At 43.4% G+C, this 71,619-nt stretch overlaps 2 protein-coding genes and 1 long non-coding RNA gene across 4 annotated transcripts; all 3 read left to right on the forward strand.

Moving 5' to 3' along the window:
* Positions 1-2,280: 2,280 nt before the first annotated feature.
* GPR173 (G protein-coupled receptor 173) lies at positions 2,281-27,021 on the forward strand. 2 transcript variants are annotated; one of them, XM_053202351.1, is made up of 2 exons: positions 2,281-3,117; positions 20,436-27,021. In XM_053202351.1, exon 2 carries the CDS (start codon positions 23,035-23,037, stop codon positions 24,154-24,156), a length of 1,122 nt encoding a protein of 373 aa, XP_053058326.1. In that variant the 5' UTR covers positions 2,281-3,117; positions 20,436-23,034; the 3' UTR covers positions 24,157-27,021. The 2 variants fall into 2 exon arrangements, with proteins under 2 accessions (XP_053058326.1, XP_026909354.1); XM_027053553.2 differs by having other exon boundaries at positions 22,937-27,021.
* Positions 27,022-28,090: 1,069 nt separating this feature from the next.
* On the forward strand, positions 28,091-35,184 carry TSPYL2 (TSPY like 2). The gene is made up of 7 exons (XM_015087584.3): positions 28,091-29,161; positions 30,472-30,549; positions 30,674-30,785; positions 30,873-31,018; positions 31,149-31,246; positions 31,560-32,392; positions 34,455-35,184. Exons 1-7 carry the CDS (start codon positions 28,337-28,339, stop codon positions 34,631-34,633), a joined length of 2,271 nt encoding a protein of 756 aa, XP_014943070.2. The 5' UTR covers positions 28,091-28,336; the 3' UTR covers positions 34,634-35,184.
* A 5,154-nt stretch (positions 35,185-40,338) lies between these two features.
* On the forward strand, positions 40,339-58,623 carry LOC106989125 (uncharacterized). The gene is made up of 3 exons (XR_003418198.2): positions 40,339-40,657; positions 40,769-40,842; positions 54,685-58,623. It is a non-coding gene; the product is annotated as an uncharacterized LOC106989125 (long non-coding RNA).
* The last annotated feature ends 12,996 nt before the right edge of the window (positions 58,624-71,619 follow it).

Consider the following 71,619-nt stretch of genomic DNA (forward strand, 5'->3'; position numbering starts at 1 on the left):
TGTGTGAATATGCCACAATTCATTTCTCATTTTTCTGTTGTTAGCCTTTGGATTGTTTCCAGTTTGGACTATGACAAATAGTGCTTTTAGGGGAACATTATTTTATGTGTCTTTTGGTAAACATATAGAAACATTTCTGTTGGGCATATACCTAGAAGGATTGCTGAGTTATGGGGTGTGGATATGGTCACCTTCAGTGGATATTGCTAAGCAGTTTCCAAAGTGACTATATTAATTTATACTCTCATCAACATTGAATGAGAATTCCAGTCACTCCACATTCTTAGCAACATTCAGTATTGTCTTTTTTAGTCATTTTAGTGAGCTGATTTATTTCATACTTTCTTGACTAATGAAGCTGTATGTTCATATTTTCCTTTCTAACCCTTATGTATTTTTATTTATTTATTTATTTATTTATTTATTTATTTATTTATTTTACTTTAGTGCACTAGCCAGGACTTCAGTACAATTTGAATAAAAGTAGTTATGATGGGCATCCTTATCTCATTCCCAATCTTAGATGGAAAGCATTCAACATCTCCCATTAGGTATGATATTTGCTATAGGTTTTTTGTAGATGACATATATTAAATTAGAGAATTTCCCTTATATTCTTGGTAAACTTTGTCATGATGCTTTTTTTGTATATATTGAAATGATCATACAATTTGTCTCCAATTTCCTGAAGGAATTTGTGTAAAATTAGAAAATTGGTGCATTTTGTCTTTAAATATTTTGTAGAATTCACCATTGACAGTCTCTGGGTCTGGAAGATTGTGAAAAGCTTTTTAATTATAAATTCAATTATTTAATAGTTACAGATATTTTACATTTAAGCTGTTTTCTTGTGTGAGTTTTAGTGAATTGTATTTTTCCAGGAATTTTCCCATTTATCAAAATTTTCAAATTTTTTGGTATAAAGTTCTTCATAATACTATGTTATATTTTAATGTATCTGTGACCCAAATTGTGCTTCCTCCTTTTACTCCTGATACTAGTTATGTGCCTTCTATATATTTTTTCCAAATCAGTGTTAGCGCTTTATCATTTTTTCTAGTTTTTTCAAAGAACCAACTTTGATAAAATACAGATTTTGGAGCCTCATCTCAAACCTCCTGGATTAGTATTTCTGGGAAGTAAATCTGGAGATCCACATTTCACAAGCTCTCCTGGGGATTCAGATGCAAGTGGGTTGCAGGACCACAGTCTGGTAGCACAGCAAGGGTTTCCTAAGGACAGGGTGCAAGTCTGATCCACCTGTATCTCCAGTGCCCACCAGGGGCTTAGCACAAAGCCATGTTTAAGAAATGAGTGAGCCAATGGATGAGAGAAGGAAACAAATAAAAGAAAATTGCTTATATCAAGAGAGTCAGAGTTTTGGAATGCTATGAATTAGCGAACCACTATGGCATCATTTGGCCCCAATTGAATCCATTCAGGACAGAAATATTTTTTCCTTGTCTTAAAATCTCTGCCTACTAGGGTTCCACACCTGTCCCCTTCTGCTGTCCTGGAACACGGCCTTAATTATGAGTGTGTGCCTGTCTACTGGCACAGAGAAAGTAGGAGTGACAAGGGAGGTGTCCTGAGAGGGGCTGTTCAGAGCTGAGCAGGGCTCCCTGCCCCTCTCCCACCACCAGCCCACAGGCCTTGCTGAGAAAATCCTCACACAACCCATTCCGAATGAGGTTATGAGCTCTACCTCGCAGAGCTCTAAGCATTCCCCGCCCCCTCCCCTCCATCCGAAAGCTTTTGAGAAACTTCCATATGACCTCTGAGCCCAGATCCGACCCCGGACCCCTACCCTTGCCTCCTCTGCACTTGTAGCCCAGGTGAGTTGCTCTCTCAGCAGCCCTTTGGCCGCCTCTCCCCACGTCCACGCCTGCCTCCCTCAAGCATCTCAGAAAAGCCGGCTATTGTCCGGGCAGCACAGTTGCCATGCCAGCGTCCCCACCTAGTCCGCCAGCCAGCAGCCTGCAGCTCCCCAGCCTCTCCAGCCCCCACCACGCCCCGCCCCGCCCCAGGGAGGACCAGGCTGGCTGCTGGGAGTCTCCCTGCCTGCTCAGCCTCCCTCCTTCCCTCCCGGTCCCTCCCTGCCTGCCTTCCTCCCCCGCCCGCCCCTGAGGCAGGGACCGTGCAAATCGAGGAGAGGGGGGACAGACAGGCCGGATGGGGTCCGGCTTAAAGCCCTGGGCTCCCCACTGATGTCCCATCCAGGCCGGGTGTCCCCAACATCTTGGGACCCGGATCTGTGTGAGCTGGGGTGGTTGCCAAGTCAGGAGCATCCCTCCGGCAGGCCCGTGGTGCCCCCGTTTTGCATCAGGACCCCCCCCCCCCCTTGGATGCTCTGAGCCACTCTCCTCAACCCGGATCTAAAACCCGGGACACAGCTATCTGGCCAGCCTCTCTCTCCACCCCACCCCCTCTTTCTGGCGTCCATCCCCTCCCCAACACCACCTCTGCTGCTGCTTCTGGCTGTGGACCTGCACCTCTTCCCCATCCCCGCCAGGCCTGTGGAGCGGGGTGAGCCTGGACGAGAGCCCCCCAACCTGGGGCTCTCCCAGGCCATGGCCAGAGTACTCCCAGAGAGGAGCCCCGGCCCCTGAGCATCTGCTAGAAGCTTGGCAGAGGCCCCGCGGGGACCGTGTCTTCTGAGGACAAAAGGCGGCGGCCAGCAGGCAGACGAGGTGGGGGGAGGGGGGAACCGGCAGCCAGGCGGGCAGACGGGTAGCAGGGGCCAGCACTGGTCCCCCTCCCAGCTTGGAGGTGGCATGAAGATGGGGGTGGGAACGTGTAGTGGGGGAAGCACCTGCCTGGACCTTCACCTGCCAGCTGGCTGGGCACCCCAAGGCTGTGTGCTGCCCACTTGGTGTTCCCTAATGCCCCCAGCCCTGCCCAGTGCACTCCTTCGGTGCCTGCTTCCCCTGATGTCTGCGTTTTAGACCAGCCCGGCCGCTGTATCCACGGCAACAGAAGCAGGAGTGTCACTGGCCGCCACATCACTGAGGACACATCTGAGGGTCCCACAATGTGGCCTGGGCTGTGATTTATCCTGGGTGAGACAGCTTGAGCCCCCTCCCTGGATTCCAAGACAGCCCTGCTGAGAGAGCCCAGGTAAGTAGTCAGCATCCCTCCAGCAAGGATGAGGGGCTGAGACTTCTCTTCTGTCTCCCCACACATATTTCAGAGTCTCCATCACTGCCATGCTCTCTGTCTCTCTCTCTGACTCTGTTAGTGTGTCTCCCCCGCCCCCATCCCCGTTCCATCACAAGGACTACTTGGACACCCAAGCCTGGAGAGTCCTCTAGCCATCTCCATCTTCCCCAATCCCAAATGTCCCATGAGAAAGGGAACTACCACCTGTTTCCCCACTCCCCACATGGGGTCTGTTTTTATCATGATGGTCGCTTTGGGGCATGAGGCTGTGTTAATGTCCCCTTGTGTGCTAGCTGTGGAAGGCATGCCTGGGAGCCTGGCAGTGCTCTCCTCAATGCCTGCACCCTGGGCAGGCTCAGCCTCCTGCGGCTGCCTCCTCTCCCTCTCCATCTCCCTCTCCCTCCTCCTCCACTCTCCTCCAGGTTCCTTAGCCTGCATGCAGGGTGTGTGCATTTCTGTCTGTGTGTGTGAACAGGCAGGTGGGTAGACATGACAGAGAAGCTGATCCCAGCCCAGACCACCGCCCCCCCTCCTTTCCTTCTTTCCTCTCTCCCGGCTTTCCTTCCTTTCTACTTTCCCCAGTCTCTCCCCACAGGTAGCACAGACTTTTGCTCACTCACCACTGAAGATATTGCTGTGATTCCTAGCTGGTAGGGAAAGTGAGGTGGGGGTGGGAAGCACGTCCAGGCCCTAGGCTGCCTGGTGGCTCTGTGGGGGCAAGGACCATGCCACACAACCTGCAGGGGCCACAGTGTGAGCCCCAGCCTTCACCCAAGGCTATCTCTGCTTCAGATGCCCATGTTGTATCTGGGACCCCCAGATCTTATGGTCTTGTGCACAGTGTGGCCGGTGGTCCCTACGTCTCAAGGGGCAGGGAAGCCTAGTGCATGAAGAACATGGATTCTCCAGGGACACTTCCCCCAACTACTAGCTCTGCAACTGTAGTGAAAGTGTGCCACTTATTGAACCTCAGTTTTCTCATCCGCCAAAGAGACTGGTGACCCTCCCATCATGGGTGTGTGTAGTGACTAGATGAGTTGGTGCATGCAAATAAAGGATGTGCATAGAAGTGGCCCTGAAGCAGTATCAGCAAAGCTCATGGTCAATATCGCTGATTATTCATGATTAATATTGTTAATGATTATTTGGAGGAGGGACTGGCCCCTCTTCTCCAGGGTCTTGGCAGAGATCTAGGGAGGACAGCAGGTAGGCAAATGGGGGTTGGGAAGTGGAGGGGAGGCAGGAGCAGCTCAGTGTTGTCACTCTTTCTTTGTAGGGAGTGATGAGTGGTGGCTATGGGCAGAGCCTTCCACCCCTACTCCACTCCAGTCTCCTTTCCCTGCACTTGCCCCCTTGCATGCGCGTGCGTGTGTGTGCACACACAGACACACACACACACACACACACACACACAGGCTTGAGCCCCCATGAGCTAGCAGAGGCCTGGCTTGCAGCCTGCAGCATTCCTGGCCCTGGTGATGTAGGCATCTCCCTGTTGAAGGGAGACTTGGCAAGAGTTTGGCCTGTGGTCAGTGGTTGGCAGGGCCTGGAGACAAGGCTGAAGCTTCTGAGATGACAGGGCTTCAGGTAGAACTGGGGTGTGGCCCATGCAGCAGCTAGACCTGTGGGGGACGGGTCCCAGGGACCCTAGTCTAGAGCCTAGACTGGGTTGGAGGGGGACAGTGGGGTCTCCTGGCTGGTTTCTGGGCATAGAGATGTGGTGGGACATTGCGTGAGGGGTGGGTGGCTGGAGGAAAGTCTTTAAGGCCAGGGGAGGAGTAGGAGGGGGGGAAAGTCTGAGACCCAGAAGACCCCATGGTGAGGGTAGGGAGGGGTGGGGCTTTGGGGTATGGAGTAGACTTTTCTGAAGAAGAATTTGGAAGAGAGAGTACCCAGACTGTGGTTTAGAGGCATCTGGATCTGAGAGTGGGTATATATGTGTAACTCTGTGCAGTCTGTGTGTCTGTGTATCTGTTCATGGGCATTGTGGATATATGTGAGCCTGTATGCGAGCAGGCCACATGATGGTATGTGCAAGTGTGTGAATGTCTGGGTAGGCTTGTGTGTGTACAGGGGAGTGGGTATGACTTTGCAGGTCTGGGTGAGCAAATGGGCATGTTTGATTATGAGGCTAAGTGAGAATGTTTCTGTGAGCCAACAGGCCTGTTGAATGTCTAGTTGTGTTTGTTTGTGGTATCAATTTGTCTTTGAATGTACATGTCTAATTATATGCATATGAGTATGAGGGTTTCAGAATGCCTGGGTATGCATGCCGAATTAGGTGAATGCCTAGCTGTATCTGTGTATATTGGTGTGTGTGCCTATGTGTGCATATGAGTGTAGGTGTATCTAAACGGTGTGTTTATGAGTATACGGGCATGTGTGTGTGTGTCCATGCATGTATGGGAGAGTATTTATGTGTGAACATGCCTCTGTGTGGGTGTATCTGTCATGTATATATATGAGTTGGTCTGTGTGTTAATGCCCATGTGGATTCTCCAGCATTTTGGATTATGTGTATGTCTGTGTGTGTGTTTTGAGTACATATCGTCTGTAGACAGGCCTGTGGGTCCACATCTGATTAGGGGAATGTTAGTGTAGATGATCACATGAGTAAAAGAACTAATTGTGTGGGTAGAGGGGAGTGTGTGAATACATGTTTTGTGCATGAAAATATATTGTGGGTATCCCCATGTGTACACATTTGATCATGTATATGGGTATGGCTGTGGTGGGGGGAGGTCTGTGCCTGTGTGTATATGCACAAAAGGCTATGTGCATAAGTGAATGAATGTATTTGTGTACATGTCTATGTGTGTTTGTGGGTACACTGTTATGTGTGAATGCGAGTCTGATTGTGGTATGCATGAGTAACTACATTTCATAATACTTGGTGCACATATCTCAATATGTGTTTTGTTTGAATTCCTGAGTGCAAGTGTGACTGCGTGAGTATGGATGTGCCTGTGAGTGACTGGGAGTGTATATGTGTGAGTATATGCTACTACCTGTGAACATATGGCTGTGTGTGCATTTGAGTGAACATGTCTGTATATTTGCCACCTCTAAGTGTGTTTGTGTGAATATGCCTGTGTGTGCCAGTCTGTACAGGTATATGGATGTACGACTTTGTGTAGTTCTAATTATTTGTGTATGTGTATTTGTGTTTATTCCGGAACATATGTTCTAGAACAGTGTAAGTGAATGTATGTGCACGCCCTCTTGGTCTATAAATATGTTTGAGCTTGTGTGTGAAAAGTGTTATCAGTTCTTCTTGTGCAGATATACAAGCATGTAAGAATATCTGACTGTTCTTCCATGTGCACATGTGTGTGAACAGACCTTTGTGTCCAAGTCTGTCTAAGAATATAAGTATAAATGGATCTTCTTTTGTTTGCATAGCTTCTCATATGGGTGTATAGACATGTGGGAATGTACATGGTGTACATATCTTATTGTGATTGTGTGAGTGTATTTTGTAAGTACATTTGTGTCTCTGTGTCTGGTTGTGTGCATATAGGAATGAATGATGTACATGTCTATGTATATGTGAAATATGCTCACAGGCATACATGCCCAGTTGTGTGTATATGTCTATGTGTGTTAGAATGTCTGTATGTGAATACATCATCTCACTGACAAGCATGTGCACATCTGGGTGTTTATGTGTGAGTACACCCTCATGTGAATGCTTGAGTGAACCCTCATGTGTGAAAATGCTTATGTGGTCATGTCTGGGTGTGTGTGTGTATATATATTTGGGAGCTCACTTCTGTGTGTCCTGTTTCTTCATTGTCTCGCTGGGTATGATGTAGAGTGTGTCCATCTGTGGACATGTGAAAGTATGCCTGTGTGTACACCTGTGTTTGTGAGTGAATGTATGTCCTTTATGGGTGTTATGTCATGGAAATATATGCCATGCATGTATGCCTGTGTTTGAGAGTAAATGGAAATGCACATGTGGGACCAAGAGCAATGCGAGTGTGCCTATGTGTAGGGATAAGTGTAGGTATTTGTGCATGTGCCTGTCTGATGGTATGTGTGTGTGAGAGAGATTTGGCCTTGGGCTTACCCAGATAGGCCTAATCACTGAAAGAGTGATAAAGGAGGGTACTTAAGAGTCTGTGTGATGCTGTGTGTACACCCCAGCATGTGTTTATGTGCATGTCTAAGAGTCAGTGGCACCCTGCTAGACCATAGCTGGCTCTGTGTAGACATCCTACAGGATGGCAAGCTATAACACCTAAGCAATCCATGACCCTCTTCTGGGGCTTCTTTGGCCTTGACCATATGCTGGGTTTTTGTGGGGGGGGAGGTGTCTCAGGATAATTCCTGTCATCATTCACACTCAAGATGTGGGAACCAATCATGGCTGATGTCCTCCTAAGGACTGAAGTCCTCTTAGGAAAGGGGACCTTGTGACCTTTTAGAAAAGGATTTCTTGAAACACAAAGACCTCCCTTCCCATCCCCCCACCATTGAAGGCCCAGAATAAAATGGCATTGTGTAGTGTCTAAGGTTGGTAAATGGTTTTCACAGAGAGCACCCAAATTATGCCATCAAGGCAGAAATCTAGATGTCAATGTGTATGTATAAGTAAAGGTATATCTAGGTAGAGTGGTGTGTGTGTGTGTGTGTGTGTGTGTGTGTGTGTGTGTGTGTAGAAGGTAGTATATTTGGTAAGAGAATGAAAAAGAAAGAGAGAGAGAGAAGGGATCTGGGTTCTGTGTATGTAAGAGACTCTGGGTTTTTCTGGGAAAAATACGTATGTGAGAAATTTGGCTGTATTTGGGAGGGGTGAGTGTGAGTGTGGGTTTATGTAGATGGTGTGTTTGTGAGGTGTTATGAGAACATCAGCCTGTTTGGGTGGAGGATGGTATGGGTGAGAGTTTGGGTATGGGGGTGGTATGATATGTATTGGGTATGGTATGAGTGGGAGTGGGAATATGTGTGAGGATGTGTGTTTTTGAGGAGTATGTGTGTACGGGTGTATCTGGCTGGCGCAAGAGAGTGAGGGGGTGTTTGGATGATGTATGTGTTTTATAGTGTAGATGTATCTGTGAAAGTGTGGGTGTTTCTGGGTAGACTGTGCATGAAGGAGTATGGGTGTATTGGAGTAGGAGCATTTAAATATGGGTATATCTGGATAGTGTGTAGGTGGGTGAGCATACAAGTCTATTAGGCAATGGAAGTGTGCGATGGAATATATCTAGATGGTGTGTATGTGTGTGGGGGGAGAATTTGGGCACATCTGGGTGATGATGGGGGTGTATGTGAGTATACATATAATTGGGAAGTATCTATGGTTGGTGTGTGGGAGTGTATGTGGATGAGATGTGTGTATAGTGTGTGAGAGAGAGTATGGGTATATCTGCATTGTATGTGTGGAGTGTGGGTATTCTGGATGATGGTGATGAATAGAGGGGAATCTGGATTGTGTGTATGTGTAAAAGAGTATGCAGGTGTTTCTGAGTATGGTAGGGATATGACAGTATGGAAGTATCTGGTGGGAGAAATGTGTAGGTGTATCTGGATAGGTTGTAAGTGTTTGGGTTTACCTGGGTTGGGGAGTGTGAGTGGGTGTGTCTGGATGTTGTGTGTGTGAGATGTGGGTATATCTGGATGGTGTGTGAGAGAGAGCATAGTGGTACATTTGGGCTCTGTGTTAGATAGTGTGTGAGTATAGTTTGGGTGGAGTGTGTTTGAATATGAGTGTACCTAAATGGTGGGTGGGTGAAAGCACAGGTGTGTTTGGGTGGTGGAGTGCGTAGTATCTCTAGGTGGTGTGTTGTAAGAGCTTTGGTTGTGTATCTGGGTATGGATGTACTTGGACGTGTGTGAGTGTGGGTATAACTGGATGGGGTGTGTAAGAGAGTTTGGGGGGGCATATCTGGGTGGAAAGTGCGTTTGGAGTGTTAGTGCATCTGACTGGTGTGGAGGGGATGAAAGTATGGATGTATCTGGGTAGTGGAGTGTCTGAGATGGTATACCTGGATGGCATGTGTAAGAGTTGAATATATCTGGGTGGGATGTGTGTGTGTGTGTGTGTGTGTGTGTGTGTGCGTGTGTAAATGCAGACGTGTCTAAATTGTAGTGGAATGTATCTAGTTGTGTGTGTGTTTGTGTGACAGAGAGAGAGAGAGAGACAATCTCGATGGTCCACTTGTGATGAATCTGGATGGTGTATACATATGTATCAGGGGGTGGATGTATCTGGGTGGGGCTTTGTGAGTGGATCTATTTGCTGTGTGTGAGAGAGAGAGAAAGAGGGAGAGAACATGAGAAAATAATGGGTATATACGTATAAGATTTGTGTGTGAGCAGGTGTCTCTGGATAATGTGTAGGTGCTGTGTGTGTGAATGTACTTAGGCTGGGAATTTGTGAGTGTGAGTATCTGGGTTGGCTGTGTGTAAGTGTAGTGTCTGTGAATGGTGTGTGTGTCATTGTGGGTGTGTGCCTTGATACCATGTGTGAAGAAGATAGTAGGTGTGCCTGGGTCAAATATGAGGGCTCTAGGTTGGGAGTGTCTATGGATTTGAATATATTTGAATGTTGCACATGAGAGTGTGGGTGTACTGAGTTGGGAGTTTGCAGAAGTGTGGCTGTTGTTGGGTGGAGTGCCTGTGGAATGTAGGTGTGTTTGAGGTGGGTGTGTATGAGGATGGGTGTGTTTAGATGGGATGTGTGTGAGAGAATGTGGCTGTATCAGTATTGGGTATGTGTGTGAAAGTGGGTGTGTCTGAATGGTGTGTATAAGAAAGAGAGTGTGCACGTATCTGTGTTGGGGTGTGGTTGTGTGTGTATCTAAGTAAAGGAGTGTGGGCTTCTCTCTGGCTGGTATATGAGAGATGGATAGGGTATATCTGGGTGGTATGTGAACGAGAGGATATAGGTGAATCTGGGTGGGGTGTGTGAGTGTATCTGGGTGGGGGTGTGGGCATGTGGGTATATCTGGATAGTGTGTGTGAGAGTGTTTGTGCGTATTTGGGCGGGGAACATATCTGAGAATGTTGGTGTATCTGTATGTGAGTGTGGATTTGTCCAGATGGTGTGTAGGTGGTATAACAGGGTGTTTTGTGTGTTTGATAGTGTGGGTGTGTCTGGGTGGGGTGTGTGATTGTGGGTATGTGTGGGAATGTGTATATATTTCCTAGGGCATATATGTCTCTGGTAGAGTGTAAATGTGAGTGAGTATGTATGTGCTTACATGTGTGTGGCTATTGGTACCCACATATGTTGGTACGTGGCTTGTGTGTGCATGTGTTTGTGCTAGAGTGGTGTGTATCTGTATGTGTGTGTGAGGTGAGTGTGTTTCTCCCTGTGAGTAAGTTAGATCCGCAAGGTCTCTGGAGGTAGGCTCTAGATTTGCATCTTGGTTCTGTCATTTATTAGCTGTGGGGCTTTGGGCAAGTCACCTAATCTCAACTAAGCCCCAGTTTCGTATTTGTAAAGTAGGGGTAATAATAGTATCTATCTCATAGGGTGAGGATCAGATGAGTTAATATTTGAAAAGTGCTTAGGACAGTGCCTGGCACATAATGAGGCCTCTGTGCTGTATCAGGTGTTACATAGTACTATAATTATTGTATGTGCCTGGTGTGTAAGTAACAGTATGTGCCCATCAGTAAGTGCAATGGAGTAGTTTCTATGTGCATATTTCCTACATTATTTGTGTTCATGTGTATGTGTAAGAGAGTGAGTGGATCCTGTGTATGTGAGAATGTGTTTGTACATAAAACTGGCTTTATATTTATATGTGTCCCATTGTGTATATAAAACCATAAGCATATGAGAAAGGAAGTGTGTGTCTAGGAGGTCAATGGAAGGGGTTTGGCCATGCATGTGTATTTCCCAGTGTACATCTGGGTGAATGAATGCATATATCTGTATCTGTGATGATGTGTGTCCATGTGAGTTCAGGTGTTACCTGCATTGCTGGTATGCTGCATATATGAGCATGTGTATATGTATTTTAAAGTTTATTTATTTTAAGAGAGAGAGAGAGAGAGAGCACAAGTGGAGGAGGGGCAGAGAGAGAGAGGGAGGGAGAGAGAATCCCAAGTAGTCTCCACACTGTCAGCGCAGAGCCTGATGTGGGGCTTGAACTCACAAACTGTGAGATCATGAGCTGAGCTGAAGTGGGATGCTTAACTGACTGAACCACCCAGGTGCCCTGTGTGTGTTTGTATCTGAATATGTAAACAGGTTTGTACTAGTCAGGATGTAAATGTGTACATGTGAATCTCTGTTGTGCCTATACATGTAGGAATGTTAGTATCCAGGTTTATATATGATGATATGTGTGTATAAAGGATTTGTGCCCATATGGCCATGTAATAGGATGTATGTATTTGTGTTGTATAAGTGAATGCATAGGTGTGAATGGGTGTGTGCATCTGAGGGTTTGTGTCTGACTGTGTTTATAAGCATCGGTGGCTACATGGCTGTGTGTGTGTGAGTCTGCATTGCTCTGTATATGCCTGCCTCTGTGTGTGTAGCAGTGAATCTGAGCAATGTGCCTGTATGTGTGAGAGTGTCGGTACTGTGTGTATAATGTATGTGTACCAGGGCAAGGTTTGTATAAAACAGTGGATTTTAATCTCTTAATGTAAGATCCTGGGGGTAGGGGAGGGCCTGGATCTATAGGATGTGAATAGGACTTAACCTGTGTCAGAATGCCAGTTCTTATGTCTATGCATATGCATGATTGTATCTGAAAGCATGTAGGCCCGTATGATTTGGTTTGTATGTGTATGTGTCTGCATGTGCCCATGTATATGGTGAATTTTTCTCTGCCTAGGCCTCCATTTCTGTTGAAGGGTGGTTATCTGTGTGTATGTGTGTACGTGTATGTTTGTGTGTTTTTTTATATCTTTGCATAATTTGCTGTTAGATGGGTACCTACACACATGCCTAACTTTCTGTGTAGAAGAGGAGGTGTGTGTGTGTGTGTGTGTGTGTGTACATATACAAATGCACCTGATTGTGCTTATCAGCTGATGTAAGTCTGGATGTGAGTGCAAATTTGAATCTCCATGTACACATGTGCCTGTGTGCACATATCTGTCCATGTGTGCTAGTGGGTCTATGCATTGTGACTAGATGTGAATGTCTTAGGGCATGCCCAACCTGGCACATGGAGAAGGGGACTATCCATATGACACATTGGAGTAAACTGAAGAGGATTTAGGGGTACTGGGGTTTGGTGAAAAGAAATTCCATAGATTTTATTTATGTTACACAAATTGTGATAAGGATAACAAAAATGCAAAGTTTTGAGGGAGTTATTAAATATTGAATTCAAATGACATGTTTTCAGGAATTTTTCACAGCACACGAGCTCACTTCTAGAAATATAACTTTTATTCACTCATGCATATTTGCGGTGGTCAACATTCATGCCCACCTCTGAGCCTTTGATCATGGCTGCTTTTATTTATTTTATGGTAATCTGACTCATTTATGGACATTTTCATCATGATTTGGTAAATCAGTTTGTGCTGAGCATAGATCTTCTACATCAAGTAATCATGTTTCTTGATAAAAACGCAAACAAAACAAACGAAACAAGTAACCATTAGTAGTTCTGACATGGATATAAACTTATATCATGACCTGCCACTTCGTGGTCTTGGAAAGCCTATTGTTGAAGGTAAGATCTATTCCATGGAGGTTGTGCAGGCACAGTTTGCCCTGATGACTTCAGTAATTAGCTTGAATGTGTGAAACATAGCTGCATGATTCTGTGGGTCATCAAAGCTCACCTTAAAGGCATCAGCTTTGGGGTCATCAGGTACCATTTTGGTTTCTCTGAAGCTTTCACACCTTACCAACCTTTCTTAAGAAATGCGACAACTGCTTGTTTGTGCCTGTTTCACCTCCCTTTCTAACTCACTTGTTTTTGCCATGGCCAGGCAGAGAGACCCAGGTTACCCAGGTTCTCTGCTGAAATAGCTAATAATCTCTTCTGTCTCTTGGTAGTCACCATCAACAGGAAATTGCTTGCATGTGTAGGTGGCAGCAAATGATCATTGTTTTTTTGTTTTTTACTGGTTAAAGCCTCTTTCTCCTCAATAATCAGAACTTGGATAATTATAGTCTTTGAATTTTGTACTTCAAAGGTAGGAACCTTCTTTAAATCTAACACCTCTTTCTTTTCTTTCAATCAAATGTGATGTTGAAACTCTTGTAATGAATGCACATTAGGGGCGCCTGAGTGGCTCAGTTGGTTGAGCGTCTGACTCTTTTTTTTAAGTTTATTTATTTTGAGAGAGAGCACGCACAAGTGCAAATGTGCATTGTGGGGGAGGGGCAGAGAGAGAGGCAGAGAGAGAATCCCAAGCTGGCTGTGCCCTGATGTGGGGCTCAATCCCAGGAACCGTGAAATCACCACCTGAGCCGAAATCAAGAGTGGGTCGCTCAACCGACTGAGCTACCCAGGGGCCCCTGAGCATCCAATTCTTGATTTCAGCTTAGGTCATGATCCCAGGGTCGTGGGATGCAGCCCTGTATGGGGCTCCATGTTGAGCATGGAGCCTGCTTAAGATTCTATCTCTCTCCCTCTGCCCCTCTCCCCCACTTGCGTGCGCTCTCTCTCTAAAATAAAAAAAATGCACATGGATTTTGAATCCAACAAAAAATTTTCATTTTGAGTATTTCAAAATAATTGAAGAAGCTTTTACCCTAAGGAGACACAGACATTGCTCTACTCATCTTAATAAGTCTTTAATATTCAACTTAATAACACCAACTAAATATCACCCAGGGAACACACATGACCTCACTTCTTCTAAGTTGAAGTTTGGCTTTGAATCCATAAACCTTAACAGTATACTTTCATATATATATATATTTTATATGAAATTTATTTTCAAATTGGTTTCAAATTGGTTTCTCAGTGTTCCTCCCAACAGGTGCCCTCCTCAATGCCCATCACCCACCCTCCCCTTCCTACCACTCCCCATCAACCCTCAGTTTATTCTGTTTTTAAGTCTCTTATGGTTTGGCTCTCTCCCTCTTTTTTCCTTCCCCTCCCCCATGGTCTTCTGTTAACTTTCTCAGGATCCACATAGGAGTGAAAACATATGGTATCTGTCTTTCTCTGTATGACTTATTTCACTTAGCATCACACTCTCCAGTTCCATCCACATTGCTACAAAAGGCCAGATTTCATTCTTTCTCATTGCCACGTAGTATTCCATTGTGTATATAAACCACAATTTCTTTATCCATTTATCAATTGATGGACATTTAGGCTCTTTCCATAATTTGGCTATTGTTGAAAGTGCTGCTATAAACATTGGGGTACAAGTGCCCCTATGCATCAGCACTCCTGTAGCCCTGGGGTAAATTCCTAGCAGTGCTATTGCTGGGTCATAGGGTAGGTCTCTTTTTAATTTTTTTGAGGAAACTCCACACTGTTTTCCAGAGCGGCTGTACCAGTTTGCATTCCCACCAACAGTGCAAGAGAGTTCCCATTTCTCCACATCCTCGCCAGCATCGATAGTCTCCTGATTTGTTCATTTTAGCCACTCTGACGGGCGTGAGGTGATATCTGAGTGTGGTTTTGATTTGTATTTCCGTGATGAGGAGCGACGTTGAGCATCTTTTCATGTGCCTGTTGGCTATCTGGATGTCTCCTTCAGAGAAGTGTCTATTCATGTTTTCTGCCCATTTCTTCACTGGATTATTTGTTTTTTGGGTGTGGAGTTTGGTGAGCTCTTTATAGATTTTGGATACTAGCCCTTTGTCCAATATGTCATTTGCAAATATCTTTTCCCATTCTGTTGGTTGCCTTTTAGTTTTGTTGATTGTTTCCTTTGCAGTGCAGAAGCTTTTTATCTTGATGAGGTCCCAATAGTTCATTTTTGCTTTTAATTCCCTTGCCTTTGGGGATGTGTCAAGTAAGAAATTGCTGCGGCTGAGGTCGGAGGGTTTTTTTTCCTGCTTTCTCCTCTAGGGTTTTGATGGTTTCCTGTCTCACATTCAGGTCCTTTATCCATTTTGAGTTTATTTTTGTGAATGGTGTGAGAAAGTGGTCTAGTTTCAACCTTCTGCATGTTGCTCTCCAGCTCTCCCCGCACCATTTGTTAAAGAGACTGTCTTTTTTCCATTGGATATTCTTTCCTGCTTTGTCAAAGATTAGTTGGCCATACTTTTGTGGGTCCAATTATGGAGTCCCTATTCTATTCCATTGGTCTATGTGTCTGTTTTTGTGCCAATACCATGCTGTCTTGGAACAAGTAAGCATCAAATCGGCAAATGAGAATCATTCACAAAAAAATGCTGAAAATTTTCTTTTAGCTCATAAATCTTTTACAAAATCCTTATACACTTAGGTTTAGAAAAATAGAGATAAATGTACTGATATCAAAACTTCACAGAAACCCAACACACAGGTGGGTAGTGCTTTGGATTTAATCAAACCCACCTACCATCATTTACTGTGGAAATCAGACCTACAGGCAAACTTTGATAGGGGGGTGCTCCTTGGTGCATGAATCTCGGCATTTTCAGAACAAATTGCCAATGCAAATTTCATGCCATCTCAGCAGCATCAGTTTATGGACTAATGTAGAGTTTCCATAGTATTTCAAAATACTTATGTATCACTTTGAATATTTCAACCTTAGTTTATTTTGGTGCTTCTTGCATTTCTCTTCAGGTTTTCTGACTAGTACTATGAACTGAGCACAATTAATCAACATGTAGAGACTCCTCAATGTAAAATGAAAAACACTTTTGATTCAACAATCTTCTGGGTTAGTGTAATTTCAATGTCCTTTGACCCACCATCACTATATCTCCTAATAGCAATAATTGAAAATGACCCCTTTCTTATTCTTTTTACCTCATTGGTCCCAAATGTGGTGTGGACAATTTTCTGGCAGATTGCTAACATGTGAGATTCTACTGAGAGGAGCACCTTAGCTTTACTTGTTAATCCTGCAACCCTGTCACTAGCTGGTTGAGCTCTATCTAAGGATGTTATAACCCATCCCATAAAAGAGCCAGGTTTCTTAATTTGCACTTTGAGATGCTTTAAAAACTCCAAATATTCCTCTGTGTGATAGTGTTTTGTGGCCAGTTGACTGACATACCCTACTGGGAAATGAAGTTTCTTTTGATAACTTTCCCACACAAATCGGACATTTAGGTTGAGGAAGAGAGGGCTTATTTGTTTTGTTTTGTTTTTTAATATGAAATTTATTGTCAAATTGGTTTCCATACAACACCCAGTGCTCATCCCAACAGGTGCCCTTCTCAATGCCCATCACCCACTTTCCCCTCCCTCCCACTCCCCATCAACTCTCAGTTTATTCTCAGTTTTTTAAGAGTCTCTTATGGTTTGCCTCCCTAGAGAGGGCTTATTTGGCAGCTGAATCCAAATTTGAAACAATCCTCGTTAAACTGCTCAAATTAGGGACAGCCTAGATTTTTTTGAGGGAAGACTGTGTTTGTCTTGTGAGTCTCCTGATTTTCCAGCTTTAATCAAAAAGTCCATTTTGATGAGAAAAGAAGTATCTTAAAAATTAAATCTACTTGAATATAAAGTATTGAAGGGGCCATCAGATCTTTGTGACTTCTGAAAACCTATTTTTTAAATCTTTTTTAAAATTTTTAATGTTTATTTATTTTTTGAGAGAGAGAGACACATACGCAGAGTATGAGCGGGGGAAGGGCAGAGAGAGAGAGAGGGAGACACAGAATCTGAAGCAGGTTCTGGGCTCTGTGCAGACAGCTCAGAGCCCAACACGGGGCTCAAACCCACAATCCATGAGATGATGACCTCAGCCGAAGTCAGACGCTCAGCCTGAACCACTCAGGCGCCCCTGAAAACCTATTTTTTTAAAAGAGAAACTTGAGGTCTTTTGCGCTGTTAAAAGAGCAGCACTCTGTAAACAAAGCCTTGAATAAAGGCCTTGCTTTCCCTTTAATGAATCAATTCAACTCAACTACAGTTGGTCTTTATTTATTTATTGACAAATATTTTTACCTAAAAGCAAAAGGTAATAATTAATTATGAAATCCCACCAAGAATCAGATTTGGCTAACTTTTAATATTAAAAACCAGTCACAAGTAAGTCAGTAAATGAACCAAGAGATAATAAAAATTATATTGTTGTAATGTCTTTAAAAGAGTCCTTTTAGAAATACTTATGGATGAATGGTATGATAGATATGCTTCAGAGTACTCTGGAAATGGATGAGTTTATAGGCAAAACAAGACCCTGAGAGTTGATCATTGGTGAATCTGGGTGATGGGTGCACTGAAGTTCATTACAGGATTCTTTCTACGTTTTTATATCTGAAATGTTCTAGAAGGGAAAAAAAGTTTATGAAGAAGCAGCAATCAAGGCAATTAACAAAAACAATTATATTCCCTTAGGAATACCTTATACTATATAATAATAATAACAGCAACAATCATACAACTATTTTTGTAGGAAAAAAGTTGTGGAAAAATAAATGAGGCCAAATTAAAAAGAAAAAAAAACCGCTGTACATGTATAGGCCAAACCAAAAAACCTCACCGATGAACCAGGGTGGCAATCAAAGTAATAATCAGATTATCTGGGATGTTTCAATAGGAAGCGATCCAAACATTTACAATTTCCCTTTGAACCTCTAGAGGGCTTCTTGCTCTGGCTCCCTGCTGTGGCAGGTACCCACCAGCCAAGTAGCTCGGCTAATGTTTCCACCTGTGTCTGAAGGAAACGTGTGGGTTTTCTCTGGGTGTACATCTGTTGCAGGGTATATATATCAAGTAATGTGAGCATGCTTGTGTGTGTACACATCCCTGTGTGTGCAAGAGTGTGTTTGTATACACGGGTGGTTTTTCTCTTTGTGGTTGGTTGTGGTTGCATATTGCAAAGAGGGGTGTGTGTGTGTGTGTGTGTGTGTGTGTGTGTGTGTGTTGGAGCTGGTATACTTCTCTGCATTAGTGAGAGTGTACATGAATGGGTAGCTGTGTGTACATGTGCCAAGATGTACATGTCTGTTTTGGTGAGTATGCCTAATCTGTGTGAAAGGGTTTGGATCAATTGGCCTCTGTGTGTTAGAGTGTGTTAGAGTATGTACATGTGTGTATATATGAGCAGTTTTTTCTTGTCTATTTTTTTCTCTATGCAAATATTTCTGTGGATATTTAAGGGGGATTCTGTCTGTGTGTACATGCCTGTGTGTGTTTATATGTGTGTGTGCATGTGGGAGGGTTCAAGTGCATGTGAGTATGGTGGCATATGTAAATGACTTTGAATGTTAACATGTGTAACAGTGTTTGTATGTGATGATATAGGAATGCCACTGTATACATGCCTGTGTCACAAAAGTTTGAGTGTGTGAGAGGATTTGAACAATGTGTGAATGGGTTTGCATATGTGTATCTATCTGTCAGGATTTGAATGTTCATCTGTGTGTGTGTGTGTGTTAGGGGAGTTATAATTGTGGGTTTATGGGCCATTGCACGTGTGTGTGTGTGTGTGTGTGTTAGGGGAGTTATAATTGTGGGTTTATGGGCCATTGCACATGTGTGTGTGTGTGTGTGGGTGTGTGTGTATCTGTGTATATGAGCAATTCTGAGCCCTCTCATACCTAACACTCTCTTGTATGTAACACGTATTTTGTAACACCCCTTTACTATATGGACATGAAGTTCTTAGATAATATAGTCTCTGCACATATAATTTCAAAAGAAAATCCATATAGTATTTTATGCAATATGCATATTGTATTAACTAATACAAATAAATAAGTAAAAGGGAAGTAATTTATAAGAAAATAATTTGTATTTCAATATGTAAATGTTTGGGCATGGCATTCCGCAGGAAATTCAATAAGGTAGTTAGAGGCTTGTAACGTCTTGTGAGTAAACATGGGTTTGGGAGGGGAAAACTCAGAGGCTGCCCCATGCCCAAAGTGCAGGAAAATAACAGGCAAAGGCCTAGGGGTGAGATTTTCTGAAATAGTGAACAACTCAAAGAAAGTGCTCCCCAAAACAAAGTGCAGTCACCTCTGGATTTACTTGACAGCTATATTCCTGGAGAATTTAGGGTATATTAAATTAGGGGGATTTTGTATTTATATGTGAAATACAGTTAGATTCAAGGTTCAGCTCATTACAAGCATAAAGTCTAGGGGATTCAGGATGTATGCTGGCTGTGTGGGACTGCCCCATAGATCACTGGATGGCCAGCATCCTTGTCTGGACCCCTAAATGTTGGAAGGACATCCTACACGTCAGCATTGTGGCCACCAAAAATGCTCTTACAAATTTCCAAAATGTCCCCTAGGGGGCAGTAATGCCCTTGTTGAAGACGGAGCACTGGTGTTTAGACAGGGGTATTCAGTGCCTGTGGGAAGAAGGCAGCATCAGATGTACTGTGTGCGAGTATGGGAGGGGCAAGGTCCGTATGTGTGAGCTGGTTGCTGTCTGTAGGTCTCCATAGCAGTAGGCTATGTGTCCGTGTGAGCGTGTGTGTAGGTGTCTGCGTAACTTTCTGAGGGTGTCTGGGCACGAGCAGGTGCGAATGTGTTTGTGTGCATGCACTGTTTTTAGCCCAGGATGGGTCCAGGCTGTGGCTGCCAGTCTGCTCAGAAGAAACCTCTCCTCACCTGTAGAATCGCCCCAGCTTTCTAGGCAACACTAGGGTTTTGTTTGTTTGCTGCTATTGTTTTGTGTTGTTTCATTTTAGCGTTTGTTTTTGTTTTCACTGAGACTCTGGACTACAAAGTATCCACCTTCTCAATCTTAGTGTGTTTCTCTGTGTCTCCCTCTCTCTATCTCCATCTTTGTTTCTGCTTCTATCTCTATCTCTGTCTCTGTCTCAACCCCTGTCTCTATGTCTCTATATTGTTCTCTCTCTTTCCTGGCATCTCTCTCTTATCTCTCTGTCTCTCCTTCTCTCTCCCTCCTTCCCTATCTCCTTTTGTCTCTCTCATTTTTCTTTCTCTCCTTCCTTCTCACTCTCTTTCATTCTCTATTTTCCTGCCTCTTTTTCTCTTCCTTTTCTGTCTCTTGTACTGTCTCTGTTTCTGTGTGTGTCTTTGTGTCTTTTTTCTCACTCTTCTTCCCCTTTCTGTCTCTATTTCTATCTCTTCCTGTTTGTGTGTAAGGCTCGCTCCCCTTTCTCTGTTTATTTCTCCCCTTCTCCCTCATATGTCTCTGTCCCTCTCTCACACACACAAACCTCTCTCCTCTGTCACTTTCTGTGTGTCTCTCTTCTACATTCAATCTCTTTCTGTCTTTAATGCTTTCCCCCTGCTTCCCCTCAAGGCTAAGGAGTGTGTGTGTGTATGTTTGTGCACATTTACACACACTCAGTTGTCAGCTAGTCCACAGTTCTGTGGGAGCTATCAGGCTTTGAGCAGCTGAGAGGGGGTCCACCAAATCCATTTCTCCCAAGCCCCTGCCCTGGCACCTTCTCATGGCCTATTGGCACCATGTCTGAGACTTTGGGGTGTCATCAAAAAAGCTTGGCCCAAGGTGGCTGTGGCAGGCCAGGTTGGAGTGAGCTGGGAAACAGTACAGAGGGGTGACTTTTTTCCCGGGAGGGGAGGGTAGAGAGGTTCCATTCAGCCCCGTAGCCCCCAACCTCCAGCCCATCCCAGCCCCAACAGTAGTTCTGAGCTTCCTCAGCTTCTTCCCAGGTTGCCTTGCTACCTTCCCTCTGGCACCTGCCATATTACCTTATAACACTCCCTCTCCCCCTGCCTCCAGCTCGCACACACCAGGAGTCCCCCTGTTCCCCCCTGCCCCCCACCCCCGCGCAAGCTTTGCCCGTGCCCTCCCACCCCTGTATTGACCAAAGTGCTCTTTCAGCTTATCCTACCTGGGTGCCTTCAGGCAGCCGTCCTTGAGCCACCAGCCCATTTAGTCCCTCAGCCAATTAACTGATTTGAAAGCCTTTAACTGAGGGTCTACCATGTGCTATGTACTGCTCTTATGGAGAAGAGCATGTGAATCTCTAATCCCTGCCCTTGTGGAGCTTTTCTTCTAACAGGGAGAGGTGGATAATAAACTGAATTTTGAAAGTAAGTTATATAGTGCGCTAGAAGAGATAAATTCTAGAAAGAAAAATAAAGCAGGGCAAGGGGCATGGAGTGCTATCATTTCTCACCTGAATTACTGCAGGAGCCTCCTGTGTACTCTCCCCAGCTCCACCTTTGCCCCACATGGTGTGTGCTCCTCCCAGCAGCACAGGGGATGCTGTGCAATCCTGAGTCATCACATCTTGCTTTTGTTCCCATGGCTCCCATATCACTCAGAGTAAAAGTCAAGGTCCTCACAATGGCCTACGTGATCTGGCCTCACCACTTTTCTGACTTCACCTCCTACTACTTTCTGATCGTTCACTCTGTTCCAAGGACAGTGGCCTCCTTACTCTTCCCCAAATATACCACATGTAATCCCACCTCAGGGCCTTTGCACTGGCTGTTCCCTCTGCCTGGACTTCTCTTCCATCCAATACCCACATGGCTCACTCTCTTACCTCTTTTAAGTCTTTGCTTAGATGACACCTCCGTGAAGCCTTTGCTCTCCATTTCATCCAAAAGCATACCTCCCCCACCCCTAGCACTTCCTATCCCCTTTCCCTCCTTTACTTTTCTTTTAAGGAACTTACCATCATCTGACCTACTATACTTCACTTATGTATCTTCTTTATTATCTAGAATATCAGCTTCATAAGGGCAGGGACGCTTGTCCATCTGACTCACAGCTGTACTCCCAGTGCCTGTCATATAATAGATGCTCAATAAATCGTTTTTCAATGAATGAAAGCACAAAATCATACCCACATCTTTAGATTCACAATACTCCCCACCTGACTTAAAATAAAAACCTAAGTCCTTGTCATGGCCCACAGCCCTATACAATCTGGCCCCAAACACCTCAGACACCTCTGTGATCTCACTTTCTACCACTGTCTCCCTTGCCTGCCCTGTTCCAACCACACTGGTCTTCCCACTCTTCCTTGATCATGCTAACCACATTCCTGATCATGAATATATAAAAAAAGCCTATTTAATGAGTGGCTACCAACATCCACAAAAAGTCATGAAATAGAGAACTAATGGGGTATGTGATCCTAACGGTAGGATCAGTACCGTTTTCTGAAACTTTTGGTTCAGCTCTGTGTGCACACATGTGTGTGTACCGGGTTGTGATATAAAATATATGTCTTACTATGGGTAGAGGTCAAAAATAGTTTGAGGAACATAACCTTAGGGCCTTGCAAAGGGGGAGGAGAGCTGCACCAACACCCCCGCCCCACAGAACCACCAATGGAGGAAACAGGTAACCGAGGACAAGCCAGAGAGGTGAAGCACCCCCCGCCCAGCAAGGAAGGGGTAGGAGCAGCAGTGGGCCAGGGGCAGGACCTGACACCAGCCAGGGAGTAAGTGTGGAGGCCATGTAGACCCACTAACACTGCCCTTTCTGTTTCTTCCTCACCTCTCCTTTCCACCTGTTTCTCACTGTCTCTTTTTCTTGTGTTTCTCTCTCCCTCCCTCTCTCTCTCTCTCTCCATTTCTATCTCTATCTCTCCTTTCCCTCTTTCCCTGTCTCTCTGGTTCTGTTTCTTCTTATGTCTTCTCACTCTCACCCTCCCATTGCTGTCTCAATTTGCATCTATTTATGTCTTTGTCACCATTTTCTCTTTGTTCTATCCTTTCTCGCTCTGTCTCTGTGCCTCTGTGTTTTTCTCTCTGTCTCTCTCCTGCCCTCATCTCTCTATCTCTGTCTGTCTGTCTCTTCCCCATTATCCCTATTTGCAGGTGCAGCCCAGCAGGACAACTGATGGAGTCCCCCAGGGCCCATCAAATACCGGACTGGCTGATCCTGTAAGGCTGGGAACAGCCCCTGCCCCTTCAGTATGGCCAACACTACTGGAGAGCCCCAAGAGGTGAGCGGCGCACTATCCCCACCATCAGCATCAGCTTATGTGAAGCTGGTGCTGTTGGGACTGATCATGTGCGTAAGCCTGGCGGGCAATGCCATCTTGTCCCTGCTGGTGCTCAAGGAGCGTGCCCTGCACAAGGCTCCTTATTACTTTCTGCTGGACCTGTGCCTGGCTGACGGCATACGCTCTGCCGTCTGCTTCCCCTTTGTGCTGGCTTCTGTGCGCCACGGCTCCTCATGGACCTTCAGTGCTCTCAGCTGCAAGATTGTGGCCTTTATGGCTGTGCTCTTTTGCTTCCATGCGGCCTTCATGCTGTTCTGCATCAGCGTCACCCGCTACATGGCCATCGCCCACCACCGCTTCTACGCCAAGCGCATGACACTCTGGACATGCGCAGCTGTCATCTGCATGGCCTGGACCCTGTCTGTGGCCATGGCCTTCCCACCTGTCTTTGATGTGGGCACCTACAAGTTTATCCGTGAGGAGGACCAGTGCATCTTTGAGCATCGCTACTTCAAGGCCAATGACACGCTGGGCTTCATGCTTATGTTGGCTGTGCTCATGGCAGCCACACATGCTGTCTATGGCAAGCTGCTCCTCTTCGAGTATCGTCACCGCAAGATGAAGCCAGTGCAGATGGTGCCAGCCATTAGCCAGAACTGGACATTCCACGGTCCTGGGGCCACCGGCCAGGCTGCTGCCAACTGGATCGCTGGGTTTGGCCGTGGGCCCATGCCACCAACCCTGCTGGGTATCAGGCAGAATGGGCACACAGCCAGCCGGCGGCTGCTGGGCATGGACGAGGTCAAGGGTGAAAAGCAGCTGGGCCGTATGTTCTACGCGATCACATTGCTCTTCTTGCTCCTCTGGTCACCCTACATCGTGGCCTGCTACTGGCGAGTGTTTGTGAAAGCCTGTGCCGTGCCCCACCGTTACCTGGCCACCGCTGTTTGGATGAGCTTCGCCCAGGCTGCCGTCAACCCGATAGTCTGCTTCTTGCTCAACAAGGACCTCAAGAAGTGCCTGAGGACTCACGCCCCCTGCTGGAGCACAGGAGGTGCCCCGGCTCCCAGAGAACCGTACTGTGTCATGTGAAGCAGGCGGGTAGGCAGACAGGCAGGGAGGTCATGGCTACCTTGCTGGAGCCAACAATAAGGGAAGGGTGGGCCTCCTACAGGAGCCTTTCTTTCTGAGCTCCAGCCCCAGCCCCTGGAACCACCCGGAATCTAGGCACCTTTGCCAACACCTCCCCAGGGTTGGAGACCGGGGTGGGGGACTGGGAAAGAGGTGTTTCTAATTCTGTGGGGCCTGTCTCTGCTGCCTCATTCTCCACTTCTACAATCTCTGTCATTTCCTCTCTCTCTCTCTCTCTCTCTCTCTCTCTCTCTCTCTCTCCTCTCTCTTTTCCTCTCTCTCTCAGAAGTGACAATTCAGAAAAAGAAAGTAAGACTGAAAATGCAGGTTTTTCTACTAACAGCTGAGGAGATAGGCTTTCTTGCTTTAATGTCTCTCCTTCTGACATTGTCCAGAAGGGGGAAATTTGTCCTGTAAAATAGACTTCCAGAGCTCTTATTGCCCCCTCTGCTCCCATGCACCCTCTCCTTCCAAGTCCTTTAGCAAGACCTGGATTTTAGGGAGAAATTCATCCGCTGACAACAGGGATCAAAGGGGGTTCTGGGTCCCCAGGGAGTGGGGATGTTTAATGGCTGCGTTGTGTGCAATTGTTGTTTTAAGCTAACCCTGGTCCCAAGCCTGGTTTCCTCTCCCTCCCCACCATGTCCAGACCTCCTGAGTGTTTCTTGAGCATCTGTTCAAGAAGCCAGGAGGGGAGGGAGAAGGACCCTTGGAATGGGCTCAGGCTAGGTGAAGAATGGGATGTGAGCTGCACGCCTCGAGTTGAAGAGATCTGAGCTTGGCTGCATTCTTTCGAGCTGCCTCCTGGATCCCCAGCCCCCAACTCTTCTTCCTGAGGATGGAAATCCACTCCAGCTCCACTAGGGCTGATGTGGGTGCCCTGGGCAGGAGCATTCCCCCAGGGAAGTGTAGGGAGAAAGCCAAGCTCCCCAGAGTAACTGGAAACGAGCACCTGGGGTCAGAGCCGAACTCAACCCCAGAATTGTCTCCTGGGTTCATATATCCTGAAGATGAAAAGTTGGGGGTGGCCTTGGTATAATGCATAATGGTATAAGCTCCAAGGCATTGTGGACTTGAGTCCATTCCTATCTGACCTCTTTTTGTCCCCTTGAAGCCTCAGGGGCCTTGCCCCTCTTGGTAGCCCTTGGCCTTCTGGGCCCTCAGCTCCCAGATTCCTTCCCCTGAACAGCCCTTCTCCCCTTTTTTCCTTCCACCCAAAGTGGAGCAGACTACAGCCAGATTCTTCAGGTGGGAGAGCCCACGCCTCCCTCCCAGGGCAGAGTCCACCCTGGACTCACATCATGGCCAGTTCTTATGGAACTGGTGAGCCAAGCTGGCATTCCTTTGCCTGGTCTTGCCCAGATTCTTTGTCCCCCTCTCATTTCCTGGGGGAGGGAGAGATCTGTATTTATCCACACCCTTTTCCCTTTCTGATAGAAGCCCTTGTCCTAAGCTCCCTCCCTACCCCCAAGACAGTCCCAGCACTGGGGAAGCCTTGATCCAAGAGGAATGGGGAGGGCACTCTAGGCAGGAGAGACATTAATGAGCCTGGCTGTGGAGCAGCTCTGGAAAGGCAGGCCAGAGTGGCTGAGTGGGTGTGGGGGTGGGTACCTGTTCTCTCAGTGATAGTGATGGGGGTGCCTTTCCCAGGGAGTGGGGTGGGGGGACCACAGGGGTGGGAGTAGATAGGGTATATTCTGGAAGGTTTTCCTCCATTTCTTTTTTCTAACTGCCTGGATTCACCATTGGATTTTGTAAATGGAAAACTGAAAAGAGCAATGCTATATTGGATGTTTTCTCTTTCTGACTCTGTGTGTGTGTGTGTGTGTGTGTGTGTGTGTGTGTGTGTCCTGTCTGCATGACCACATGTGGGGAGGTATGGTCAAGTGAGACTGTGTGTGACTCTGTGTGGGGAGGCAGCACTGCCTGGTGCACACATGTGAGCAAATGCCTGTATGTGGAGACATATGGCACAAACACACACACATACACATATGCACCTAACTGAAAGGAGACAAACTAGAGTATGTCCTTGCAGCAGGAGGTTGAGTGGTCAGAGAATAGAATTTGAAAACTGTACATATGTATGCAGCAAGAGGGTAGACTCCCATTTCATAAATCTTCCTCCTTTGGCCCAGGCTGTGAACATGGAGCAGGGGCAGGATACTTGAGAACTCCATCTCTTCCCAAAGCCTGGAACCCCCAGGTACCATTCCAACTCCATGGTCAGTCTCCTCTCAAAAACACAAATGAAGTGTTCCTGAAAGTGGACTGCAATGGAAAATAGGGACTGGGAATTGGGGATTAAACTTGAGGGTGAACTAATGGGGTTAGAAAATGCTCCCTACAAAGTAATGGCTTCTGGAGGGACTGCTCAGTCTGGGATGGGAGCCCTTCTGAAGAGTCCACTGTATACAGCTGGGACTTTGGTAACCTTTGACTAAATTCAGAGGAGGGATGTTAGGGGTGAATAAAGAAAGCCAAGCCTGGGAGTCTACCCAGCTAGCCTGCTACCTGGGCACTCAAATACTTTATTTACTTATTCTCTCAGGTGCACAGAATTGAGTTGACCATACTCCTCAGTTCTTGGCACACTATATCATTGTTGGTCCATGTGAGTCCCTTTTATTCTTTTGTTTTGTTTCATCCCTTTCATCACTCATCCCTGATCCATTTCCCCCTCCCACATAGACACCCACTCTTGTGTATTTAATGTATGTCCTTCCAATTCACCGTTCATGTATTTGTTTACATATATGTGTATCTGTGAAAAATATATGGTATTGTTATGTGTTTTAATTTACATAAACAGTATTGTACTTTAAATCTTGTTCTGTTTCTCTTTTCACTCAGCATTCTGTTTTATAAAGATCCAGCCTTGTTGCTGTATGTAGATCTAATTCATTCTAGTGGTCCATCTTCTACATGTATCACATTTTTCTTATCCATTCCCCTGGTGATGGGTCTCCAGGTTACCTCCAATTTTCCGCTACCACAGAAAGGCTGCAATGGGCAGTTTCCTACAATTCTTAAGGATCTCTAATTTAGAGGAGAGGAAACTGAAGCTCAGAGAAAGGCAGTGATTTGGTTAGTGTTACAAAATGAAGAGCAGGCCCCTGATGCCAATCCCAGACCAAACCAGAACCCACCACCCTACTTCACTAAAGACCATCCATCTGGTCCCCAAAGATCTAAAATACAATTTTAAAAAAGCATACACTGGGTTAAGGGAGAGGAAAAGATTGGGAGGAGGGCAAGTATTGAGCAGACGAAAAGATCGAAAATCCTAGAAAAATCTAGCAGATGAACGGAATCACAATCATGTTAATGACGCAGAGAAAGTTACTTCTTGTGTGTGATTATTATTTCTAGAGTCATTTTGCAGAGATGGAAAACGCCACGTCAAAATCTAGCTCGAAACCAAAGGTCCTAGGTTTCGAAATTCCAGACCCCTTTAGGGCAACCCTAGCCCCCCGGAGGGGCCATATCAGAGTTCGCCACGGGGGCAAACGCTGGGCACGGGGGAAGGAGCAGATTTAAGAAGTGCGTAGTTGCTGAGGGGAGGGCCGCTAAGAGGGAAAACGATAACGAGGCTCTTCCAATTTTATCTGAGCACATCCTGCTCGGTGCCTGCGTTTGTTTTTTGTTTTGTTTTTTGGTCTTCAGAACCACTGGTACTTTTCCCATTGGATAAAACGCTGGAGGGGTGAGGGAGAGGGGTTTCTTCCCCCTTAGCTTCCCTTGCAGCCAATCGCCCTGCAGTTTCCCTCTCGTCGCTGGCGGAGTCAGCCCGGTGATTGGCGGGGCCCGGAGGGGAGCCAATCGGAAAGAGATGAGGTGTGGTGTTGGCAAGCGGATTGCGTGAGAGTGGGCAGAGGTCGAGGGAGAGCGAGCACCGCGGCCGCGGCTGGCAGCCACTGGAGAGGACGAATGGGCCTCTGACGTCACGGAGAGGGCGGGGCCTTGACGCTTGGCGCGGAGGGAGTAGGGTTGGCGCTGTGGGAGGGAACGCCAGAGCGAGGCTGTGGGGAGAGCTGGTCGCGTGAGGTGCAGTGGCTCTGCTTCAGGTGTGACAGGCAGCAGCGGTTTGGCCGAGAGCGAAGGGGCGAGTGCGATCCCCTGAGCTGTGAGCGCGGTCGCCATGGACCGCCAGGATGAGGGGCCTCCGGCCAAGGCCCGCCGCCTGAGCAGCTCCGATCCCGCTCAGCACGACCAGCTGCCACCGCCTCCGCCGCCTCCGCCTCCCCCGCCACTCCTGCCTCCCCCGCCGCTCCTGCGACTGCCCTTGCCTCCACCCGAGCAGCGCCCGAGGCTCCAGGAGGAAACCGAGGCGGCACAGGTGCTGGCTGACATGAGGGGGGTGGGGCTGGGCCCCGCTCTGCCTCCGCCGCCGCCCTATGTCATTCTGGAGGAGGGGGGGATCCGCGCGTACTTCACCCTGGGTTCTGGGGGTCCCGGCTGGGAGCCTGAGATGGAGTCAGGGTATGGGGAGGCGCCCCCTCCCACGGAGAGCCTAGAAACATACTCTCCTTCGGAGGCTTCTGGGGGAAGTGTGGAGATTGACTTTCAGGTTGTGGAGCCCGGCAGTTTTGCTGGAGAGAATGTCCTAGAAACCTGTAGCGCAGGGCACTGGGCGTACCAGAGGTTAACCGGTCCAGGGGGGAAGGAAGAGGCGATCATCCTAGTGGAAGATGACGATGAGGATGAAAAGGAAAGCGTGAGGAAGCGGAGGAGGAGGAGGAAGAGGAAGCAGAGGAAGGTGAAGAAGGAAAGCAAGAAGAATGCCGAGAAGATAGAGTGCATCCTGCAGGCACTGGAAAACATTCAACTGGACCTGGAGGCGGTGAACATAAAGGCAGGCAAGGCCTTCCTCCGTCTGAAGCGCAAATTCATCCAGATGCGAAGACCCTTCCTGGAGCGCAGGGACCTCATCATCCAGCATATCCCAGGCTTCTGGGTCAAAGCAGTATCCTTGTCATCTAAATTCATGGGCCAGGAGCTCATGATAAAAAAGGGGGGGGAAGGGGGAGGAACAGAAAGGGTGAATTTGTGTGTGGGTGGATCCCTATTGGAAAAATGCCTAGGTTTGGTGGAGGAGGAATGGAAGGAGAGGGGCAAAACATCAGAGAAGCTGGACTACAGATGATGAAGGGGGGAGAGAGGCACACAGCATAAAAACTGGACCACAGATGGGAAAGAGAAAAGGGGAGGAGCATAATAAAAATCAATAGTGAAATGGGGAGGATGGTAGAGGGGCACACAGAAAAATTGGACCAGAGATGGTGAAAGGAGGAGGGGAGGGACACACAGAAGATAAAGTGGCTCAGAGATGGTGAAGAGGGAGAGGAAAGGCACACAGCAGAGAAATTGCCCAGAAAGGATGCCTAAGTCACAGGTGGCTCTTCAAGTCTAGGTCTCTGCTGAGATACTAGGGAGACCCCAATCCTTGCTAGAGAGAAGGGGGCTAGAAAGAAGCTGGAACCCCTAAAAGGTCAGAAGAAGGAGTACCTAGAAGTGGAGATCAAGGAGTTAAGTGAAGGAAAGAAGAGTAAGAAGAATCTTCTTCACTATTGGTGAAAATCTTATCTCTGGGGTACATATATACAACATGTTAGGAACACATGGGTTTAACTTCATAATGGAATTACATGGATAGAGACCCTTGACACTCTCATACAAAGTATCACATGATCCCAGTCTGTCAGCACTCAGGCACACAGTATTATGTGGCCGCAGGTCCTCAGCATGCAGACATGTAGCATCATGTGACTTACTGGTTTTCAGCATCCAGACACATTATCACATGGATACAAACCTTCAGACTCAGATACCCAATATCATGTGGACACAGACGTGTAACACTCAAATAAGCAACATCATGACTACAGGCCCTCAACAACCAGATACAACATCACTTGGGCCTGGGGCTTCAGCCCCCAGACACACAATGTCTTGTGAATACAAATTCACAGCACCCAAGGATACAACATCACACAGACATAGGACCCTTAGCACCCAGACACACAGCAAATATGGACCATGGCAAGGCAACCTAATAACAGATGTCTGACATTGCATAAACATAGGTTCTCACCACATAGTATCATAGGAAGAAAAGTATGGGTCATGTCCCATGACCCACTTGCTCCCCACACATCACATGAACACAGAAGGAATTCTGCTCCAGCTTCTCTTTTGCTCTGCCCTGCCTGGCCTTCCCTCCCTCCTTCTCTCATTGAACAGTCACTCCTTGACCTAAACTGCTCCCTCCATCAGTTCCTCAACCACCCCAAAATTTCAATCTTGATCAACCGACGTGATGAAGACATTTTCCGCTACTTGACCAATCTGCAGGTCAGACCAAAGACATGTTTTTTACTAGGATCGGGCAAGGAATCTGGTCCTTGGAGGTGAGGGGGTTTGGGTGGGAAGGGCCTTGGTGTGGTGGGGATTTCAACATTACCTCTAACCTGAGCAGGTACAGGATCTCAGACATATCTCCATGGGCTATAAGATGAAGCTGTATTTCCAGACAAACCCCTATTTCACAAACATGGTGATTGTCAAGGAGTTCCAGCGCAGCCGCTCTGGTAAGAGGTGGTCCTAGGGAAAACCGTCACTCCCCACTCCCATCTGTCTTTGTCCAGTGCCCTCTCTACAGCCTCCTTTCCTCTCAGGCCGGCTGGTGTCCCACTCAACTCCAATCCGCTGGCACCGGGGCCAGGAGCCCCAGGCCCGCAGGCACAGGAACCAGGACACCAGCCACAGCTTCTTCAGCTGGTTCTCAAACCACAGCCTCCCAGAGGCTGACAGGATTGCTGAGGTGGGGCCCCTCCTGGCATTGCCAGAGAAAGCCTTGCTAGACTTGCTTCTGGATGCTTGGGGAATTGGGAGTAGGCTCTGGGGCTTTTACCCATAACTCTGTTCCCCTTCCCCCTCATTTCTTTCAACAGATTATCAAAAATGACCTGTGGGTCAACCCTCTGCGCTACTACATGATGGGAGAAGGAGGCTACAGGGCAAACAGAAAGAAGCAAGAAAAGGAAGAAAGGTGATGGGGGGGGGGAATTGGTGGCTAAGAGGTGGTTTGTTAGGGACAAAGATTAGGCAAGTGTTACCCAGAATTTATAGGGCCAAAGGGACCTTTGAGAGAATTCAGTATGTTTTACAAGTGGAGAATGATACGCATAAGTGGGGTGTGATTGGCCTGAGGTTGTGCAGGCAGGAGCAGAAATGGGACTGTCCCCACCCTAACCTCATCCCTTGAATTCCTTGTAACCTACTGCCTCCTCAGTTACTTAGCACCTTTTAGTGTCTGCCCTGCCTCCCACCAATCCTATACTCAACTCCAGGCTTCCCCACAGTAAAAACAGGGACAAGTGTGAGGTGGTGATTATGGAAGACTCTGACGACTATCACATAATGGAAGACATTATCAGTGAGACTTCAGACAGTGATGACATCACCGACAATGAGACCATTCATGACATCAAGATCTCTGACTTCATGGAGACCACCGACTGCTTTGAGACCACTGACAATGAAATAACCGACATTAGTGAGAGCCTCTGTGACAGTGAGAGCCCTGACCACAATGAGAGCCCTGACAATGAGACCACTGACAACAATGAGAGCCCCGATGACCACGAGACCACTGATAATAATGAGAGCTCTGATGACAACGAGACCACTGACAACAACGAGAGTGCCGATGACAACAGTGAGAACCCTGACGACGAGAACCCTGATGACAACAGTGAGAACCCTGAAGACAACACTGATGACAACGAAGAGAACCCTGATGACAATGAAGAAAATACTGATGACAACGATGAGAATCCTGATGGTGATGAGAACCCTAATAGTGCCGAGAATCCCAAAGGTGGCAACCATAGCAGCAGCGGTGACAACCAGGACAGCAGTGACAGTGACAACGAAGGAGACGAGGGCAGTGATGATGAAGATAATGATGGCAATGAAGGTGACAATGAAGGCAGTGATGATGATGGCAATGAAGGTGACAGTGAAGGCAGTGATGATGACGACAGAGACATCGAAGATTACAGGAATGATAGTGATGACCCTGACAAGGATCAGGATAACAGCAACAACCAGGATGACTCTGAGGCCGAAGTGGAGAACATCTCTGAAGAAGGATCCTCAGTGGAGGAAGAAGAAGATGAGGGCAGTGAGGAAGGTGAGCGTAGAGCCCCCCTCTTTTCTCTTTCTCTTCCCAGAAAAAAGCTGGCCAGGGTCAGGATATCAAGGCATGAGTACAGACTGTTCTTGTGGAGAAAAGAAAAAGCATTTTATGCAACTTTTTAAACAAAGCAAGGCCAGGGAACCTTTAACTTAACAATTGTAAGAGAACCAAAGAAACAAATTTCAGTTCTAGCTGGTGGGTAGATAAGTTGTAACAGAGCAATAGACAAATAAGGAATGAAGAGATAGAAGGTGGGTAGAAAATTGAAAAGGACAAGTTCACACACAGAAAGGGGGAAACTGGCAAACATATTACAATTCAGCACACTCTGTACCCAGCCCTGGCCTTCAGGGAACTCCCAGGCTTGTTTGTCTTCTGAGGATCCTTCACCAGCCCTGAAAGCTGTTTCTCACAAAAAGGTCCAGTAGTCAGGTATGTTGGGGACAATACTGCATACGTTAATATTTGCAGGTAGAGTGACAGGTACATTAGCCCCTTAAAGGCTCTGAAAAGTCCTGCTGTAAGAAACCTATTTAAACATTGTGGAACCCAGCATTTCCCAAACTTCTTAACCGCAGAAGCCACTGTTTACTGCTCACCAAAACATGTATTTTAGGAAATGCTGAGAAAGGTTTGCACGTGGGGGGTTGAGGGAGAAGGCAGTATTTACGGTGACTCCCAGGTTTGGTCTGGCCTGGATGACTGGCAAATGGAGGTACCATTTCTTAGGATTGGGAACGACATGGTGGCAGGATTGATGAAATGCAGAGGGGAACATGGAGTTGGAAAGGCCTGTTGGACATAAGGTACAGGTAGCCCAGGCAGGTGGTTGCTTATGTATCTGGGAAGTCAGAAGTTATAAATAAAAGGGGGTAACAAGCCAGAACAGAATCCTAGCCCTGATTCTGGCCAGTTAACATTAATGAAGTGTTTAGTATGTGCCAGGCACTATCGTAAGTGATTTACTTACTAACTCATTTAATCCTCACAGCAGCTCTTAAGAGCTAGGTACTGTTATCACCATTTTATAGATTAGGAAACTGAGGCTCTGAGAGGGTAGAATTAGGAAGAGAACTGGGCATGGAGGGGATTGTGGGCAGTGTCCAGGTCAGGTATAATGAGGACTGGATTTGGCACTGAATAGGTCATCTGTGACCTTGCCAAGAGTAGTTTCAATGGATTGGTGTGAGCAGAGCCACATCAATGGGGTAGGAGGAGGGAATGAGCAAGGGGCAAGGCAATAGAATCAAACCTTGGCTAAGAAGGGAATGGCAGAGGACAGGCAAGGGAGATGTTTGAGCCTGGCTGTGGGCAGGCAGACCTTGGAGAGGCAGGCCCCTGGGGAAGGTAGAAGGAGCTGGAAGACCACTCCTGGGGGTTTTGGCCATGGGGTCTCTGGCAAATTTCCATTGAGGGCAGGGGCAAGGAAGGAGGCATTGAATGTAAATTCAATCTAGACATATATTCAGTTAGAATAGGGAAACTGAAGGAGTTGCCACTGGATGGCATTTTCTTTCAGAGAAGGGGACGAAGAGCTATCTGCCCAGCCCTAGGGTGGGAGTGGGGGTAGGGAATTGGACTAAAGAAGACAGAGTGTGGCCTGTTTGGATCAGATTGGGGAAAAGAAGAGGGGGAGCTGCCTGGGAAGAACAGGTTTATTCAGCCAAGGTTAGAGCTCAGAAGACACATACACTGACACATTACATGGGGAGAAAAAGCTACTTTCAGACATGGTATCAATTTTGATAAGCCAGAGGCAGGGCTCCCACCCCTCCTTCTCTCTGGGCTTGCTTGAGATCACACACACACACACACACACACACACACACACACACACACACACTTGCTTTTTCCAAGCAGAGGTGCTTGGGGAGTGGTTCCAGGCCCCCAAAGCCCTGGCTTATAGGCTCTGTTCACTGTTAAGTGCTATCCTCCCGCTTCCAGAACTGAGAAGATAAATTTCTATTGTTTAAACAAACAAGAGTGACATCTACCTGCTCATCTAACCACCCTCTTTTTTCCCCTCCTTGCCCCTTGTCTCTCTTCCCCTGTACAGACAGCGAGCAAGAAGGTGAGGAGAGTGACGATGAGGAAGTAAGGGAGGAGGAGGAGGAAGAAGAAGGGATCGAAGATGACTTCGAAGGAGGGGAAGACTCTGAAGACTCTGACATGGAGGAGGTGCTTCAGGTCCAAAATGTTTGGGCCAACCCGGGGAAGAGGGGCAAAACTGGATAAACATTTTACCCTTGCAGGGGTTGCCTCTCTATATCCCTCTCCCCCTGCCCCATTTGCCCTCCCCCTCAGCTAGGGCTGCGCGGCCCCATATTGCACTTCTGGGGGGTGACCGACTTCGTACACGGGTTTAAAGTTTATTTTTATGGTTTAGTAATTGCAGAGTTCTTATTTTGGGGGGGAGGGAAGGGGGGATTTCCCCCTTCCTTTTGGCCCTCCTCCCCTGCAAGCTTCTGTGTGCTGCTAAACGTATTTATTGTGATGCCTTGGTCAGGGCCCCTCTATCTTCCTCCTCGTGCTGTGTGGAGTGGACACCCTTGATCCCGAAGCGGGGAGGGCCGCTGTGGCCTTGGGGGGCTCTACTGCCACCCTGTTCTCCCAAGCCTCTCTTTGCCTCTGTCCCTCGCCCCCTCCCCACGCTGTGCCCGTTAGCTCGCCTTGGTGTCTATGCAAGGCCGCTTGTCATTGCGGTATTCCTGTTCCCCTCCCCCCCAGAAGCCCCTCGTTGTTCCTTGTGAACCTTGGTAATCCTAATAAAACTGAGCAAATTCAAAGTGCAGCTTCCAGTCTTTTGTCCTGCTTGGCGAGCCATCCCCAGGAGCCAGTCTCCATTCCCACAGGCCCTCAAAACGCCATCCGTTTCTCCGCACTGGCCTGCAAGATGGTGGTGGCGGTGGGAGGGGGGGTGTTTGGTTTTCTGGGGGCGAGCTCTGCAGGACCGCAGAGGTGTTGCGTCAGCCAATGCGGACCATCTTGGCCAATGGCAGGGCGAGGCTGAAAAAGCCCCACCCCCCCCCCCACCGGAGGCTGCAGTGGACCAGCCAGGTAGCAAATAACTTCCCACGCCTTCCGGTGTCACGCAGGCGCACAGAAACGCCTTGCGCCCTGGAATATCCGTTTGTTAGTGATTCATCTTTTTATTTATCATGCGTCAAACCTTTCGTCAGGCCTAGTGTGAGCTGGGCGTGGGGAGCCACTGGAATCCATTTTTTTCTCATTTGCATGTAGTTTAAAAAAAATGATAATCTGTCGAGACATTAGATCCTAATAATGCAGGGATGCTCTCTCATTTTAGGGAGAGGGAGCAGGGTCCCTGGAACTGGGCCTGGAAGAGAAGGCAAGACAAGATGGCTCGAGCCCAAGAGTGCATAGGGATAAGGAGAAAGCAAAGGGAGATTACTATGTAGCTGTGTGATTGAGGGGGTAAGTGTCGGGAGTTGGGCGTCTGAAAAGCAGACTATCTGGGAGACTTTGGAAAGGCTGAGTTTCAGATTTTGGATAACGGTAACTTTATTAAAGCGGACATCGTAAATACCTCCAGATTCTTTGTGCCTCATAATAATAACTTATACAAATATCCAGGTTGGTCTTCGGCAATATACCTCCCGAATTTTCCATGCAATGCCCATGTTTTAATGAATGGAAAGCTTCAGATACAGATTTGAGTTTTAGCGGATGCCCTCTGCTGGCTGCCAGGAGAATGGATTGGAAGGAGGGAGAGCAGTGAGGAAGTTAATGCTATTCTTCAGGTGAGAGTGACGTAATGGGCAGACATGGGACGATTTTTAAATAAATTTTTTATTTTAGAAGTTTTAGATTTCGGGGCACCTGGCTGGTTCAGTCAGTAGAGCATGCAACTCTTGATCTCAGGGTTGTGAGTTCGAGCCCCACGTTTAGTGTAGAGATTACTTAGAAAAATAGAATCTTAAAACAGTTTTAGATTTATAGAATTATTGCAAAGATAATACAGAGAGTACCCATATACCCCGCATCCAGTTTCTCCCATTGTTAACATCTTACATTAGTCTGGTACGTCTGTCATAATTAATGAACCAATACCAATACATTAGAGTCCACACTTTATTCAGATTTCCTTAGTTTTTTAAATATTTATTTTTGAGAGACAGAGCATGAGCAGGGGAGGAGTAGAGAGAGAGAGAGAGAGAGAGAGACAGAATCTGAAGCAGACTCCAGGCTCTGAACTGTTAACACGGAGCCTGATGCGGGTCTTGAACCCACAAATTGAGATAATGACCTAAGCCGAAGTCAGACACTTAACCAACTGAGCCACCCAGGTGCCCCAGATTTCCTTAGTTTTTAATGTAAGTTTTCTGTTACAGGATGCCATCCCAAATAACATATTACATTTATTTGTAATGTCTCCCTAGACTCCTCTTGGCTGTGACTGTTTCTCAGACTTTACTTGTTTTTGATGACCTGAAGTCATCAGCATTTGAGGAATACTGGTCAGGTATTTTGTAGAATGTCCCTCAATTGGGATTTGTCTGATGTTTTTTCTCATGATTAGATTGGGGTTATGGGTTTGGGGAAGGAAGACCACAGAAGGAAAATGACAGCCTCATCATATCAAGGGTATATGTTATCAATATGTCTTACATTGTTGATGTTAATTCTGATCGCCTGGCTGAGGTATGTCAGGTTTTTCCACTGTAAAGCTACTCGTCCCCTCCCCCCAGCCCCCTTTCTGTACCCTACATACTTTTTGGAAGGAAGCCACTAAGTGTAGTTTATGCTTAGGGAGTGGGGAGTTAAGCTCCATCTCCTTGAGGGGGAAATATCTACATAAATTAATTGAAATTCTTTGACACGAAAGACCTATCTATTCTATGAGAGCTTTTAAGATGATGGAATCAATGGACTTTGGATATGGGAAAAGAGGGGACTGAGAGGAGTCAGGGATGACTGCCGGGTTGTTGTGGGACCTTGGGCAAGGCCCCTTCCCTTCCTTGTCCCACCTCTGTGAAATAGTTGGAACACCAGATCTTGGACATACTCCATGATTCTGATAAATGTTTTGGGGAGAGCATGAAGGCTTTGTTGGCTCTGGTTCTGACCTGGGACTGCACTGTCAGAGGTGGGTAGAGGAGACTCTGGCCCAGAAAGGGTAACATCTTGCCTCAGGGCCAGAGCTGAGAGTGCAGGATCCCAAGTCAAAGGCATCTTGTGCAGAGGAAAAAGATACCACTGTGTAGTATCAGGGGCCAGTCCCAATTATCAGGTGGTGAATTAGGGGAGAAACATCAGGGGCAAAGGGCCTGGAGTAGGCCAGGAAGAGGCCAGTCTGAGAGACAGACAGCCTGGCCTGGGTATCCTTCCCTCAGTGTGCTCTGCCTCACAATGTGATTCCATCACCCTCGCTAGAGGGTCTTTTTCCCTTCTGCAAACTTAGATCAAGCATGCTGGGACATCAACACTTGGAGAAACAATCTACCCAGGATCCCAAGATGGAGACCAGCCCTGAAGCAGACCTCTGAAGCCTGGCCCTAATCATGCTCTTCCATGATTCCTTTCTGCTCTCCTAATCAAATCCCCAGCCCCTCATCCTGGCATTTGAGGCTCCTCTTCACCCACACTGTCATAGAAGGCCTCTCGCTTCAAGGACACTGTTACAAGCCAATTCTGGGATTCTAATATAGTTGGCTAGGGTTCTCATGTTTTGGGTTAAGACATGGAAGGAGAAGATGTTCTTTGCCTAGAGTGACATCTTTTCCATGTCCTCACTCCTCAGTGTGTGGTGTGGCTTCAGGTCCTGCCCAGTTTGGGCCTCCAAAAGGGAGGGCTGTTCTTGAAGGTCTTTAAGGTCACATCCAACTCCAAAATATAGTCTTTGCTGAAGACCAGAGAAGACAGGAGCCATTTTCTGGGAGCCTAAACAGAAACCAGGAGGAGGACCAGATGGAAGATGAGGAGTCATGGACCCAGTGTGCCCCAGGGCCTGTTCCCATGCTAAAGCTATTTGTCTTTGTATCCTTCATAGCTTATGCCACTCCTCTGCAGCAGAAGGCCCTGTTCCTGGGGGTGAGGTTCCCAGGATCTCCTGGGACCAGACCTTTAAAGTTCCACCCACTTCTGTGAACAAAAGCAGATGGACAGGGACAAAAGTAGACTCAGGAATATCCCTCCTTCTCAGGTGACCAAGAGTGCCAGCACTGGTTCCCTTGGTTGGTGGTATGGAGGATGGTTGGAGATGAATCCTATTCAGTTAGTAAACATTGATTGAATACCTACTGTGTGTCTAATACTAAACTTAGTGATAGGGATACAATAAGGAAACATGATAAACTAAGTCTGTCTTCCTGGATCCCAGAGTTTAAGACAAGTTTGTGCCATGGACCTGTTTGGTGATCTGGTGAAGGCTATGGACCTTTTCTTTTCTTTAAAAAAATTTTTTTTAATGTTTATTTATTTTTGAGAGAGACAGAGTGCAAGCATGGAAGAGGCAGAGAGAGAGTGAGACACAGAATCTGAAGCAGGCTCCAGCCTCTGAGCTGTCAGCACAGAGCCCAACGCGGGGCTCAAACTCACGAACCACAAGATCATGACCTGAGCTGAAGTCGGATGCCCAACTTACTGAGCCACCCAGGTGCCCCAGGCCTTTTCTAAAGCAAAACAAAAGAAAACAAAACAGCATCTTTTAGATGCATAAAATTAGATACCTAGAGTTACAAAAGAAACTGATTATATTGAACTGTAGTTATTAAAATATGGAAAAGGCAAATATGTGCTATGGTAATATATGTGCTCCTCACTAATCCCTTAAATCATAAGATCTAGTGGAGGGTCTCATGAGAATCATGATTTTATTTTTTTAATGTTTGTTTGTTTGTTTGTTTATTGAGAGAGACAGAGAGAGAGAGGGAGGGAGAGGGAGAGAATCCCAACCAGGCTCCACAGTCAGTGCCAAGCCCAGTGCGGGGCTCAGTTTCACATAGCATGAGATCATGACCTAAGCTGAAATCAAGAGTCGGAGGCTTAACCCACTGAGCCACTCAGGCGCCCCTATCATAAATTTACATTAGAGATAAGATTACATATTTCAAGAGATCTGCAACATCTGTACTGTGATATGAAAAGCTCTGTGATTTCTCTTGGTGACAGAATCACAGGTACTACTACTATTTTGCATTCTCTACTGAAAAAAATTCTAAATTTCAATTAGAGTGAAAATAAAGATGTATAATTTTTCTCATCCGAATTCACGGGCCCCTCCAAACCCTGTCCTGGGACTGGATTGGAGGTCCATCAACCCCAGTTAAGAACTCCTGATAACAGAAATGTCCTTCCTGTCTCTCCTTCCTTCTTAAATAGCTTTCCTTTGGAGAACAGAACCTGGGTTTTATTCAGGGTCTTGTTGCTGTGTGACCTCAAGGCAATCAGTTTACCTCTCTGGGGCCATAGTTCCTTCAGTCTGAAACAATGGGAAAGGCAAGAATTAGGAGGGGAGACCTTAACTATATATGCGCCAGGCAATTAATTTGTGTCCTCTAAATCCGCACAACAGCATCGTTAGGAAAGATTTCAAAATTATCTTCCCCTTTCACAGATGGTTAAACTTAGGCTCCTGGTGAGGTTGTCACTTGACCAATGTCTTAGTAAGCAGCAGGACCTGATGGGTGAATGGCCAGAGCCCCATAACCACCTCATCGTCCATGGTTGAAATGAGGCAGTACGTTCATTTTGAGCAAAAGAAACCTGGTTCAGAAATCCCTGCAGGTGGAGGTAAGGTCGTGTCTCTTAGCAGAGCGTTGGCTTAGGTAAAATGGCTCACGGAGAGTAAGACGTCAAGAAGCCGGGAATCTACTTGACTGACGCCCAGCCTCGCTTTGGGCTTCGCGTCTGCGTGTTCCCAACTAATTCCCGAAGCCCTGTCAGACAGACTGGCAAAGGGCAACGACAAGTCCTCTTCTCCTGGCCAATCCTATTAAAGGGTGGGCTTGGCTCATAAACCAATCAAAGACCCCCAAGAGGGCGGTGTTTTCTTCGGCTTGGATCCCGGCCTGGGGGAGTAAAACTAAAGTGTTTCCAACTCCAGCCAATCCCAGGGAAGGCAGGAGGGCACTCCTCCAATGGGAACCCGAGAGCGGTCAGTAGCTGTGGAGGCCTGCTAACCCGCTCGTTCTCCAGCCGACTGGAGGGACGCGTTCAGTGTGTTCACTAGATCCAGCCGTCGGTCCCTCGAATCTGCTCGCGCTCGGCAGCGGCGACGCGGATGGCAGGAGGTGTCTGGTGAGACGCTGTAAAGACGGGGTTGGAGGGTGTAAAGGAAAGAGGCCGGGCTGGAGCGCAAGAGGGGTGGGGCCTGGGCGAGCTTTTACCTGGGCGGCCTCTTAACCCTAGGTCAGCAGGTTGCTGAGGATCCTGCGGGTAGCAAAGGGAGGGCGAGTGCCCCTGCAGCCCCAGACAGCAACCAGGTGAGTACCCTGCGGAGCCCATCGCCCATGCCCACTCTCCATCCCCCACCCCTGTCTCTTGGGAAACGGTTCGGTGCAGGTCTGCAGCTCACGTGATCGTCTGCGTGCGTGTCTGAAGTCTCCATCTCTCTGCCGCTCCTCTCCCTCTCCGTCTCTACCTCCATCTTACTGTGTGTCTCTATATTTCTGCCTGTCTCTTTCTCTGAGACATGCTAGACAGCCCAGACCTAGAAGGCTGAACCCTGACCTTACCAGTTAAAACTAGCCATGAGACCTTGAGCCATCTACATCACCCATATAGGCCTCAGTTTCCTCATCTGTCAAATGGGAGTCTAATAATCTCCACCTGAGACCATACATGTGCATCACTTTGCTCAGTGCCTGGCCCCTAGAGAATTCCCAATAAATTATGACTGTCATGATTGAAAAAAAAAAAAAGATCTCTCTTGGTATTTGACTTTATTTTCTCCCTGTCTCTGACCCAACCCCCATTGATTCTTCTTTCTAAATGCTTCTTTCTCTGTTACTGTTTTTCATCTTTGTATCTGTCTCTTTCTCATCTCTAAGCAGGTTAAAGGTGCATTGCTTATAGCAATGAGTTTGGCCTGAGAGCCCTTATGAGCTTCACCTGGGGTTCTGGACTGTTCTGCGGGTAATAAATAAATAAATAAATACATAATAAAAATAAATTAAAAAATGGAGCCGGGCCTTGACTGGCTTCTGGCTTCACTGAGGAGAGACTCCTCTTTATTTCCTCACTCTACTGTGTTAAACAGGCAGAGACCTACAGGGTCAGAAGCAGCTTAGATGAAAAAGTGAACCAGGCCCTTTAACCTTTATCATGTTGGTCACCACAAGAAGACCAGGATTCTTCTAGTTAGATCTCCACACAGCCCCAGATGCCCTCTTTTCTGTCCCCATCCTGAAATCCTTTAACCAAGCCTTCTGGAACTTGCTGTCAGTCAACAGCAAAATCTCCATTCTCATGCTGGCTTCTGAATAGTCCCTTCGTTTTCTTGCCATGCCTTAGTGATTCTCATACCTATTGAACTCAACACTCCATTTTTTATAATTTATATTTTGAAATGCCCCTTCACTATTATGAAATGAAGTTCATAGATAATAGAATCTGTCTACACACATAATTCCCCCCAAACCAATGTAATGTCCTAATTGTAATATAAGGGAGAAGTAAAGGAAGAGTAATTTATGATAAAATGATATGCATTTCAGTATTTAAAGGCTGGGATATAATTTCACTGGAAGATATAATGAATGGTCTTGCATGTAATGATACTTGCACCTGGGAATGTGACACGTGTGTTGATTGCTCAGAAACCATGGGTAGGGTGATATGCTTTTCCAAACCATTGTTCATGAATATCAAGAATTGTTATTCTTCATAAAGTTTTAAACAAAACAAAGTGCAATCCTCCCTCAATTTGTATGGTTCATTGAATTTCTGGAAAAGTCAGTACATATTCCATAATCTGGCCCCCATAACCTTTCAGACCTTCTTTCCTACCATTCTCCCCACTTGTTCCCTCTCTCCCACCCATACTGGCCTCCTCTATGCTACTTGAACATAGTAGGCACACTTCCACCTCAGAGGTTTGTACTGGGCCATCCCCTAGACCTAGAATGCTTTCCCCCCAAATATGTACAAGGCTCATGCCCTCACTTCCTTCAGGCTTCTTCTCAGATGTCACTTTCTCAATGAGGCTTACCTTGACCATCCTCTTTAAAGTTACAGCTCTTCCCTAGAATATACCCCATCTATTTTTTTCCCATAGTGCTCCTCACCCTCTTATATAATATATAATCTACACCTTTATTGTGTTTGTCATTTATTGTTTAAGTCTCCTACTGGATTGTAAGCTCTAGAAGGGCAGAGATTTTTGTCTTTCTCATGCCTTGATGTATCCCTATTACATAAAACAGTGCTTAGCACATAATAGGCTCTCTTTTTTAAATTTTTTTTAAAAAATTTTAATGTTTTATTTATTTTTGAAGGAGAGAGAAACAGAGCATTAGCAGGGGAGGGGCAGAGAGAGAGGGAGACACAGAATCCGAAATGGGCTCCAGGCTCTGAGCTGTCAGCACAGAGCCCAACGTGGGGCTCAAACCCACGAACTGTGAGATCATGACCTGGGCCGAAGTCTGACACTTAACCAACTGAGCCACCCAGGTGCCCCAATAGGCTCTCTTAATAAATGTTTGTTGAATGAATAAATGAATGCAGTGAATGGGTTTTCCACCTACGTGATCGTCTGGTGGGACATTCTAAAGTTGCATGGATATGGTATAATTATTTGTTGTTTGGAGCTGTCTTGAGCACTGGGCACCCCTGGTCCATGCCTACTAAATGTTACTAGTGATCTCCAGTTACGGTGGTGATCAAAAATGTCCCCAAACGTCCCTTGACTGTCTACTCCCTGCTTGAATAGAAATTGGCTTTCCCCTGAGCACTCTGCTCCCCAGCGCCCCCCATACCCCTCTTTCCAGGAGGCCTGGAGGTGAAGGTAGGTGTCCTCACTCTGATTGACCATCCCAGACACTTTCTTTCCCTCCTCCTCAAACAACTTTTTTTAGCATTAAAATTTTTTTTATTTTACCTAACTTCAGACTTAAAAAGTTATAAAAATAGTACAAAGAATTCTCACCTATCCTTCACTCAGATTCCTTAAGTATTAATAAATTATGCAACTGTAGTTCAACTATCAAAATTAGGGAATTAAAATTGGTAAAATAGTATTAATGAAAGTACAGAACTTATTCAGATTGGATCAGTTTTTCCACTTATGTAATTTTTCTCTTCCAGGATCTAATTCAGGATCTTACATTTCATTTAGTTGTCATGTCCTCCTTAGGCTGAATACCTAAGAAGATATGTGTCTTCAGTGTTTTATGTCAGAAAGCATATGATGTCAGTTTTTCCCGATACTGGTTTTGTACACTTTGACTATTTGTTTAAGGTGGTGTCTGCCAGGTTTCTCCATTATAGTTGCTCTTTTTTCCTTTGTAATTAATAAGTGATTTGTGGGGAGATACTTTAAGATTATGTAAATATCAACCACCTTGTTTTAAATCTCAAATCATCAGACTAAACCATTACCCGCCCGTCTGTGTTATAGTCAGGTATAGGCATACACTAATACCTGCTCCCATCATACCTCATTCCTAGAATTTAGCTACTATCTCACTGTCACTTTTTAGCACTACACCAGTTCTACTTCTTGGTGATTTTAATATCCTCATTGATGATCCTTCCAATATTCTTGTCTCTCACTTCCTTGATCCATTTTCCTATAATGCTTTTGCCTTTCAATCCCACCTCAGTTACCCTCTCTGATAGTCTCACCCTTCTTATCTGTACCTATGACTGTATCACCTCCGTACTCTGTTTCAGGCATTCTGCCATCCAGCCAGTGATTCTTATCCTTCTAGTTTACTCCCTCTAGCTCTCCAGCTCCAACAACCCCTCCACACCACCAAGACTGAACGCTTTCACTACCCTTTACTTCCTCCGTGTTCCCATGCCCTTTTAATCAGCTCAGATTCCATGGTGCATCATGATAACCATAGCCTTGCATATATCGTCACTTCCTTTGCCCTCTGTGTACTTCAGCATGTCTACAGGGCAAAACTCCTGCCCTGGTTAAGTCCTACTCTCTGCTTGCTCTGCTGCACTACCCTGCGCCATTCACTCTCCTACCTTCCTCATTGACTCAGATTCCTTAAATATTAATAAATTATGCAACTATAGTTCAGTTATGAAAATTAGGGAATTAACATTGGTATAATTGGTATAAATACAAAATAGCATCTTCTTTCTCCTTAAATCTCCTGATACCTCCTCTTCCATCCTGTTCTCAAGCTTCCCACTTGCCTGAAGAATTAAAACCATCAGAAGAAAACCTGCACAGATTCCCATAACCACATCTAACCACCAAACAGCACCTGTAGTCACATACTCTGCCTTCTTCTCTGTTATTATGGATAAACTGGCCCTGCTGTCATCAGACTCTGGTCCCTCCACTCAAATACATTGTTCCAGCAATTTCCACTTCTCTACAAATCATTAGCACACAGACATTCTGTTACTGCTCCCACCTTTTTGTAGAGTGTTATTGAGATATATTTAATACAATAAAATTCACTCTTTTAAAGGGTGCTGTTTTTTTTAGTATATTCAGAGTTGTGCAACCATCACCACAATCAATTTTAGAACATTTTTATCTGCCCCCAAAAGAAGCTTCATACCCATTAGCAGACCCTCCCCATTACTCCCCTCCCCTCAGTCATAGGTAACCAGTAATCTACTTCCTGTCTCTGTTGATTTGTCTAGTCTAGACATTTTATATAAATGTGATTATACAGTATATTGGTCTTTCTGACCAGCTTCTTTCATTTAGCATAATGGTTTGGAGGTTCATCCATGTTGTTGATGTAGCATTCCTTTTCACTGCCAAGTAATATTCCATTTGATGGAATAGACCACATTTTGTTTGTCCTATCTGTTTGTAAATTTTTGGACATTTAAGTCGTGTTCGTGTTTGGTATTATGAATAATACTGCTCTGATCATTTGTGCACAAGTTTTTGTGTGGGTGTGTGTTTGCTTTTCCTTTGGGTAGATACCTAGGAAGTGTACTTACTTGGTCATATGGCAAATCTACGTTAACTTTTTGAGAAGCTGTTTGCAAAAGGGGCTGCTCCATTTTACATTCCAATTTCTCCATATCTTCACTGACACGTTTTACTGTCTGTCTTTTTTATTATAACAATCTTAGTCAGTATGAAGGGGTGCTTCATTGTGGTTTTGGTTTGCATTTCCCTAATAACTAATGATGTCGAACATCTTTTCATGTGTTTATTGGCTATTTGTGTATCTCCTTTGGAGAAATGTCTATTCAAATCCTTAGCCCATTTAAAGTTTGATTGTCTTACTGTTGAGCTGTAAGTGTTCTTTATATGTTCTGGATACAAGTCACTTATCAGATATGTGAATTGCAAATATTTCGTCCTATTCTGTGGGTTGTCTTTTTACTTTCTTGATGGTGTCCTTTGATGCACAAAAGTTTTTAATTTGGGGAAAGTCCAATTGATCAATTTTTTGACACTTCAGCATTTTGTGTCATATCCAAGAAAACGTTCCCTAACCTGAGGTCACAAAGATTTCTTCTGGCTTTTTCTTCCAGGAATTGTATGATTTTAGCTCTTACATTTAGGTCAGTGATTCATTTTTGAGTTCATTTCTGTGTATGGTGTGAGGCAGGAGTCCAAATTACATTCTTCTGCATGTGGATGTTTAGTTGTTGTAGCACCTTTTGTTAAAAAGAGTATTTTCCCCCCTTTGAATTATCTTGGAAACCTTGTCAAAGGTCAACTGACCGTAAATCCTAAATGTAAAGGTTACTTTTCTGGATTCTTAATTCTACCTCATTGATCTGTATGTCTGTCACTATGCCAGACCACACTGTCTTGATTACTATGTCATAAATTTTGAAATCAGGAAATGGGAGTTCTCCAACTTTGTTTTTCTTTTGCAAGACTGTTTTGACTATTCTAAGTCCCTTGCATTTCCATATGAATTTTTGGATCATCTTGTCAGTTTCTGCAGGAAAACAGCTGGGATTTTTATTGGGATTATATTGAATCTATATATCCATTTAGGAAGTATTGCCATCTAACAATATCAAGCCTTCTAATCCATGAACATAAGGTGTCTTTCCATTGAGATGTTTAGTTTTTTTCAGAAGTGTTTTGTAGTTTTTAGTGCTTGCACTTTTTTGGTTAAATTTATTCCTAGGTATTTTATTCTTTATACTGCTATTATAAATGAGATTATTTTCCTAATTTCACTTCCAGAGTGTTCGTTACTAGTACATAGAAATACATTTGATTTTTTGTTTCTTGATCTTCTTCTATCCTGTCACATTGTTGAACTTATTAGTTCAAATGTTTTTTTAATGGATTCCCTAGGGTTTTCTATGTATAAGATCATGTCATCTGCAAATATAGTTTTACTTTTTATTTTCTAATCTGGATGCCTTTTATTTCTTTTTCTTGACTAATTGCCCCGGCTAGATCTTCTAGTACAGTGTTGACTAGAAGTGATGAGAACAGCTGTTCTTGTCTTGTTCCTGATCTTAGGGGGAAGGTATTGAATCTTTCTCCATTGAGTGTGATGTTAACTGTGGGGTTTATATAGATGCCCTTTATCAATTGAGGAAGTTTCCTTCTCTTCCTAGTTCTTGGAGTCTTTTGCCATGAATGGGTATTGGATTTTGTCAGATGACTTTTCTGCACCTTTTGAGATGATCATCTGGAGTTTTTGCTTTATTCTATTTATATAGTGTATTACGTTGATTAATTTTCAAATGATAAACCAACTTTGTATTTCTGAAATAAATCCTTCCTGGTCATGTTATATAATACTTTGTATACATTGCTGAAATTGGTTTCCTAGTGTTTTGTTGAGGATTTTTACGTCTGTATTCATATGGTATATTGGTCTGTAATTTTCTTGTGATGTCATTGTCTGGTTTTGGTATCAGGGTAATACTGGCTGCACAGTGTTTCCTCCCCTATTTTTGGAAGAGTTTGTGAAGGATTAATATATGCTTTTTGTATGTCATTTGTCTTTTCTGTTCCTTTGTTTTTCAGTTCCTCTCTTCTTTTGTGTTAAGTAGATATTTTCTACTTTAACTTTTTAATTTCCTTGTTAACCATATATTTTTAGTTAGATTGTTAATAGTTAATAGATAGTTAATAGTTGCCCTGAGGATTACAATTAACATCTTAACTGGAAACAATCTACTTTGAATTAATTCTGATTTAATTTCAATAGTAACTTTGTTCCAATATGCCTCTGTTCCCTCTTTCCTTCTTTGTAGTGTTATTATCATACAAATTACTTCTTACATTATAAGCCCATCAACACTTTTATTATTATTGCTTTATAACAGTTATCTTTTAAAACAGATAGGAGAATATGAGTTACAAACAAAAATACTTTCTTTCATAATACCTATTTCAGGTTACCATTCAGTGTCCCTTAATTTAAGGCTGAAAGTAGGGTTTTTTGTAGGATAAGTAGGCTAGCAACAAATTCTTTCAGGTTTTGTTTATCTTAACTTCTGTTTCATGTTTGAAGAGCAATTTAGCTAGATAGAGAATTCTCAGTTGACAGTCTTTTTCTGTAAATATTTTGAAGATGCCATCTTACTATATTCTGGCCTCCATGGTTTCTGATGAGAAGACAGCTGTTAATCATATTGAGAGTCCCTGATACACAGTAAGTTATTTTTCTCTTGCTGTATTCATGATTTTCTTTTAGTCTTTGCTTTCGTCAGTTACACTATGATGTGTCTAGGTATGGATCTCTTTGAGTTTATTCTACTTGCATTTATTTATGTACAGATTAATGTTTTTCATCAAGTTTGCTATGTTTGGCCCCTTTCTCTTCCTCTTGCTCTTTTGGTACTCCTGTTATGCATATGTTGATACTTTTGGTGGCGTCCTGAAGGTTTGTGCAAGCTCTTTTTCTTTTTCTTCGTTCCTTTTTCTTTCTGCTTTTCAGAATGGATCATTTCTATTGACCTATCATCAGCTTCACCCTTTCTCTCTTCTGCCAACTCAGATCTGTTGTTGAACCCTTTTAAGTCAATTTTTCATTTTAGTTACTATGTTTTTCAACTCCAGGTTTTCTATATGATTTTTTAAATGATTTCCATGTCTTTATTGGTATGCTCTATTTTGTGAGACATTGTTCTCATACTTTTCCTTAATTCTGTGGATATGCTTTCTTTTATTTATTTGAAAATATTTATAGTAATAATTTAAAGTCTTTGTCTATTAAGTTTCAAACATGGACTCCCTCAGGGACAAATCTGTTGGCTACTTTTTTTTTTTTTGTACATGTAACATACTTTGCTGCTTCTTTGCGTATCTCATAATTTTTTTGTCAAAAACTGGGCATTTTTATTTTTTTTTAATTTATTTATTTATTTTTGAGAGAGGGAGAGAGAGCACACAAGCAGGGGAGGGGCAGAGAGAGAGGGAGACACAGAATCCCAAGCAGACTCCAGGCTCAGAGCTGTCAGCACAGAGCCCGACGTGAGGCTTAAACTCACCAACTGTGAGATCATGACCTGAGCTGAAGTCAGATGCTTAACCAACTGAGCTACCCAGGCGCCCCCAAAACTGGTCATTTTAAAAAAGTTTTTATTTATTTAATTGATCTCTATACCCAACATGGGGCTTGAACTCACAACCCCCAGTCAAGAGTCACATGCTCTTCTGACTGAGCCAGCCAGATGCCCCCAAAACTGGGCATTTTAGATATTCTATTCTAATAACTCTGCTATCAACCTCTTCTACCCTCAAGGTTTGTTTTTCTGGGATGTGTGTGTGTGTGTGTGTTTGCATATGTTTGGTAGTTATTTTTCGCATTGCTGTTTATTTGTTTAGTTACTTTTCTCGACTAATTCCTTGGATTTTATATTCCTTGTACTATGTGGCCCCTGAGTTCTCTGTTAGCTTATTTTTAAAAGGTTCTTGTTTTTATTTTTAAGCCTGGATTCCTTGGACATCACACCTGGATAAATATACTTTGGTGGTCAGCCAGTGATTGGTTGGGTTTCCTTAAATGCCTTGTCTGTTTGTCTTCCACCCTTTGACAAGGGGATCTGTGTGAGAAGGCATGCCTTCAAACTAGCCAACTTACAAGCAGCCTTAGCTTTCCCATTCTGCTTGTATAGGGCCTTACAGTCAGCCAGAAGTGAGTGACTTGGGGCCTCTCCTTTTCCAGCTCTTTTTTGGGCATTTGCACAGCCTTGAATATGTGCACAGCCCTTTATATACCTGGGAATATGTCAGAGCTTTTCAAAGTTTCCAATGGTTGTTCCATTCTCTGAGATTTCCTTTTAAATTCCTGGCCAAAGCAGTGAGGCCTCTCTGTTGTCTGCAATTTAGTCAACCTTTGGCTGCTATACTACTGAGCTTGAGAGGGAAGGAGGACGGGAATTAACTACAAGTTAAAATGTCACAGAACCCTTTGTCTCACCAAGATTCAGTAGTTTTTCTTGGATAGATGATTTTTACTTCATTCTGTGTCTTTGGTTCATTGCAAGTTTTGAAATGGTTGATTTTAGTTGGTTTGCCCATATTTTTGTTCTTTCAAGGGAAAGCTGGTTCACTAAAGCTGTTATCCTGTCATTCCGTTTCTCTCCTATTGCTCCCATCTTTAAAAAACATCTAAAACCCTATTCATCGTACATCCCTATGCAACTATGACTTTCTCTATTCCCCTGAAAGCAAAACTCTTCAAAAGAGCTTTCATTCCTCACTTTATCCTATTTTTCTATTCTCTGTTCATATAAAACTATTGGATATATAATAAAAATTATATACATGAGTTATAAAGAAATAATATAATCAAAACTGAAGAAATCACAGCTCCATGCAAGAGCAACATTAAGATAGCATCTATCTCTGTGTCCTTTTCTGTTCTATTTCCCACCACCACCACCACCACCCCACCAGAAATTACCATTTCTTAAGTCTTGTGTTTAACATTCCCTTGCTTTTTTTGATATATTTTTGGGGGCGCCTGGGTGTTCTTAAGTCTTGTGTTTAACATTCCCTTGCTTTTTTTGATATATTTTTGGGGGCGCCTGGGTGGCTCAGTTAAGCATCCAACTCTTGATCTTGGCTTAGGTCACCATCTCATAGCTTCGTGAATTTGAGCCCCACATCTGGGTCTGTGCTGACAGCACAGAGCCTGCTTGGGATTCTCTCTCTCTCTCTGTCTCTGCCCCACCCCCCCCCCCAACTCACGCTGTCTCTCTCAAAATAAATAAACATTAACATTTTTTTGATATATTTTTTCACATTTGTGGAAATGCTTAACCAATACATTATTTATTTGCTTGTTTTTGAGTTTTGTAAAAATAGCCTCATACTATATGTAGTCTTCTGTGACTTACTTTTTTCACTCATTATTATGTTTCAAAGATTCACCTATGTTTTGCATGTAACTATCACTTGTTCATTCTCAGTGCTGCATAATATTTCATTGGGTGACCATAAAACAAATCATTCATTCATTCATCTGTTGATAGACATCTGGATTGGTCCAGCTCTTTGCTCTTATGAACAGTGCTACTATGAACATTCTTGTGTGTGTCTCCTAGTACGCATGTACACCCATCTTTCTAAGGTGTATACTTAGAAATAGAATTGCGAGTTAATGGGACATATAAACATTCAGCTTGACAGTATTATGCCAAAATGTATTCCTATCTGAAGGTTAACAATTTATATACCTTTCAGCAATTTATAAGAGATCCCATTGATCCACACCCTAATTAGTACTTGATATTGTCCCACTTTTTACTTTTTGTCATTATAGTGGATATAAAATGATATTTCAATGTGGACTTAATTAGCATTTTTCTAGTCACTAATGTGGTTGAGCATTTTTTCATGTTTATTGGTCATTCATGTTGCTTCTTTTGTGAAATGACTGTTAACATTTTTTGCCCATTTTTAAAATTGGGATTTGTATCAGTTTTACTGATTTGTAGGAGTTATTCAACTATTTGGATACTCATCATTTGCCAATTATACGTGTTGAATATCTTTTCTCAGTTTGTGGCTTTTTTTTTAATGGTGTCTTTGCATGAGCAGGAATTCCTAATTTTAGTTGAACAATTCAATCTTTTGTCTCCAACCAGCACACTTTCTGTGTATCTCTCCTAACCTATGGTCGTAAAGATATTCTTTGTTTTCTTCAAATAAAAGTTTAAAAGTTTATTTTTCCTAGGGTGCCTGGGTGGCTCCGTCGGTTAAGCGTCTGACTCTTGGTTTCCGCGTAGGTTATGATCTCATGGTTTTGTGAGTTTAAGCACCGCATTGGGCTCTGTGCTGACAATACGGAGCCTGCTCGAGATTCTATTCTCTCTCTCTCCCTCTCTCTCTCTGCCCCCCCCCCCCACTCACACTGTCTCTGTCTCTCTCAAAATAAGTAAACAAACTTTTTTAAAAAGTTTATTTTTCCTATTTAAGTCTTTAGTCTGAATGGAATTGGTTTTTGTGTGGTAGAAGGTGATGGGGTAGGGAGTCGGTTTCATTATTTTCCACATGGATAGCCTAATGATCTGAAGTGCCACCCCTGTCATACACCAAAGTTCCATATCTGTATTGGTCTGTTTCTGGAATCTCTGTTATTGGCCAACTTTTTGTCCCTGAATTAATATGACACCACCTTAATCACTTTACACTACCTTAATAACTTTAGTTTCATGAAGAATCTTGATAATGGATACAGCAAAATCTTCCCCATCCTATTCAGGAATATCACATATTCTTGGCCCATTGTTATTTCAAACACATTTCAGAATCATCTTTTCATGTTCTACAAGAATATTAGAATTGCAATGACTCTATAGATCAGTTTGAAGGGAATTGAGTATATTTATGATGTCGAGTCTTCCTAGCTATGAACATGATATATACCCTTTCATTTTAAATAAATTCTTGAATGTTTTTTGGTATAGTTCTCTAATTTCTGCATAAGGTCTTGCATATCTTGTGTCAGACTTATTCCTTGATATTAATGGTTTTGCTTTCAAGGACATCTTGTTATTTAACATGTTTTATCTTATTTGCAGGTGTATAGAAATGAAGTTGGTTTTTATATTAATATTATAGCCATTCACCTTTCTGAACTTATATTTTTTAAGCAAACTTTTTATTTTCGAATAATTTTACAGTTACAGAAGAGTAAAAAAAGAGATAGTATGGAGAGTTCCTGTGTACTCCTCACCATGGTATATTTGTCAAAACTAAGAAAGCCATATTGGTATACTACTATTAACTGAACTTTAGACTATATGGATTTATCAGTTTTCCCACTAATGTCTTTCTTCTGTTCTAGGATCCAGTTCAAAATACCATATTGAGTTTAGTTCTCTCTCTTTATTGTCCTCTGCTCTGTGACAGTTTCTCAGTCTTTCCATGTTTTTTATGCCCTTAACAGTTTTGAGGCATACTATAGAATGTCCCTCAGTTTGGATTTGTCTGAAGTCTTCCTCATAATTAGCCTGGGGTTGTTTTTGGAAGGAATACCGTAGAGTTGAAGTGCCCTTTTCATCACATTATATCAGAGGTATGTGATACCCCATGACATCACTGATGTTGACCTTAATCACTTGGTTAAGGTAGTGTTTGTCCAGTTTCTCCACTGCAAAGTTGTTATTTTTCCCCTTTTATTTTCTGTTCTTTAGAAGAATCTAGCCCACCCTTAAGGAGAGGGAGAGGATTTAAGCTCCACCTCTGGAAGGGGGTGGTAAATGATACATGTATACATGTATTTACATGTATCGTTTGGAATTCTTCTGTAAAAGCTATTTATTTTTTCTTCTTTATTTACCTATCCATTCCCTCATTTATCCAGTCACCTGTTTGTATCAGTAAGAACTCATGTCTATTTATTTAATAGTTTGGTCACTGGGAGCTCCTTCAGGTTGGCTCCTGTGTCCCTTTGACATGCCTCCATCTTTTTTTGTTTGTTTGTTTTTTAGCACTGCCTTACTGGCTTTGGCACTACAAGATGTTCCCTACTCATCTGAAGATTTTCCTGCCTCATCCCTAGCATTGACCATTTCTCAAGGATCCCTTGTTTCTTTTAAGCTGTCTGTATGTTCTTTTGTGTTTTCTATGTTGACAACAATATCAGCTACCAATAATGACATTTTTGTTTTTGCCTTTCCAATCTTTATGCCTTTAATTTATTCTTCTTGTGTTACTGAGATGGACAGGACCTCCAGTACAGTGTTCAAGAGAAAAAAAACCAGTAGTGGGCATCCTTGTCTTGTTGGGTATTTTAAAGGAAACCCCACTAACTTTTTTTCCCTTTTAAGAATGCTATTTGCTGTAGATTTCTCCAGGTTTTATCAGATTAAAGCAAGTGCCCACCTGTTTCACTATGCCAAGTTTTTATTATTGTTTTTAAATCATGAAAGGGTGTTGAATTTTTTTTTATCAGATACGTTTTCTAGTTTTGGGGATGATTATGGGTTTTTTTGTCAGTAAAGTGATAGTATGGTAAATGATGTTTATAGATTTTACCTTTGCATTTCTGCTATAAACACAACTTGTTCATGATCTTTTCCCTTTTATACAGTACTAGATTTAGTTAATATTTGTTTAGGATTTTTGTATCTGTGTCCATGAGTAAAATTGGTCTTTAATTTTCCTTTCTCATGCTGTCATAATTTGCTTTTGATCTCAAGTTCTGCTGATATCATAGAATGAGTTAGCAGTCCCCCTTTGACAATATTCTGGAAGATGCTATATGACTTGGGAATGATCTGTTTGGTAGAATCCTCTGGTAAAACTATTTTGGCCTGGTATTTTGCTTTCTACCATTGAATTAATATTAAATTTCTAAATAAAATCTTTTCGGAAATGTAAATGAGAAGCCTGAAATCTGCTTCCATGCCATGTTTATTTTATATCCGGTTTTATTCTTGAAATGGCTAAACACAAATCCTGATCAAGACTCTTTAATGATACATTCTTCAAATTCTTAACAGTCCCCATCATCAAAAATCTTTCCTTGTACAACTAAGTGCTAAAGCATTTAAAACCAATTTTTAACTTGTTCAAAAATGTTTAACAACTGAAATGATACATAACAGCTTTTTGTTGTTGTTGTTGTTCTCCTGACAAATCTGTTGTTCAAATTTCTTGAGATAATGTGATTAGATTTCAAATCCAATTGACTTCTTTCATATTAATTATTTCAAAATAATGATGAAGCTCTTATTTTCAGAACACGCATCACTGTTAGAACCATCACCCTGCAGCTAGCTTGGACACCATTAAAAGGGCTCATCAGCTGCAAACGGATAGAAGTTTCTGTTATTCGCGAAGACACAGTTTCAGGGCTTCTACCTGGAGCTACCCACCCTCCAGAAGCCCCTGCTTGGCCTCCCTGCACCCAACCCCACACCAACCAGTCACAACTTGGGCTGTGTGTGGTGTTTCTTGGCAACTGGAACGCAGACTCCTCCAGCAGCTCCACAGGTCCCTTGTCCTCAGTGAGCAGAAGACTACAGAAGCTGGCTGCTGAAGAGGCTGTCCAAGTGAGAGAGCTCCTCCTTGGCTTTGCTTATCAGCACACTGACCACAGAGCATTAACTGAGTGCTGGATGTTATTCACTCGTGCTCCCTACCTCCAGGGACTGTAGAGGGATTTTCCAGGCCCCACTTTACAGGGGGCCGCCCTGTAAGGATCTCCCTAGGAGGCTGTCCATAGAGAGAAGTGGCCTGCCTAGGGTCTCCACTGCCTTAAGTCCTACGTGGACACCTCCAGGGCTGAGGGGCTCAATAGCTTTTCACCTACCTGTAATCAGCTGGAAAATTCTGCCTCCTATTTTGTTGTTGTTGTTGTTGTTGTTGTTCTTGTGTTTGTTTTTTGGTAGGAAGAATTTTAATTGCTTCTTCAGTTCCTCCAGCCATTAGAGGGCTATTCAGGATTTTGTTTTCCTTCTTGAGTCCATTTTGATAAGTTATCAATTTCTAGGAATCGGTCCATTTTATCTGCATTCTCAAATTTATTGGCAAAAAGTTCTCTTTTGAAAGATTCCCTGCTGTATATAATCTGTAATCATGTCTCCTTTTTCATTGCTGATATTGGTTATTTGTGCCTTCTCCCTGTTTTTCTTAATCAATCTCACCAGAGGTTTGTCTATTTTATTAGTCTTTTCGAAGAACCAGCTTTTGGCCCTGTTGCTCCTCTCTATCGTGTCTTTGTTTTCTATTTCTTTAATTTCTGCTCTCATCTTTTTTGATCTCCTTCCCTCCACATTTTTTGGATTTATTCTGTTGTTCTTTTTCTGATTTCTTATGTTGGACATGGAGCGCATTCATTTTCAGCCTTTCTTGTTTCATAACATGTGCATTTAAGGATAGAAATTTCCTTCCAAATACTACTTTTCTATACATTCAGACATGTCGTATTTCATTATTGTTCGATTCCCAGTACTTCAGCATTTCCATCATGGTTACTTATTTGGTGAGTTATATAGAAGTGTGTTTATAAATTTCTAAAAGTATGGGGAATTTTTAATGTAATTTTTTGTTATTGAAATCTGTCTTAATTGCATTATGGTCTGAGTATGTGGTCTGTGTCATAACAACTCTTTGAAATTTATTGAGACTTGTTTTATGGTTTAGTACATGATCAATATTTTTGAATGTTTCCTATGTGCTTTATAAGATGTATGTTCTCTAATTGTTGAACACAGAGTTTTACATATGTCTATTATCAAGTTTGTTAATTGTATTATTCAAATTTTCTATATCTACACTGAGCTTTTGGTCATGCTATACCAGTAATTGTAAGAAGTGTGTTAATTTTCAACTATGGTGGTGGATTTGTCATCTGCTTCTCCTTATAGTTGTTTTTTAAAATTTTATATTTTTTGAGGATATTTTATTAGGAATATTCAAATGAAGAATTATTATACATTCCTGGTAAATATGTAATGACCCTCTCTATTCTCGATAATGTATTTTTTGAAGTCTATCTTATCTTACATTAACACACGCTTTTCTTCTTGTTCGGATTTGTGTGGTATACAATTTTCTATCCTGTTATTTTTCAACATTGTCATGCCCTTATACTTTATATCTCTCGAAAATGGCATATAGCTGGACCCTTTAAAAAATCGAATCTGATGTTCTCTTTTAATGGACGAGTTTACTCTGTTTGCATTTTCTATGATATGTTTGGACTTGTTTGTACTTTTTTATTTCTGTTTCCTACCGCTGCCTTTTCTATGCTTCTTTTATCTCTTGCCTGTTTTCTTTAGTTTTGAGATTTATTTATTTGCTTTCTTACTCAATTTTGTCTTCTACTTTTTGGGATTTACACATTCTTTTTTTACCCACTTCTTTCTGTGGTTATTCCTGAACTTTTATCATGTGTGTGTAACTTATAAGGCCTAAAGTTAAATCGCATTTTCACCTCCCTCTTGAAGAATGCAGGAACCTCACACCTGGTCCATCCTCTCTTTGCCACATGCTATTGCTTGAGTATTGTAGTTTTTTCCTTTTTCTTTTTTTTTTTTTTTTTTTGCTAACCTCACAAATTACACATTGTCGTGAGTATTATTTTATATAGACAGTATTTGTTTGGATTTACATGCATACATTCTTGCATCTCAGACCATGATTCTGGGATCCTTTTCTTTTATCATAAGTACAATGTTTAGATGCTCTCTTAGTACAGGTTTCGTGGTGTTAAATTCTCCCAGGTGTTGTTATATGCAAATGTCTGTAATTTATCCACATGCTTAAAAGATGATTTGTTATAGGTATTTAGAAGTCTGCTGTCAGTCTAATTGCTATTTTTGGTAGGTGTTATTGTTTTCTTCTACTCTGGCCACTTTTAAGAAATTCTCTGTAGAGACAGAGAATCCCCCTCTGTCTCAGAGGAGGATGTACAGGGGGTTATGCAGTTTCAGTGTAACATGTTTAGGCATGTATTTCTTTTTTATTCTACTTTGGAAATGTGCTTCATGCTTTTGGATTCATGTTTTTTCATAATTTTAGAAAATTCTCAGCCATTATCTTTTAAAATATTGCCTTTCTTCCATTCTTTCTGTATTTTCTTTCTCAGAATCCAGTCAGTCATATTTTGGGCCTCATTATATCTTCCATATCTCATAATGTCTCATTGATATTTCCTATTTCCTTATCTTCCTGCACTTCATTCTGGGCAGTTTCTTCAGATTTATCTTTAAGTTTACTGATTCTGTCTTCAGCTATATCTGATCTGTTTAATCCATCTACTGAGTTTTTTTATTTCAATAGGTGCATTTTTCATTTGTACAAACTGCATATATTTCACTTTCTAATCTGCCTAGTCATCCCTCATAGTCTCTTTTTGCTTGCTTATCTTTGTGGCTGCATCTGTTATTTTGAAAAACATCTTATATACATTTTTTGTTCAACCAACAATCACTGTTGGCATAAGTATGACATTGTAATTACTGTCCACATCCAAACCACATAGTGCACTCTGATTATACATCCTTTGTTGTTTTCCTAGTAATTGTCTGTTTTTTTCTTTTGCCTAATGTTATAATACCTATTACTAATTCTTTGAAATTCCTTTTAAATCCATATCAGATCATGTCTCTCTGTTCAAAGTTCTCCTGTGGCTCTCAGCTCCCTCAGAATAAAACTTGAAGCCCTCACCATGGCCCAAAAGTCTACAAAATCTGGTCCCCATCCTCTTTCTGACCTCATATCCTATTAATCTTACAATTACTCTTTTCCAGCACCCTGGTCTCCATGTTCCTCAAACATGTCAAGTACCCTCTCCTTTCAGAGCCTTTGTATCTGCTGTTCTCAACTGCCTGGAACACTCTTCTTTCCAGATAATCTCGTGAGTTTCCCACCCACTTCCAGTGTGCTTAAATGTCACCTCCCTAGAGAAGTATTCCCTGACTAGCACGTACAAACTAGTCCTGTTCACCAGTGTTTTCTAACTCTACTTGATGTCTTATGTTTTTGTACAAAACACTGACCACCACCTGATATATTTTATACTTATTTATTGTGATTAATGTTTCCCTCTTCTCAGTAGACTGTAAGCTCCATAAAGCAGGGCTTTGTTTTGTTCACTGTTGTATCCCCAGTGCCAAAAATAACAGTGCATAGTAATATTTAGTAGACACTCAATAAATATTTATGGAATAAACTGTATTAATTAATGTGGATGATAGAGAAATGCATTGAGAACTAGGCTAGGCATGAAGGCCTTTCATGGCATGCCAAAGAGCATGGCTGTCATTGTTCAGAAGGGTGAGGGCTGTGAAGAATCAGTGAAGATAGCTCCTGGGTTCTTTCGAGAAGCAAGTTCGCAGTTGGTAGGGTGGTGACAAAGACCCATGTTCTCTGTGACTGGCTCTGGGCCCTGGGGCTCCTAAAAGTGGACCTGCCTCTTTTTTTATGTTTACTTACTTATTTATTTATTTTTATTTATTAAAAAAATTTTTTTAATGTTTATTCAGTTTTGACAGACAGAGTGTGAGCAGGGGAGGGGGCAGAGAGTGGGAGACACAGAATCTGAAGCAGGATCCAGGCTCTGAGCTGTCAGTGCAGAGCCCAACATGGGGCTCAAACCCACCAACTGTGAGATCATGACCTGAGCCAAAGTCAGACACTTAACCGACTGAGCCACCCAGGTGCCCCAGACCTGTCTCTTTTTCAAACAGCCCTCAAACTGCTGTGTGGTCATGCCCGCCTCTTGGTAAAACAAAGCCTCAGCTTTCACTGGGCCTTCTGATCCTAGCTAGAATCCCCCTTTTTCCTGCTGTGTAACTGTTTCTTGGTCCCAGACCAAGAAAATCACCTCCATTGGATTTCTTCTGGGTTGGAGGTGGTACAGAAGCTGGTACAAAGCCTGGCACCTAGTAAGTACTGTTATAGTGGTGGACTACATGGGGAGGTAAGTTTCAGCTCAAAAAAACCTTTTCTCCATTGTCAAGGCTGCAATTGGTTATGAGGTTTTAGTCCTGACTTTTCCCCTAAACTCCTTGGGGACCACTGTGGCTCCAGTGTATCTACTTGCCAAGAGTGTTGGGATACTAATTCTGTTGTCTAATGTGCAACCTAGTCCCTTAGTTTTTTGTCACCCACTGAATCTACTTGCCAAGAGTGTTGGGATACTAATTCTGTTGTCTAATGTGCAACCTAGTCCCTTAGTTTTTTGTCACCCACTGATTTCATCAAAATGCCATCATTATACACAGGGCCCTACAGCACTCCACTAGGGATTTCCCTCCCCAGACCAACATGAATTCGTTAATTATAACCAGTGGAACCATCTAACTAGTTATAAATTTAGTTGAGCAAAACTGAATTACCGCCTACTCTGTGTCAGGCATCCTGCTCTGCACTGAGGACCCAGAGATGAACAAGGTGTGTTCCCAGGCACAGAACCATAATTCAGTATGGCCAGTACAGTGGATACAACAGACTGTGGGAGCCTCTGAGGAACACAGAACCCAGGACAGGGAACCAGGGAAAATTCCTTAGAAGAGATGGCATATGAACTGAGCTTTTTTTTTTTTAAATTTTTTTAATGTTTATTTATTTTTTGAGAGAGAGATCGACAGAGTGTGAGCAGGTGAGGGGCAGAGAGAGAGAGAAAGACACAGAATCTGAAGCAGGCTCTAGGCTCTGAGCTGTCAGCACAGAGCCTGACATGGGGCTCGAACCCAAACCGTGAGATCATGACTTGAGCTGAAGTAGGACGCTCAACCGACTGAGCCACCCAGGCGCCCCTGAACTGAGCTTTAAAAGATGAGTAGGGATCTTCTGGATGACTAACAAGGGGAGAGGAGGTCAGTTCAGGCAAAGTGTACAGCATGAGCAAAGGCCAAAAGATAGGAAGCAGAATGATGTGTACTGACCTGCCTAACTACCCTTACTATTCACCTGTCTTCCTATGAGATCATCCTAAGATAATCTAGCACCAAAACCCAGATATGAGGAGTTTGTGCCCCCCCACCCGACGACATGCCAATGTGTTCAAACTCTTAAGAAAAGTAATGAAAAGTTGGTCAGACCTGACTGTCCATGAGCTCATCCACACCAGTTTCCAACATCCCTGGCTTCCTTATCTAGACCATGATGTTCATGTGACCTGCTTCCCTTGGACCTCCCTAGGGCAGGGATCATTCCCACTCTCCTGGAGATGACAGAGTCTCCTCAGCCCTATGTGTGGGGATCTCCTTGTGGAGAGGAGCTTTTCTGACTCCTGACACCAGCCATGATGTAGAGACCCTCATCTCACCAGGAGTCTTGTCTTCAGGCATTGTGATTCATCTTTTCTTGGGCTTCATTCACCCCTGCAATAATCTAGGACAAGTGGGTTGTGGAGTCTGGCAGGCCCAGTTTCAAATCCTGGAACCCCCATGTCTTGGTTGTGTGACTTAACTGATCCTCTTTAAGCATCAGTTCCCTCATCCGTAAAATGAGTCTAATGCCAACCTTGGACAGTTTTTGTGGGTGTTAGAACATATGTCAAGTACTTGGCCCTTGGCCGCCATTTATTGAACATCTACTACCATCAACAATAAAGGGAGAAGAGCAGAGTGATTAAGAACACGAGCTGTAGATCCAGAACCACCTCAGTTTGGGTCACTGCTCAACTACTTACTAGCATTTTGACCTTGGTCAAGTTTCCTAACTTTTTTTAGCCTTAGTTTTTACATTTGTAAAATGAGGTTAATGTCCCTGCTTCAGAGCTGTTGCCTGTATATATTATTCTAGCAGTGTATAATATGCTTTCACAGGCTCCAGGCCTGTCCCCAGCCTGGCCTCTTCAAAGACCCCATCTCCAAGAGATTTACCTCTTTCTCAGCCTCCCCTTCTCTCCAGGGATGACAAAGAGGACTGAGCTTCCCTGTGAGAGTCACGGGGACACTTTGTTATGGGACTTTCTAATGATAAACTGCTCTTGCATTTCTGGAATTAGACCCAACACTTTCATGTTATATTAAATCTTTTTTTTTTTACTCATCTTGGATTTGGTTTGCTAATAAATTGCTTAGGATTTTTGCATCTTTGGTCACCTACTGCATTTGTCTGATTAAGGTTATAGTGGGCTCATCTAATAAATAAATGAATTTTCTAGAAATTGGTCCCAATTCACGTAAGTTATAAAATTCATTCTATTCTCTTATTTTTTGATTTCTGCTCTTTTACATTGCTCGTATTACTTATTTGTGCCTTTTCTCTTTTTTTCTTGATTGGTCCCTCCAAAAGTTTTGTTAGTGGTTTGTCTTAAAATTTTACTATACATATTTAATCTAAAGTCTAAAGTTAAACATAATCATAATTCCCCACCCAAACAGCACAAAAACTTAATAAAGCATTGTTGCCCAAGTCACATGTTCTTGTTGTTCACTATTTTAGTTCTTTCTTTTCTAAGGAAGTCATTCAATACACAAAGAATAGACACAAATAATATTATTTTATGCAGACAGTGCTTGTTTACATTTGAATACTCATTTATTATTTTATTTGCTCAGCTTCCTTCTTTTGGGGGATGGGTTTTCATCTTCTTGAAATAGATGCTTTAGAAGATCCTTGAGTGCAAATCTCCTCACAGTAAACTGTCTCCAACTGCATTTATCTGTAAATGCCTTTATTTTACTTTATTCTTCTTGAAAGATAGGGTTGTTGAGTACTCAATTCTAAATTACACTTTTTTTCTCTAAACACTTAGGAGATATTACAGCACTGTCTTCTGGTTTCCATTACTGCTGTGGAGAAGTCTGATGTTGTCTAATTGTTTTTTGGTTTTTTTGTGTGTCCTTTTTCTCTGGCTGCTTTGAAGATCCTTCTTTGATTATTGCTTGACTCTAAGGGCTTTTGTTGTTGTTCTCTGAATGTTCCTTTTTTTATGAATGGAAAAAATTCCCCCATTTCTTTTCCTAGGAAATTATTAAGATAGAGGACGGTTATTGACTTCTGTACATTTGACTGACTTATAAGCCATCTTATTAATATACTCATTCTAATGCATTTTTCATATCAGAACCTTTTGGGTTTCCTGGGCATGAAATTATATCGGCAGCAAATAGGTTTTTATCTCTGCTTTTCCAGTGTTATACCAGTTACCTGATTGTTTTGTCCTACTATTCTTTTATAACTTCCAAGACAACATTGAGGATTATGGTAGTAGCAGGTAGTCCTGTTTTGTTCCTGATGGAATGTTCATTCAACATTTGCAGAGAAGCAGTGTTCTGGGGTCTAAGAATACCTAGGGAATGCATGTTGCTTTTTATAGCTTCCTCATCTTGCTTCCTGAATATGCAATATTTTTTCATGTCACATTAAATCTTCCATCCTCAGTCCTAGTTTTTGTTTCCACATATGTATGTTTGGGTGTCAGTGACAGTGGGAAACTCTCCCTGATGTCAGATTTGGCCAGAGGCACCACAGATACCAAAGACGTGACATATTCTGAAGTCTTAAAGTTTGTACAGATAGTAGGGGTGGGAAGGTGGGGAGGGGCCCTCTGCTAGAGTACAAGTACGGAACAGTGCCATGGTTCTGTCACTCGACAGCATAGTAGTGCAGTGGATTCTGGAGCCAGAATGCCTGGACTCAAATTCCAGATCTGTCATTGCATAGCTGGGCAAGTCATTTAACTTTTTTTTTTTCTAAAATGTTTATTTATTTTTGAGAGAGAGAGAGTGCGCGTGCAAGTTGGGGAGGGGCAAGAGAGGGGGACAGAGGGTCTGAAGCAGGCTCTGCACTGACGGAGGTGAACCTGATGCTGGGCTCGAGCTCACGAACTCTGAGATCATGACCTGAGCCGAAATCGGACACTCAACTGACTGAGCCATCCAGGCGCCCTAAGTCACTTAACTTCTATATTTTTTAGTTTTGTCTGTAAAAATGGTGATAATAATAGTACCTATTTCATATGGTGATTGAGGATATTAAGTTAATTTAGAATAGTGTCTGGCACATAGTAAGCACTCTATATGTGTTTGCTATTATTACTATTATTACTTTTGTGCATGAAGGGATGGAAAGGAGAAGAGTTTCTGCGGTGCAACAAGAAAAGTTCAGAGTGTATCCTGTCCTGTGTGTTCTCCCAATATCTTGGAAACAAAAGTGATTCACAAAAAAACACAAAGTCAGATATCTGAAGTAGTTATTTGGGCCTCTTAGGGTGTGGGATATCAAGTTCATTAGGTAGAACGGGATAGGATTCTTCAGCAGTGTTTAAGGGTGGACCCCTCTTGAGAGGTGACCTGTATTTGATATTTCCTCAGTGCAGAGCAATACCAAATGAGGAACAGTGACAGTGAGGGGTTAATCCAGGGCAAGGGATTTCCTAAGCATTTAGTAATGCTTTCCTCTTCAGAACACACCTGTCAGGTACTGAGAGGCTTTAAAAGGTGTGATAGCTCTTCAGTCTGGGAACCTACATCTGTTGAGGGGCAAGCCTGCCGCCAGGGAGTTGATCCTTGCTCTCAGAGGTAGGACTTACCACATCAGAAATGCTTTCAACCTTTGTTTTAAATTTTCTTGGGCCCTCTCTGAGTTTGGGAAGTCTCAGCCATAATAATCATCTCAGACACAGTCTGAAGGATATGGACAGGAGGAGGGGGTCATACTGAAGATAAGTACTTGGTGGCGAGGCAAATTTGAGGAAATGGTGTCAAAAGAGAAGGTGCAAGAGATGCAAAAATTTTAAACAAAACTTTGTCAAATCAAATTGAACAATATATTAAAAAGAGAAGATATCATGACCAAATGGGGTTTATCTCAGGAATACAGGGTTGGTTTAACATTAGAAAATCAATCAATGTGATTCACCACATGAACAAACCAAGAAAAGAAAAACCCATAAGATCACTGCAATAAATGCAGAAAATCATTTGACAAAATCCAGTATCCATATATGATTAAAAAAGAAAAGAACTACTTGGCAAACTAGGACTAGAAAGGAACTTCCTCCATCTGATATAGGGCATCTAAAAAAACCCACAGCTAACTTCGTATTTAGTGGTGAAAGACTGAATGTTTTCCCCCCAAGATCAAACATAAGACAAGGATGTCCATTCTGACTACTTCTATTCAACATTGTACTGGAGCTTCTTACCAATGGAATGAAAAGAAAGAAAAGGCACCCAGATTGAAATGGAGGAAGTAAAGCTGTATTTAAGGATGAACTGACTGGGGCGCCTAGGTGGGTCAATGCAGAGCCACTTCAGATCTTCTGTTTCCCTCTCTATGCCCCTCGCCCCATCTCTCTCTCTCTCTCTCTCTCTCTCTCTCTCTCTCTCTCTCTCTCCCCCTCTCTCTCTCTCTCTCAAAAATAAATAAACATTAAAAAATAAAGATGAGGGGTGCCTTGGTGGCTCAGTTGAGCACCCGACTTCGGCTCAGGTCATGATCTCATGTTCATGGGTTTGAGCCCCACATCGGGCTGTGTGCTGACAGCTCAGAGCCTGGAGCCTGCTTTGGATTCTGTGTCTCCCTTTCTCTCTGCTCCTTCCCTGCTCGTGCTCTCTCTCTCTCTCTGTCTCTCAAAAAATAAAATAAAATGTTAAAAAAATAAAGATGAAACAATCATCTGTGTAGAAAATACAATTGTATCTACTAAAAAATGACAAAAAACCCTACTAGAACTAATAAGTGAAGCCAGCAAGTTGCAAGATACAAGGTCAATATACACAATTGTGTATACCAATTGTATATAGCAATGAATAATTGGATATAGAAATTTTTTGAATTCCAGTTGTAATAACATCTAAAAATGTGAATTAGCAATAAATTTGACAAAAGATGTGAAGACCTGTATGCTTGTATTGCCGAGAGAGAGAAGAACAAAATAAATGGAAAGATATACCTTCTTCACGTGTTGGAAAACTCAGTATTGTTAATATGTCGATTCTTCCTAAACTGATCTCTAGATTCAACATAATACCTGTAAAAATCTCAGCAGGATTTTTTGCAGAACTTGACAAGCTGATCCTAAAATTCATATGGAAGTACAAAGGCACTATCATGCCTGATACAGAGTACAGAAGCCTTGGTTAGAGTCCAGCCTTCCCATGGGATCAGGACAATCAATGGAGCCCACATAGAAAGCAAAATAGTGGAGGGGCCTCCACAAACAGGTCTACAAAGGATTTGAACAAGCAATTTCCTGAAGTTGAAAACCCAAAAAAGGTAACAGGCATAAGAAAAGATGCTCAAATGCATTAGTTATCAGAGAAATACAAAATAAAACTATGATGACATTTCACTTTAGATTTCATAGGTAGGCAACATTTTATTATTTAGAAAAATTTTTAATGTTTTTATTTATTTTTGAGAGAGAGAGAGAGCATGAGTGGGGTAGGGGCAGAGAGAGAGGGAGACATAAAATCTGAAGCAGGCTCCAAGCTCCAAGCTGTTAGCACAGAGCCCAACACAGGGCTCAAACTCATGAACTGCGAGATCATGACCTAAGCCGAAGTCAGACCCTTAACTGATTGAGTCACACAGGGGCCCGTTAGGCAACATTTTAAAAAGTTGAATCATGGGGCGCCTCGGTGGCTCAGTGCATTAAGCATCCAACTCTTGATTTCAGCTCAGGTCATGATCTCATGATCATGGGATCAAGCCCTGAGTGGGGCTCTGTGCTGGGTGTGGAGCCTGCTTAAGATTCTCTCTGTCCCTCTCCCTCTGCCCTCCCCCACTTGTGCACACATGCTCGCTCTCTCTCTCTCTCTCTCTCTCTCTCATAAAAAAATATTAAGAAAAATAAAAATAAAGAGTTGAATCATGCCAAATCCTGTGGCGGGAATGCAGGGGCACTTCTAGTGGTAGTGGAGACTTTAACAACCATCACAGGGCTGAATGTGTCAGTACATAGTTGAATTCATTATCCCCATGAACTCTGAAGAAATTCTCACACAGATCCATAAAGGGTAATGTAGGAGAATGTTCATTATGGTGTGGTTTGCAACAGTGGGAAATTGGATCCATTCTGGGTGTCCCATCACCAGGGGAGTGCACAGGGAAATAGCAAGGGAGGCATGCCACAGTCAGCCTTTCAGCAGTTAGATCAGTGAATTAGATATACACAGAGCAACACTGATGATCTTCTGCATGTAGCACTGGGCAAAAAAAAAAAAAGCCATGTAACAATGTGAAACATTGTTCACATAAGTTACAAATACATGCACATACACACCAAATACACATCTTACAAGAACTCACACAAACAAGGATGTAAGTTAAACACATTCAAAGAGATGTCTGTGTGGCAGGATTTGGAGAGGAATGGGAGAGTGGATAATAGAGAATAAATAAAACACGAAAGAAGAAAAAAGAACTATATTCCTTTACTTTCAGTCACCCACTCCCATAGCATTCATCCTTGAGTATCTGCGCTTGTGGAAGGAAGAGTCAGCCCCACCTGTTCTCTGTTAACCTGAAGACAGAATGTCCAGGTGAGCCTGGCTCAGAGTATTTGTACTTGGCTAATTTGATCACCTGCCACCAAAGCTCTTGCACACCCTCCTTCCAAGCACCGCGGCAGCCTGGTCTGGTGTGTACATGCATACCACCCGACAGAAATTATCTGCTGTCATCAACTCTTGGTGGGGACAGGTCCTGGGAAGACTGGAAGTAGAGAAGTCATGGAACATAATGGAGAGTCGAGAAATAAACCCATGCTTATATGGGTCAACTGCTTATATGGTCAACTAATCTACAACAAAGGAGGCAAGTATATAGAATATACAATAGGGAAAATATAGTCTCTTTAATAAAATGGTGCTGGGAAAACTGGACAGCTACATTGCAAAACAATAAAATTGGACCATTTTCTTATACATTACAGAAAAATAAACTCAAAATGGATTAAAGACCTAAATGTGAGCCCCCAAACCATAAAAATTCCAGAAGAAAACCCAAGAAGTAATCTTTGACATCAGCCGTTATAACATTTTTCTAGGTATGTCTCCTGAGGCAAGGAAAACAAAAACAAATATAAACTCCTGGTACTACACCAGAATAAAAAGCTTTTGCACAGCAAAGGAAGCCATCAACAAAATGACAAGGCAATCTACTAAATGGGAAAAGATATTTACAAATGATATACCTGATAAATGGTTAATACCCAAAATATATAAATAACTTATACAACTCAACACCCCCCCCAAAAAAACCAATCTGATTAAAAAATGGGCAGAGGGCTTGAATAGATATCCAGATGGCCAACATGAAAAGATGTTCAACATCACTCGTCATCAGGAAAATGCAAATCAAAACCACAATGAGATATCACCTCAAACCTGTCAGAATGGCTAGAATCAAAAAGTTAAGAAGAAGTGCTGGTGAGGTTTTGGAGAAAAAGGAACCCTCATGCACTGTTGCTGGGAATGAAAATTGCTGCAGCCACTGTGGAAAAGAGTATGGAGGTACCTCAAAGAATTAAAAATAGAAGTACTGGGGCACCTGGATGGCTCAGTTGGTTAAATGTACAACTCTTGATTTTGGCTCAGATCATGATCCCAGGGTGGTGAGATCAAGCCCCATGTTGGACTCCACACTGGACGTGGAGTCTGCTTAAGATTTTCTCTCTCTCTCTCTCTCTCTCTCACCCTGTGTCCCTCCCCTCCCCTCAAAATAAAAATAATAAAATAAAAACAGAAGTGCTGTATTATCCAGTAATACCACTACTCGATATTTACCCAAGGAAAATGAAAACACTAATTTGAAAAGATATATACACCCCTATATTTATTGTAGCATTATTTATAATAGTCACCATATGGAAGTAACCAAAGTGCCTATTAATAGATGAATGGATAAAGAAGAAGTTTTATATATATATATATATATATATATATATATATATATATATATTAGAATATATATTCAGCCACATAAAATAATGAGATCTTGCCATTTGTGATAACATGAATGGACCTGTAGAGTATAATACTAAGTGAAATAAGTTGGACAAAAAGATAAATACCATATGATTTCATTCATATGTGGAATTTAAGAAACAAAGAAAAAAGAGACAAAAAACAGACTTAAATTCAGAGAACAGGTGGGTGTCAGAGAGGAAGTGGGTAGGGAGATGGGTGAAATAGGCAAAGGGGATTAAGATGTACAGACTTCCAGGGGCACTTGTGTGGCTCAGTAGGTTAAGCATCAGACTTCAGCTCCTGTCATGATCTCACAGTTTGTGAGTTTGAGCCCTGCGGGCTCTGTGCTGACAGCCTGGAGCCTGCTTCAGATTTTGTCTCCGTTGCTCTGTGCCCCTCCCCAACTTGCTCTCTCTCTCTCTCTCTCTGTCTTTTGAAAATAAGGAAATACTAAAAAAAAATTAAGACATACAGACTTCCAGTTACGAAAGAAGTAAGTCAAGAGATGATCAAAGTACAGCATAGGGATGGAGCACCTGGGTGGCTCAGTGGGTTAAGTGATTCTTGATTTCAGCTCAGGTCATGATCTCATGATTCATGAGTTGGAGCCCTTCATGGAGCTCTTTGCTGACAGTGTGGAGCCTTCTTGGGATTCTCTCCTTCTCTCTCTGCCCCCCCCCCACTTGTTCTAGTTCTTTCTCTCTTTCTCTCTCTCTCTTACAATAAATTTAAAAAACTTTTTTTTAAAGCACAGCATAAGGAATATACTCAATAAGATTGTGAAAATGTTATTTGCTGACAGGTGATGACTATGCTTATCATGGTGAGCACTGAACAATGCATAGAATTATTGAATCATTATGTTGTATGCCTGAAATGAATATAACCCTGTATGTTAAGCATACATTAATTTAAAAAGTAGATAATTCAGAGGGATGCACTCACTATCAAACCATATTGTTACCAGACAACTAATTTCTGGTCCACACAACAACCCACTGGTACCCTAACTGTTGAGCTATGTATGGACTCACTCATGACCTTACCCACTGACTTCCTCTGAAGCATCTTTTTTTTAAAGTCTTGCATTTATTTATTTATTTATTTATTTATTTATTTGAGAGAGAGAGAGAGAGAGAGAGAGAGAATGAGTGGAGGAGGGACAGAGAGAGAATGGAATAGAGGATCCAAAGCGGGCTCTGTGGTGACATCAGCAAGCCTGATGCAGAGCTTGAACTCATGAACCATGAGACCATGCCCTGAGCTGAAGTCAGACGCTCAACCTACTGAAGGCCCCTCTGAGTGGTCATTTCTCCAAAGTTTCGTCTGTGGACTACTGCCCAATGTTCTAGAAGAATTCAAAATGCAGCCCTTGGCTCATCAACCCACTTCATAATAAAACTCAAAAACCAGTGGAGAAATCAGGAAACTGGACTCATGTCCCTACAAGAGGAAAGGACCATACCCTCATACCTTAGAGGTGCAGTCCCATGTTGGACCATGTCTTGGAAATTGCCTCTATAGTTTAAAAACAAGAAACTAGAAACTAGGGGCAACTGGGTGGCTCGGTTGGTAAGACTATTGATTTCAGCTCAGGTCATGATCTCCCGATTTGTGGGATCGAGCCCCACGTCAAGCTCTGCTGACGGCATGGAACCTGCTTGGGATTCACTCTCTCTCCCTTTCTCTGCCCCTCCCCTGCTCATGCTCTCTCTGTCTCTCTCTTAAAATAAATAAATAAACATTAACAAATAATAATAATAAAAACAAGAAACTAAAACCTGGCTGTTGGACAAATGAGTGCTCGTGTAAACCTAGCCATCCTCAACCTGGAAAAGAATCGTGGGGGTCTGAGTCTACTCAGACTGTGTCTGCTTTTGTCCCCCAATTTTAGTGGCCCTGTCTCTGTTGATGGGCAAATTAACATTTTTCCCTGAACACTAAAGTCACCTATTCTGCCTTGCCACTCCATGTTCAGTTTGCCTTGTCACATCTGTTGTTTGCTATAATTGAAATCAAGATCGAGACAATCATCCCTTATCTTATGAAATGGCTTCCTATCACCATGGGATGCCTCACTGAGCTATGTGCCTTCCCTCCTAACTCCTGCATGTCTACTAATACACCAGGTATAAATATTTCTTGCAAATTAAACATAGTAATATGCTGTAGGCCAGTTGGGCTATAATGACCTCCCCCTGTGATCTGTAACAACTTGATCTGACCCACAGTAGCTGACTTGCTATGTTGGGTCCTTGCAGAAGTCCCAGACAGTTGACCTTAACAAGGGATGATAGCTGCTTAGGACACTCCCATTAAAGTCAAAACTACACAGCACATGTTGCCACCTTTTTGTCCCAGTGCCCACTTTCAAAACAGGCAGAAAAGGGAAAAGATCCTGTTACCAATGTATTCCTCAAACAAGGCATCTTAATGCCAACTCAGAATCTATGCAATGGCTCTGGTAAGAAAGCCAAATTTCTTTCTTTCGTTTAGTTAATTTTTTTAATGTTTATTATTTTTGAGAAAGAGACAGAGCGTGAGCAGGGGAGGGACAGAGAAAGAGAGAGGGAGAGACAGAATCCGAAGCAGGCTCCAGGCTCTGAGCTGTCAGCACACAGCCCGACGCAGGGCTCAAGCCTATGAACTGTGAGATCATGACCTGATCCAAGTTGGATGTTTAACTGACTGAGCCACCAGGTGCCTCAGACAAGGCAAATTTATTTCTAAGAGCAGACAGGTCTGCCACCTTGATCAGGACCCACACCACATCAATGAATATGTCACCCCTTTCATCCCAGAGTGCTGAACCCACCATCATCCTCTCCATGAATCCAGTTCAAGCTTCTTTGCGGTTGATCTGACCAAAACTTTGTTTCTCTGTCTCAGGACACCCCAATTCCCCAGAATTCTGCCTTCACCCGCCATCAGCAACAGATAACTTGGGCTGTCCCTTCCCAGGCCCCACTCATTATCTCTAAGGGAACTAGACAGTGTTTCTGTTGGTCCTCAGTATGCGTCGGTGACACCTGAGAGCAGTAGTCTTAACACATAAGCCTCAATATGTCTCTTACTATCCTGAAATGGAATTCAATAGTAATGGAACCCACATACACACATAATTCTTAAAAATAAAGCTAATGTGGGGCACCTTGGTGGCTCAGTCCATTAAGCATCTGGCTCTTGGTTTCAGCTCAGGTCATGGTTTCACGGTTTCATGGGTTCAAGTCCCACATCGGGCTCTGCGCTGACAGCGTGGCATCTGCCTGGGATTCTCTCTCCCCCCTCTCTCTGTC

Source organism: Acinonyx jubatus, chromosome X (genome assembly GCF_027475565.1).
Source record: "Acinonyx jubatus isolate Ajub_Pintada_27869175 chromosome X, VMU_Ajub_asm_v1.0, whole genome shotgun sequence".
Taxonomy (NCBI): domain Eukaryota; kingdom Metazoa; phylum Chordata; class Mammalia; order Carnivora; family Felidae; genus Acinonyx; species Acinonyx jubatus.

Coding starts and splice junctions, on each gene's coding strand:
- TSPYL2 (XM_015087584.3), top strand. CDS start 28,337: ATGGACCGCCAGGATGAGGGGCCTCCGGCCAAGGCCCGCCGCCTGAGC. Junction 31,019..31,148: donor AGGCTGACAGGATTGCTGAG/GTGGGGCCCCTC, acceptor TTCTTTCAACAG/ATTATCAAAAATGACCTGTG. Junction 32,393..34,454: donor AGATGAGGGCAGTGAGGAAG/GTGAGCGTAGAG, acceptor TCCCCTGTACAG/ACAGCGAGCAAGAAGGTGAG.
- GPR173 (XM_053202351.1), top strand. CDS start 23,035: ATGGCCAACACTACTGGAGAGCCCCAAGAGGTGAGCGGCGCACTATCC.